This window comes from Spinacia oleracea, chromosome 3, assembly GCF_020520425.1.
Source record: "Spinacia oleracea cultivar Varoflay chromosome 3, BTI_SOV_V1, whole genome shotgun sequence".
Classification (NCBI taxonomy): domain Eukaryota; kingdom Viridiplantae; phylum Streptophyta; class Magnoliopsida; order Caryophyllales; family Amaranthaceae; genus Spinacia; species Spinacia oleracea.
The window spans coordinates 105762487-105832118 of NC_079489.1; the positions used below are offsets into that span (position 1 = coordinate 105762487).

Genomic DNA, 69632 nt, shown 5'->3' on the forward strand with positions numbered 1-69632 from the left:
AGATTTACAGAGATAGATCTAAAAGGATGATTGGACTTAGTCAAAGCACTTATATCAATAAGGTGCTTGATAGGTTCAAGATGGCGGACTCCAAGCGAGGCTACCTACCCATGTCTCATGGAATGACTCTAAGCAAGACTCAGTGCCCAAAAACACTTGATGAGCGTAGACGAATGAATGGGATTCCATATGCATCATTGATTGGTTCAATAATGTATGCTATGATATGTACACGCCCGGATGTTGCGTACGCACTCAGTGCTACGAGCAGATACCAGTCAGACCCAGGAGAGGCGCATTGGACTGCTGCCAAGAATATTCTGAAATACCTGAAAAGGCACAAAGATGACTTCCTGGTCTATGGTGGAGATGATGAATTAATTGTTAAAGGCTATACGGACGCAAGTTTCCAAACCGACAAAGATGATTTCAGATCACAGTCTGGGTTTGTCTTCTGCCTCAACGGAGGAGCAGTAAGCTGAAAAAGTGCTAAGCAAAGCACCATTGCGGATTCTACAACTGAAGCGGAGTACATTGCTGCACATGAAGCAGCAAAGGAAGCTATATGGCTAAGGAAGTTCATAGGAGAACTTGGTGTAGTCCCCTCCATTAAAGGACCAATAGCCCTGTATTGTGATAATAACGGAGCTATTGCACAGGCAAAAGAGCCTAGACACCACCAGAGAGTCAAGCATGTACTTCGTAGATTTCACCTTCTACGAGAGTTCGTTGAAAGAAAAGAAGTCGAGATAAGCAAAATTGGAACTGATGACAACATATCAGATCCATTAACTAAACCTCTGCCGCAGGCGAAGCACAACTCGCACACTGCAGCTATGGGAATCAAGCATATTGGAGAATGGCTTTGATGTCTCTGTTTAATGTTTTAAAGTTTTAGAGTTTAAATCTTTGTAAAACATTATCGGTTAATCATTCACAATAAATGAAAAGAATTCATTTTTCCATTTAATTTGTGGTTTATTAAATGATGAGTCCCTTCAATTTGACAATATATTCAAGATAGACTGTCAGGACCAGTCCTGTGACTAAGAAATGTCTATCAAGTGAACTTGAATGTCAAAGGTTGAAAATGGTCCCTAATCGGAGTTTTCTATAAAATTGGACGCATAGAAAACGTTAGACGACTAGAATGCAAGATGACTAGTAGTTCTGTTTCTTGAACTATGTGGACATGGCAATGTCATAATCATTTGCATAGATACTTACTTTGGGAAGACTAGTATCGGACAAGACCTATGAAACTTTACTGTAAGAGATGAAAGTCTGTCATAAGTAAATTTCATTAAATTATTAGACACTAAATCCTCAATACCTGAGTGATTTGAGATTACTTGTTTGAGAACTGGTTGCTTTGACGTTGACCAACCGTCGCACCGTAAAAGGAGGCTATAAAGGCAACGCTCAGGTAATCACCTATCAAACGAAGTCTAATCTCAAGATCGCAAGATTGGGATTGTCCTCCCATAAATCGGGATGAGATGCTTAAAAGTTGTACAAGGCCACTCGGAGAGCTAGAAACTGTGAAATGCATGGCCGTGCTCGGATGAATCATAGGCTATGATTATCTGTTTATTTGATCAGTTGAACTCTGAAACCGAGGAACACCTCTGGACATAATAAGGATGACAACTCTTACCTTATGTTCAAGAGCAAGCATCGAGTGACAAAGGAATTAGGAAATGCACACTTGTCCCTAAGGACAAGTGGGAGACTGAAGGAAATAATGCCCTTGGTCCAAGTATGCATTCTATGTTAAGTCTAATAAATGCGGTTCAGTATTAATTAACAAGTTAATAATTCAGTGAGATCAAGTGAGCTGAATGCCTAGCTAGAGGCCGCTTCAGTTCAAGTGGAATTAATGATATTAATCCACAGCTTACTCTTGACTGAACCCGTAGGGTCACACAAATAGTACGTAAATGGATCAAGTATCTAATGGCATTAGATACTCTATCTATGAATATTCGGAACCGACGGATCTTGGTTTCAGTGGGAGCTAAGATCGTCACAGGCAAGGAATGAATACTCCGGAAACGATGATATTGCCGGAAACGGAAATATGGATCGTATCGGAAATATAAATATTATCCAAGTCGTAGATGTTGCCGGAAACGGAAACATGGTACGTATCGGAAAATATTATCGGAAATGGAAATATTGCCAGAATCGGAAATATTGCCGGAAACGGAAATATTGTCAGAATCGGAAATATTATCGGAATCTTTCCGGAAACGGAAATATTAAATATTTGTTCGAAACGGAAATTAATTCCGGAATCGGAAATATTGAATATTGTTCGTATCGGAAATGAATTCCGGAATCGGAAATTTAATCGGAAGCGCATCGTACGAATAAGCATCGGACGAGGCCTGCCGGACGAGGCCCAGCACGAAGCCAGGCCATCGCCCAGCAAGCCAAGCGCGCCGCACAAACAGCCACGCCAGGCCCAGCGCAAGGCCAGGCCCAGCAGGCTGCGCGCAGCGCGCAGCGCGCACAGCGCGCACAGCACGCAGCGCGCACAGCACGCGCAGCGCGCAGCGCGCGCGGGCGCTGAGTGGGCTGCTGCTCGCGCGCACGCATGAGGCCCATCGTGGCTGTCGTGCATGTGTGTGCAAGTGTTTGTGTTCGTGCACGTTTCCTAAAACATGCAGAGTTCGGTTAATGATTAAATTCCTAATTCTATTTGATAAATTAATTAAATTAGAGTTCTTGTAGGATTCTAGGTTTGATTAATTTGTATCTGAATAGGATTTCGATTCCCTTTCCATACCGCTATAAATATGAGGCTAGGGCTCACAATTTATAACACAAGTTTCAAAGTATTCAAAGTGAGTTTTTTGAGAGAAAAATTCAGTCACACATTTGCCTATAAAGTGCCGAAAATAATAGTACCTTAAGGGCGATTCTAGTTGGTCAATCTTAAGGCGAATCCGGACGTGCTGTGGACTATCTACGGAGGGACGACACTTGGAGTCCTAAAGACTTGTTCTTGTTCGGTTCGGGCGCAGCTAGGGAAGGCACGCAACAAAGAGTATGCATCTGTTCTATGCTAAATGATTATGTGTAAATAATATGTTTTCCTGGGTTTATGGTTTTTCCGCATGATTTATGAATTGTCATATGTATCATAACCTAACAGCAACTAGGTGCATGTCTGGCTCTGTAGTACCGTCATAAGCTTCAATGGTAGGAGCTTTGACTTTAGGTTCTTTCGGGGCGCTCATTATTGAAGGAAACATGTCCTTCACCCAAGGTGCATTAAATCTAATACCAAGGTTCAGATTAATTGCGAACAATTAATTCAGTGAGATCAAGTGATCAGAACAGCTAGCTGGAGCAATGCTTCCGATCAGTGAGTTCTAATGAATATTAAGCTCACAACTTACTCTTGACTGAACCTACAAGGTCACACCAATGGCATGTAACAGATCATCGAATTAAATGAATCGGAAATTCATTTAATAGCTTTTCGGGAATTAGTTTTGGAAAACGTAATATACGATACGACCTTGCATCGAAATCGTATATCGTATCGCGAATATTCGTGCGCTGGGCGAAACAAATAATCGTATCGTACGACGGTGATTCTTCGGATACGATACGATAAATAATAGCCGTAGGGCATTAGTCGCGAATACGAAGAGCATCGGAGCTGTCGGCCCGTCGAGCCAAGCGCGCAAGGCCCAACGAACCAGCGAGCTCAAGAGCAAACGAGCATGCCAGCCCGCGCGGCGTGGTAGCGCGCGCACTAACACGCAGAAGCGCAGCAGCGAGGCAGCGAGGCGGCGAGGCCCATGGCCTTTGCTGCTGAAGGAAATATGTCCTTCACCCAAGGTGCATTAAGTCTAATACCAAGGTTCAGATTAATTGCGAACAATTAATTCAGTGACATAAAGTGATCGGAACAGCTAGCTGGAGCAATTCTTCCGATCAGTGAGTTTTAAAGGATATTGAACTCACAACTTACTCTTGACTGAACCTACAAGGTCACACCAATGACACGTAACAGATCACCGGATTAAATGAATCGGAAATTCATTTAATAGCTTTTCGGGAATTAGTTGGAAATGTATTATACGATACGACCTTTGTCGAAATCGTATATCGTATCGCGAGTATTCGTAAGCTGGGCGACACGAATAAATCGTATCGTACGACAGTGATTCATCGTATACGAAACGATAAATAATATATCGGAAATATATTAAATCGCGAATACGAAGGGCATCGGAGTTGCCGGCCCGTCGAGCCAAGCACGTAAGCGTGCAAGGCCCAACGAGCCAGCAAGCTCGCGAGCAAAGGCGAACAAGGCCAGCCCATTGGGCGCGAGCACGCAACAACACGCAACAGCGCACAGCAGCGACGAGCGAGCAAGGCCCACGGCCCAGCTGCTCGGCGCGCGCGTTGTGGGCTTCGACCTGCAGTGTGTCGCTGGGCGCGGGCGTGCGGTCCGTGTGACTTGGCGTGCAAGGCTTGCTAGCCGGCCTTGCCTCTTGGCTTGGTCGGTTAGTAAGGTTATGTAAATAACCTTACAACCTAATTTCCAACTAAGCACAATTCATATTACTCAAACCCTAGAGACACAGAGAACCCTAATTCTCTCTATGCCTCCAAAAGTGAGTTCTTCCCAAAAGAAAAGTATCTTGATTAATTGTCTAAGCTACGATTATCAAGACGGATCTGATCGTGTCGGTGAACCAAGTAGAGGAACGACAAGTGGAGTTCTTTGTTCGTGTTCGTTGACATATTATTGTGAAAAACACGCTTCGAATGTAAGTTTGCTTAATCTGTGCTTTATACATGTTTCCTGGCTTTGGGGATTGTTCCGCACATGTTATTATGTTTAACTGTATTCCCCTACAGTGGTATCATGAGCCTTATGTATTCAAATCATGAATTAGCATGATTATTATTGTTTTGCATCTGTCGAAAATTTGGATTTTTTGTTGATTTTTGGAATTTTTTACGAATTATTGGATGAATTGCGTAATAATCAGGTCCGAAATCCAAAATCTTCGCTTTTTCGATTTTTAAAACCATAATCTGATGGAAAATGATTTTCTAATATCAACTCATGAGAATAGAATTGCGCAAACAGGCTTCGAAGTATCGTTTTTTGGGCGTTTTTGTTAATTTTTCATTAAAAATTAAAAGTGTCGGACAGTAATTCAATTAAAAGGTCGACATAAACTACTCGGAATTGCTTGAAATTTTTACACGATGTTTCTGGGTACATGCTTGATCTATGGTAAAAATTTCAGATTTTTCCGATAAGTATAAACCCTAATTTTTGCTTTCCCCAATTCGTAAAATTTGAAACCCTAATTGAATTTAAATTAATTTTGGTTTAATAATTCGGTTAATTGGGAAAGGGGATATAATTTCATGGGTCAGTGGCTAATTTTAAAAATTATTGGATTAAAATTTTGAATGGTTTCGTTAATTTTAATCGCACTTAAACCAAATTATTAAAAATCCGAAATTTAATTGTTTATGAACGATTTAAAGCTTCGGATTTTATTAATTAAAAGTTAAAACTTTAATGTTGATTCGATCGTTATTAGAAGTTTGAATATTTTTAGCCCTTGATTTATTAATTTTACGAAATTGGATTGTCGTTAAAGTTTATTAAATCGTTAAAAATCGTTGTTTTTCGAAAATAAAAATCGTAACTTTTTGAAAAATAAAATTAATGCAAGTTCGTGAATTAAATTTAATTTTAATTAAGTTGGTCTGTATTACGAACCAAAGGCACGAACATGAGCATGGTGGACGTATGGCTCGTCGAGCCATACGAGGCCATTGTGCTTGGACGAGGAAGGGGCAGGCGAGTGAGCTAGCGGGGCTACGACGAAGCGAGGCGCAAGCCTTGCAACGTCCAGCACACACAGGATGCACAACACGCAGCGCATAGGCAGCATAGCTGCGGGGACGCGAAGCGCGCGCGCGATGGGGCTGGGGGTGTGCGAGCCTTGCTCGTGCGCTCTTGGGCCTCACACAAGGCAAGGGCTGGGCGCAAGCCTAGCACGACTAAGTAATTGGACTTTTTTGTTAAAAATCGTTTAATTCGTTGGGCTTCGTATATTTGCATTAATTTGGGCTAACGGGATATTTAATTTAATATTTTATTTGCTTGGGTCGGGCCGCGAGTTTTAATTTAATATTTCATAATTAATTATCCGGAATAATTATTGGTTTGAGTGGGAGCCACTAAATGAAATTAAAATGAAATAATTATTTTAATTATTTTCGTAGATCGCATTATTTTAATTAAATTCAATTTTAATTAGAATAAAGTCTAAAGATTAATAATAAATTCAATCTTTTAGGACGCGTTTATGTGAACGTGAATTTTAATTAATTCACGTAAGTACTTGCATATTAATATGGGCCATTCGTTTTAGCATACGAATGGGTGAATGCATAGAATATATATTTTATGTAATGCAGGTACTCCAAGTGACTAGTATGGCCAATTTAGGATAGTTAAATACGGTCTGCGTACCGTTCTATCTTTGAATGTAAAGTTTTAAATATGGTCTGCGTACCATGGAAATTTTGATGTAATTTTATTATTTTCAAGTATTTCTAAGTTTAGAACTTTAAGTTACCATTTGAACGAAGATTCAAGACGATGCCAAGCTAACAAGGAGGTGATGAAGATTGGATGCTTCAAGACAAAAGTTTTGGGCCATACTAGATCACCATTTATTTATGCACTTCTATATATATATATATATATATTATGCGCGAATGTATGAATGTATGTATGCTTTGCATGAACAGGTTGTTTCCTATGAATCGATTAGTTTTAAGTTCACTTAATAATCGAACCAACACAGAAACAACTAGGTCCAAGTAATATTGAGTTTAAAAAATTGACTTCCAAATCAACACTTACAAAAATCTAGGGATCTAAGATAGTAGGTTTACGCTAAAGCGAGGTGCTATTTTAGTTGACTTAGGTGGTAAGGCGTCCTAAAGGAGCACGTTGATTGTGGTTACAACTCAAAAAACAATGGCATTAAGTTGTGGCAATGGGATAAATTATGGCATTAATTTATTAACCAAGAGTAATTTGGAGATTACTAGCAATAGGTTTTGCTTACCTGAAATCTTAAACTACTTAAGACATGCTAAAGCTGCTTAAGGATTTAGGACTTTTGGGGTCTTGGAATCGTTTCATTCATTTTGGCCAATGTTTTTTCTTTTTGCATGAATGAAATGTTTTAATAGCTTTAATGATTGTATGTTTTTGCTTTTATTTCAAAGTTATTGAATTGTATGAATGGCTATTTATTGCAAATTCTTTTCGATTGTACTAATCAAAATGGTCGCAAACATAACAACAATCATATCATCTGAAATTCTGGATGTCGAGTAAGACTTGACTAATTTTCTTGAATGGAAAGAGAAACTTGTCGAAGTTTTGAAAGTTAATGGAATACACTATGTCATTGAACAACCTTTCCCTAGCTATGATGCGCGAGGCATGACTCCTGAAAGGTACAGAAGTTGGGCACTTCACAAGTACCTTGTCACGGAGTTCATCCTTAAGTCTATCCCTGAGAGTTGGAGAGGGAGGTTCATTACTTTTGAACCTCAAGCTCTCCTAAGTAGCCTTGAGGATAAGTGTGCGGGTTTTCGACCCTTGTGCCAAACTAGTGGCAATGGGGTTGACGAATTGGCTAATTCGATGAGTGATCTCAAGCTCATAACCCCACGCAAGTCGTGCCTAGAAATTGAACTTCTGGAGGCACAAAGGCGCATCTACCCTGTCAAGATGGACAAAAACACATCAATTTGGTCTCATGTGGATATGATGTCTGGATTATTTTTCACAATTGAGAGACTTGGTGGTTCCGTCAATGAGTCGGTAGCTATTGCACTAGTGTTGAATTATCTTCATAAGGATTATGAGGGTTTTAAGATGAACTATCTCTTTCATCAGAAAGAGGGCACATTCTGTGAACTTGTGGAATTACTCATGAAATGCGAGAAAATCCTCAAGTTCAATCAAGACCCTTTGAATGTGAGTTGCACTAAATTCAAGAAAGTAGGCAAGGGGAAGAAAAGCAAGGATGCATCTTCGTCCACTCTCGGAGGGCATCTGGCGCCTTCCAAGAGCAAGATGAAGAGGAATGCTTCTCCTTCCACATCGCAATGCTTCAATTGTAGTGAAATTGGTCATTACAAGCGAGATTGCCCCAAACTAAAGGAAGAGAAGAAGGACGGAAACGTTGCTTCTCCTTCAGGTATGTATGTTATACATTGTAATCTTGCTAATTCTACTTCTTGGGTATTAGATACTGGTTGTGGCTCACACTTATGTTCCAATTCACAGGGACGAAGGAGAAGTAGAAGGCTTGATAAAGGCGAGTTGGATCTACGCGTGGGAAATGGAGCACGGATTGCTGCAGTAGCCGTAGGATCTTATTTTATTTCTTTGCCTAGTGGGTTTGTTTTGGAACTAGAAAACTGTTACTATGTTCCTAGTATCACCAAAAACATCATATCCGTTTCATGTTTGGATTCTAAAGGTTTTAGTTTTCAATTTAAAGACAATAGTTGTTCTTTTTCTTTGAATGGAATGTTTTATGGTTCAGCACAACAAGAAAACGGTCTTTATGTGCTAGATACGAGCAAACACATTTATAACATAAATACGAAAAAGGCTAAAACTGGTGATTCGGATCTCACATTTCTGTGGCATTGTCGATTAGGCCATATAAACATAAAGCGCATGGAATTACTTCAACGGAAAGGAATTCTAGAATCATTCGACTTAGAGAAGATTGATCAATGCGAATCTTGTTTACTTGGCAAAATGACAAAGCAACCTTTCTCAAAGGTGGGAGAAAGAGCAAGCGAACTACTAGGGATAATACATACGGACGTATGTGGGCCAATGAGTACGAAAGCTAGAGGTGAGTTCGGCTATTTCATAACGTTTACGGATGACTTCAGTAGATATGGCTATATTTACTTAATGAAGCACAAGTCTGAATCCTTTAAGAAATTCCGAGAATTTCAAAATGTAGTAGAGAATCAACATGGCAAGAAAATCAAAGCTCTAAGATCGGATCGAGGAGGTGAATATCTTAGCCACGAGTTTGATGACCATCTAAAAGAATGCGGTATTCTTTCTGAATTGACTGCTCCGGGGACACCTCAATGGAATGGAGTGTCGGAACAGAGAAATAGGACCTTACTCGATATGGTCAGGTCAATGATGGGTCAGGCCGAACTTACTTTATAGTTCTGGGGACATGCGTTGCAAACTGCAGCACTCACACTGAATCGTGCTCCGTCAAAAGCTGTTGAAAAGACTCCATACGAATTATGGACTGGGAAACTTCCAAATTTGTCTTTTCTGAAGATTTGGGGTTGCGAATCATATGTCAAGCGATTAATTTCGGACAAGCTACAACCTAAATCTGACAAATGTTTCTTCGTTGCGTATCCAAAAGAAACTATGGGGTTTTACTTCTACAACAAGTCAGACAACAAGGTTTTCGTTGCTCGTGACGATGTCTTTTTGGAAAGAAATCATATTTCCAAATTGACAAGTGGGAGAATAATAGACCTCGAAGAGATTCGAGACGAACAACGAACTCATAACTCTTTAGAAGCAGTTCAGGTTGATGAACCTCCAAGGTCTTTAGAAGAGCCAGTGGGAGTAGTTCCTCAAAACGCTGTTGCCCCTCGTAGGTCAAATAGAACTATTTTTCAGACGGACAGATGGACAGGCGTCCTCTTGACTGAAAACATAGACGTTCTCATATTGGATAGTGATGAACCTTTGACTTACAAGCAAGCTATGACGAGCCCAAGCTCCATTAAATGGTTAGAGGCCATGCAATCTGAAATAGACTCCATGTCTGAAAATCAAGTCTGGGATTTGGTTGATTTGCCGGATGGGTTCACACCTATCGGATGCAAATGGGTCTTCAAGTTGAAGAAAGACAAAGATGGAATTGTATACATATACAAGGCTAGATTGGTAGCAAAAGGTTACAGGCAAGTTCACGGCGTTGACTACGATGAAACCTTTTCTCCAGTCGCGATGCTTAAGTCTATTCGGATAATCCTTGCGATTGCCGCTTTTCATGACTATGAAATATGGCAAATGGATGTCAAAACTGCCTTCTTGAACGGTGTTCTTGAAGAGACTGTGTTCATGACACAGCCGGAGGGTTTTTCGATCAAAAGAACAAAGGAAAGGTATGCAAGCTTAAGAAGTCCATCTACGGACTAAATCAAGCATCAAGGAGTTGGAATAAACGATTTGATGAAGCAGTCAATAAGTTTGGCTTCATCAAGAATCAGGGCGAATCTTGTGTATACAAGAAGGTCAGTGGGAGTAAAATTGCATTCCTAGTCTTGTATGTTGACGACATACTACTTATTGGAAACGACATTCCTATGTTGGAGTCTGTAAAGACTTGGCTCGGGAAGTGTTTCTCAATGAAGGACTTAGGAGAGGCACAGTACATATTGGGCATCAAGATATATAGGGATAGATCTAAGAGGATGATTGGACTAAGCCAAAGCACTTACATTGACAAAGTGCTAGCTAGGTTCAATATGATGGAAGCCAAGAGAGGCCATCTACCTATGTCACATGGCATATATCTATGAAAGAATCAATGTCCCAAAACATCTGATGAGCGTAGAAAGATGAGTGGAATTCCATACGCTTCGGCTATTGGATCCATCATGTATGCTATGATTTGTACAAGGCCGGATGTTTCGTTCGCACTCAGTGCAACGAGCAGGTACCAGTCAGAACCAGGTGAGGCGCATTGGACTGCTGCCAAGAACATCCTAAAGTACCTAAAAAGGACTAAGGATCAGTTTCTGGTTTATGGTGGTACAGATGAGTTGATTGTTAAGGGCTATATGGACGCAAGATTTCAAACCGACAGAGATGATTTCAGATCACAGTCTGGGTTTGTCTTCTGCCACAACGGCGGAGCAGTAAGCTGGAAAAGTGCTAAGCAAAGCATTATTGCGGAATCTACAACTGAAGCCGAGTACATTGCTGCCTCAGAAGCAGCAAAGGAAGCTGTTTGGATTCGGAAGTTCATCGAAGAACTTGGTGTTGTCCCCTCCATTAAAAGACCAGTGGCTTTGTATTGCGACAATAGCGGAGCCATTCCCAGGCAAAGGAGCCTAGGAGCTACCAGAAGTCCAAGCACGTACTGCGGCGATTTCATATACTTCGAGAGATCGTTGAAAGAAAGGAAATCGAGATTTGCAAGGTTGGAACTGACGACAACGTCGCGGATCCATTGACTAAACCGTTGCCACAAGTGAAACACAACGCACATGTAGCAACCATGGGAATCAAGCATGTTGGAGAATGGCTTTGATTTTCTAACTATTGTTTTAGAACATCTGTTAGATCTATGTTTAAAACAATTGGTTTAACCATTTCATATTTATGAAATTTATTTATTTCATATTCATTTAATTGTGGTTTAGAATCAAATGATAAGTCCATGTGATTCAAATCATTCAAATGGGATGTCAAGATGGATTCTTCGGCAAAGAAACACCCATAAGTGAACTTGAATATTAAAGTCACAAAGGATCCCTAATCCAGGTCATTGAAAGGTGGACGACCAATGACTAATGAAGATTAGATTGCAAGTAGATTACTTAGTTCTGTTTCTTGAACTAGAGTGACTGGATGTCATAATCTTTTGCATAGATACTTATTGGATCTTGTATCGGATTGACCATGAGAACACTTTAAGAGATTAAAGTCATGTCATAGGTAGTTCTCATCAATGGTGATTAGAAACCGTTCCTCAGAACATGAGCGATTATGTCTGCTCGTTTGAGAATTAGTTCGCTTCGATACTAACTAAACGTCGCACCGTAAAAGGAGGCTATAAAAGCAGTTATTGGGCGTACTATGAATCAAAGTGAGTGTTCATAGATTGCAAAAATGGATTGTCCTCCTATCTTTGATAGGATATGGTGTTGTTGTGTAACAAGGCCTCTAGGAGAGTTAGATACTGTAAAATGCATGGCCGTGCTCAGAATGGTTAGGCTTAACCTTCTGCAAAAGTTTGACGGTTGAACTCTGTAATCCGAGAAACAGTTTTGGACCTAAGAAGGATGGCTTGGATCTTACCTTATGTTCAGTAAGTAACACTAAGTGACAAAGGAATGTGGATGCACACTTGTCTGAATGACAAGTGGGAGATTGAAGGAAATATGTCCTTCACCCAAGGTGCATTAAGTCTAATACCAAGGTTCATATTAATTGCGAACAATTCATTCAGTGAGATCAAGTGATCGGAATAGCTAGCTGGAGCAATGCTTCCGATCAGTGAGTTCTAATGGATATTGAACTCACAGCTTACTCTTGACTGAACCTACAAGGTCACACCAATGACACGTAACAGATCACCGGATTAAATGAATCAGAAATTCATTTAATAGCTTTTCGGGAATTAGTTGGAAACGTATTATACGATACGACCTTTGTCGAAATCGTATATCGTATCGCGAATATTCGTAAGCTGGGCGACACGAATAAATCGTATCGTACGACGGTGATTCGTCGTATACGAAACGATAAATAATATATCAGAAATATATTAAATCGCGAATACGAAGGGCATCGGAATTGCTGGCCCGTCGAGCCAAGCACGTAAGCGTGCAAGGCCCAACGAGCCAGCAAGCTCGCGAGAAAAGGCGAGCAAGGCCAGCCCATTAGGCGACGAGCGATTAAGGCCCACGGCCCAGCTGCTCGGCGCGCGCGCTGTGGGCTTCGGCCTACAGTGTGTCGCTGGGCGCGGGCGTGCGGTCCGTGTGACTTGGCGTGCAAGGCTTGCTAGCCGGACTTGCCTCTTGGCTTGGTCGGTTAGTAAGGTTATGTAAATAACCTTACAACCTAATTTCCAACTAAGCACAATTCATATTACTCAACCCCTAGAGACACAGAGAACCCTAATTCTTTCTGTGCCTCCAAAAGTGAGTTCTTCCCAAAAGCAAAGTATCTTGATTAATTGTCTAAGCTACGATTATCAAGACGGATCTGATCGTGTCGGTGAACCAAGTAGAGGAACGACAAGTGGAGTTCTTTTTTCGTGTTCATTGACAGATTATTGTGGAAAACACGCTTTGAATGTAAGTTTGCTTAATCTGTGCTTTATACATGTTTCCTGGCTTTGGGGATTGTTCCGCACATGTTATTATGTTTAACTGTATTCCCCTACAGCTGCGCGTTGTGGACTTCGGCCTGCAGTGTGGCTTGTGCGCGGGTGGGTGTCCGTGTGTGTGGTGTGGCAGGTCAAGGCCTCTTGGTCTTGGCCGGTTACATCATTAATATAATTAGGTCATATTATATTTTTACACACAACACTGTACACACATCAGTTTTCCAGAAAACCATAAACCTAATTCTAAACATTACGTTCTTCAGTTTTCTCTGAAAACTGTTCATCCCTAAAAGTAAAACTCTTGATTGATTGTCTAAGCTACGGTTGTCAAGACAGGTCTGAACGTGTTCGTTCTAAGTTCTAAGTGGATTTCGAAGTTCGTGGTCGTTGACATCTTACTCGGGAAAACACGCTTCAAATGTAAGTTTGCTTAATTTGTGCTTTATACATGTTTCCTGGCTTTGGGGATTATTTCGCACATGTTATGTATGTTTAACTGTATTCCCATACAGTGGTATCACGAGCCTTATGTATTCAAAGCATGTTTTTGCATGATTTTAATGTTTTTGCTGTTGTCGATTTTTTGGGAATTTTTGTTGATTTTTCGGAATTTTTTATGAAGTATTGGAATAATTGCGTAATAGGTTCTGAAATAAAAAAAAAGATTTGGTTTTTCCACTTTTCTGACCCTAATCTGATTGAAAACGATTTTCTAAGATCAATTCATGAGAACGGAACTGCAAAAACAGGCCTCGAAGTTGTGTTTTTTGGGCGTTTTTGTTAATTTTCGAATTAAAATTAATAATGTCGTAAAGTTTTTCAATTAATTGGTCGACCTAAAAAACTCGGAATTGATTGAAATTTTGACATAATGTTGATTTGTATATTATTGATCTATGGTAAATATTTCAGCCGTATCCGATTAAGTATAAACCCTAATTTTGCTTTCCCCAAATTCGTAAACTTTAGATTGCTAATTGATTGTTTAAATAATTTAGATCTAATAATTTGGCTAATTGGAAAGGGAATATAATTTCATGGTCAGTGGCTAATTTTAAAAATTATTGGATTAAAATTTTGAATAAGTTCGTAAATTTTAATCGACACTTAAACCAAATTATTAAAATCTGAAATTTAAATGTTTAGAACGATTTAAAGTTTTAGATTTAATTACTTAAAATTTCAAATTTTCAGTTGAAATCGTTCGTTCTTAAAATTTGAATAATGTTAGCCTTGATTTAATATTTTACGAAATTAGATTGTCGTTAAATTAATTAAATCGTAAAAACCGTTGTTTTTCAAAAATAAAAATCGTACCTTTTATGAAAAATAACTTAAATGCAAACGTTCGTGAAATTATATATTTTTTTTAATTAAGTTGGTCCGTAGTACGAACCAAAGGCACGAATACAAGGGTGGGGTGGACGTGTGGCTCGTCGAGCCACGCGGGCTACCGCATCCGTGCCGAGCCACAGCGACGCGGACAGCAGCATGGGCGTTGCGTGTCGCGCGCGCGCTGGGCTAGGAAAGGGCAAGCAGGCAGGGCCTTGCTTGCGATGGCTGCGAGCAAGCAAGGAACCTCGCCTTGCGTTGCGCAGCAACGAGCAGAGACTAAGCACACAGGGCAGCAGCACGCTGCGGGGACGTGGGCGGGGCTGCGGGGTGCGCGGGCCTTGCTCGTGTGCCTCGTAGGCCACACCGTGCTGTGTTGGGCTGGGCGCAAGCCTAGCCCGAGCATGCACACGAACAATTTTTTTTTTATTTCGTTGGGCTTGACTATGTTTGCATTAATTTGGGCTAACAGGATAATTAATAATTATTTTATTTACTTGGGCCTGGCCTCGAGTTTTAATTTAATATGTAATAATTAATAATCCGGAATAATTATTGGTTTGAGTGGGAGCCACTAAATGAAATTAAAAATGAAATAATTATTTTAATCATTTTTTGTAGGTCGCATTATTTTAATTAAATTCAATTTTAATTAGAATAAAGTCTAAGGATTAATAATTTTGAAATTGATTAATCTTTTAGGACGCGTTTATGTGAACGTGAATTTTTATTAATTTTTTTTTTGGCAAGCAAGTTAAGATTTTATTGATCCAACATCAACAATTTACAACAAGAGAGGGGAGAGGAGAGAACTCCAACAGGCCCAAACAAACAGGAGGCTAAGAGCACCTAGCCTAAAACACCTAGTCACACAGAAACTACAAACTGTGGAACTACAAAAGATCACTACTAGAGACTTTCTTGCTGATCAGATGCTGTACTCGATACTTGACATCACCTTGAATGTCTTTTACAAGTTTCTGAATGCTAGGGACTTGCAGCTGCCACATGCAGGAGTTCCTAGCTTTCCATACATGATACACAATAGCAGCAGCAGTAGCAGTATAAGCCACCCTCCTTCTGAATTCACTAGAAGCAGTTCTATGAACCCATCTAAGTAAAGCATTGAGGCCAGACTTGCAATGAGAAAAGGCAAGCCATTTCATCACAGCAGTACCACACTCCACACTGTAAGTGCACTCAAAGAACAAGTGTGCCACAGTTTCTAGTTGAATTCCACAAATAGGGCAACTACAATCAGTAGCAATCCCCATTCTATGAAGTCTGAATGTGGTTTTTAACTTATCAAGAGTAGCCAACCATATAATGAATCTATAAATAGGAATAGACAGTCTATTCCAAATATATCTGTGCCACTGAACTTTCTCCCCTTGAGACAAATTGTTTAGATACATCTCTTTAATGGAGTATCTAGTTCCCTAAAGCCATTGAGTATGGCCTTCCTGTATAAAGTGATTTTTAACCTGACAAATGTACTTCACCACCCAGCTTGCAGCAGCAAAGGGGGTGAACTGAGCCCAATTATGATCTTTAACATATAAAGCATGCACCCATTTAACCCAAAGGTTATCTTTTTTCTGTGCAATAGCCCAAGCCAGCTTGCCAATAGCAGCTTGGTTCCAGATTAGCAGATTTCTAAAACCCAATCCCCCCTGATTTTTAGCTTCACATAACTTATCCCATGCCACAGCACCAGGTCTGCTGTCTTCATAGTTACCATACCATAGAAAGGATCTTCATATGGCATTGATCTTCTTCAATACAGCCTTGGGGAAAACAAAGATTTGTGCCCATTAGACACAGATGCTCATTAAAACTGAGTTGATCAGCTGCATCCTACCAGCAAAGGAGATGTTCCTTGAACTCCAAATATTAATTCTAAGAACCATTTTATCCACTATGGCCTCACACTCACTAGGTTTCAGCTTGCAGGTACTCATAGGAACTCCAAGGTATCTGAATGGAAGATTTCCAATCTTGAACCCAGTAGTAGCAGCAATGTCATCCATAACAGCAGAATCAATTCCACAACTGTAAATGGAGGATTTGGCAGCATTGACTCCCAGACCAGTAGTGTCAGCAAACACCTGAAATCCTTCCATCATCAATAGGATCACCTGTTTTTCACCCTTGCAGAACATGAGTAAGTCATCTGCAAAACAAAGGTGATTGAGGCCAAGCCTTCTGCATCTAGGGTGGAAGCTAAAATTAGGGTGAATTTTTATTAATTCACGTAAATACTTGCATAATTAATTGGGTCATTCGTTTTAGCATGCGAATGGGTGAATGCATAGAATGTATATTTTATGTAATGCAAGTACTCAAAGTGACTAGTATGGCCATTTAGGATAGTTAAATATGGTCTGCGAACCGTTCTATCTTTGAATTTAAATTTTTAAATATGGTCTGCGTACCATGGAAATTTTGATGTAATTTATTATTTTCAAGTATTTCTATGTTTAGAACTTTAAGTTAGCAATTGAACGAAGATTCAAGACGATGCCAAGCTAACACGATGGTGATGAAGATTGGATGCTTCAAGACAAGATGTTTTGGGCCATACTAGTTCACCATTTTATTTATGCATTTGATATATATATATATATATATATATATATATATATATATATATATATATATATATATATATATATATATATATATATATATATATATATATATATATATATATTGTGCTTGAATGTATGTATATTTTGCATGAATAGGTTGTTTCGTATGACTATATTAGATTAAGTTCACTAAATAATCGAACCAACATAGAAACAACTAGGTCCAAAGTAATATTGAGTTTAAAATTTGCGTTCCAAATCAAGCATTTACAAAAATCTAAGGACCTAACGTAGTAGGTTTACGCCAAAGCGAGGTGCTATATTAGTTGAATTAGATGGTAAGGCGTCCCAAAGGAGCACATTGATTGTGGTTTCAACTCAAACAACAATGGCATTATGTTGTGGCAATGGGATAAATTATAGTATTAATTTCTTAACCAAGAGTAATTTGGAATTACTAGCAATAGGTTTTGCTTACCTATAATCTTAAACTACTTAAGACATGCCAAAGTTGCTTAAGGATTTAGGACTTTTAGGGTCTTGGAATCGTTTCATTCATTTTTGGACCATGTTTTTTCTTTTGCATGAATGAAATGTTTAATAGCTTTAATGATTGCATGTTAGCTTTTATTTCAAAGTTATTAAAGTTATGATTGGCTATTTATTGCGAATTCTTTTCAAATGTAGTAATCAAATGGCCGCAATCAAAAGAACACTCAAAGTAACCGAAATTCTGGATTTAAAATTGAACCTATCAAACTTTCTTGATTGGGAGAGGAAGCTTCGGCAAGTCCTCAGGTGGAACAACATTGAATATGTAGTTGACCATCCCATCCCCAACTATTACTCAAAGGATATTACTCCAGAAAAGCACTGTGCGTGGGCGAACCACATGTCGCTAGTCATGGATCTTATTCTTGGCTCTATCCGCAAGGATTGGAGTGCAAGGTTCGTTGCATACGAGCCATGGGAACTCCTAAGACATCTTAGGGATATATGTCGTGGTAGATTCCAACATGGTGGTCAACATGTCGACCAAAATGTCTTTGAATTGGTAAATTCATTTGGGGATCTAAAGCTTAATGCTCCACTGGGTTGTTGCTTTGATGTCGAAAGACAAAAGGCGGGGGAAAGGGTCATTGATCTTGAAATGACAGAAGGAACGCCAATTAGGACTCATACAAAGAAAATGGTTGGGTTTCTCAACCGCCTTGAGTTACTTGGTGATCCATTCCCAGATTCTGCTACTGCGGGAATACTTTTGAATTCTCTTCACCCTGGTTATAAGAAATTCAAACTACTCTATTTCTCTAAGAAAAGGGAAAACACTCTTAGTGATCTAATTTATTTGCTTCATCAATATGAATTGGACTTTGTAAGTGATAAGCAAGCGTCGCTAAAAGTAAAGAGTAAGAAAATCAAGAAAAAGGTTCAGGGGAAGATCCAAAGCAAGGGGTGCATCTCCATCTACATCAGCAAGGCAAATGGCGCCCTCCAAGAAGAAAATGAAGAAGGATCGTTCTCCATCTACATCGCAATGCTTCAATTGTAATGAGATTGGTCATTACAAGCGATATTTCCCTAAACTAAAGGAAGAGAAGAAGGACGGAAACGTTGCTTCTCCTTCAGGTATGTATGTTATACATTGTAATCTTGCTAATTCTACTTCTTGGGTATTAGATATTGGTTGTGGCTCACACTTATTTTCCAATTCGCAGGGACTAAGGAGAAGTAGAAGGCTTGATAAAGGCGAGATGGATCTACGCGTGGGAAATGGAGCACGGATTACTGCATTAGCCGTAGGATCTTATTTTATTTCTTTGCTAGTGGTTTTGTTTTGGAACTAGAAAACTGTTACTATGTTCCTAGTATCACCAGAAACATTATTTCCGTTTCAAGTTTGGATTCTAAAGGTTTTAGTTTTCAATTTAAAGACAATAGTTGTTCTTTGCTTTGAATGGAATGTTTTATGGTTCAGCACAACAAGAAAATGGTCTATATGTGCTAGATACGAGCAAACACACTTATAAAATAAATACTAAAAAGGCTAAAACTGGTGATTCGGATCTCACATTTCTGTGGCATTGTCGATTAGGCCATATAAACACAAAGCGTATGGAATTACTTCAACAAAAGGGAATTCTAGAATCATTCGACTTAGAGAAGATTGATCAATGTGAATCTTGTTTACATGGCAAAATGACAAAGCAACCTTTCTCAAAGGTGGTAGAAAGAGCAAGCGAACTACCAGGGCTAATACATACGGACGTATGTGGGCCTATGAGTACGAAAGCTAGAGGTGAGTTCAACTATTTCATAACGTTTACGGGCGATTTGAGTAGATATGGCTATATTTACTTAATGAAACACAAGTCTGAATCGTTTGAGAAATTCAGAGAATTTCAAAATGAAGTAGAGAATCAACATGGCAAGAAAATCAAAGCTCTAAGATCGGATCGAGGAGGTGAATATCTTAGCCACGAGTTTGATGACCATCTAAAAGAATGCGGTATTCTTTCTGAATTGACTGCTCCCAGGACACCTCAACCGAATGGAGTTTTGGAAAGGAGAAACAGGACCTTACTCGATATGGTCAGGTCAATGATGGGTCAAGCCGAACTTCCTTTACAATTTTGGGGACATGCGTTGCAAACTGCAGCACTCACACTGAATCGTGCTCCGTCAAAAGCTGTTGAAAAGACTCCATACGAATTATGGACTGGCAAACTTCCAAAGTTGTCTTTTCTAAAGTTTTGGGGTTGCGAAGCATATGTCAAGCGATTAATTTCGGACAAGCTCGAACCAAAATCTGACAAATGTTTCTTCGTTGGGTATCCAAAAGAAACAAAGGGGTATTACTTCTACAACAAGTCAGACAACAAGGTATTCGTTGCTCGTGACGGTGTCTTTTTGGAAAGAAATCATGTTTCCAAATTGACAAGTGGGAGAATAATAGACCTCGAAGAGATTCGAGACGAACAACGAACCAAGAACTCTTTAGAAGCAGTTCAGGATGAAGAACCTCCAAGGTCTTTAGAAGAGCCAGTGGGAGTAGTTCCTCAAAACGTTGTTGCCCCTCGTAAGTCAAATAGAACTAAGGTTCAGTCGGACAGATGGACAGGCGTCCTCTTGACTGAAAACTTAGACGTTCTCATATTAGATAGTGATGAACCTATGACTTACAAGCAAGGTATGACGAGCCCAAGCTCCACTAAATGGTTAGAGGCCATGAAATTCGAAATAGACTTCATGTCTGAAAATCAAGTCTGGGATTTGGTAGATTTGCCGGATGGGTTTACACCTATCGTATGGAAATGGGTCTTCAAATTGAAGAAAGACAAAGATGGAATTGTATACATATACAAAGCTAGATTGGTAGCAAAAGGTTATAGGCAAGTTCACGGCGTTGACTACGATGAAACCTTTTCTCCAGTCGCGATGCTTAAGTCTATTCGGATAATCCTTGCGATTGTCGCGTTTCATGACAATGAAATATGGCAAATGGATGTCAAAACTGCCTTCTTGAACGGTGTTCTTGAAGAGACTGTGTTTATGACGCAGCCGGAGGGTTTTGTCGATCAAAAGAACCAAGGAAAGGTATGCAAGCTCAAGAAGTCCATTTACGGACTAAAGTAGGCATCAAGGAGTTGGAATAAACGATTTGATGAAGCAGTCAATAAGTTTGGCTTCATCAAGAATTAGGACTAATCTTATGTATACAAGAAGGTCAATGGGAGTAAAATTGCATTCCTAGTCTTGTATGTAGATGACATACTACTTATTGGAAACGACATTCCTATGTTGGAGTCTTTAAAGACTTGGCTTGGAAAGTGTTTCTCACTGAATGACTTAGGAGAGGCACATTACATCTTGGGAATCAAGATCTATAGGGATAGATCTAAAAGGATGATTGGACTAAGCTAGAGAACTTACACTTACAAAGTGCAAGCTAGGTTCAATATGATTGAAGCCAAGAGAGACCATCTACCCATGTCACATGGCACATATCTAAGCAAGATTCGGTGTCCCAAAACATCTGATGAGCGTATAAAGATGAGTGGAATTCCATACGCTTCGGCTATTGGATCCATAATGTGTGCTATGATTTGTACAAGGTCGGATGTTTCGTTCGCACTCAGTGCAACGAGAAGGTACCAGTCAGAACTCGGTGAGGCACATTGGACTGCTTCCAAGAACATCCTAAAGTACCTGAAAAGGACTAAGGATCAATTTCTTATTTATGGTGGTACAGATGAGTTGATTGCTAAGGGCTATACGGACGCAAGCTTTCAAACCGAAAGAGATGATTTCAGATCACAGTCTGGGTTTGTGTTCTGCCTCAACGGCGGAGCAGTAAGCTGGAAAAGTGCTAAGCAAAGCACTATTGCGGATTCTACAACTGAAGCCGAGTAAATTGTTGCCTCAGAAGCAGCAAAGGAAGCTGTTTGGATTCGGATGTTCATCGAAGAACTTGGGGTTGTCCCTTCCATTAAAGGACCAGTGGCTTTGTATTGAGACAATAGCGAAGCTATTGCCCAGGCAAAGGAGCCTAGGAGCCACCAGAAGTCCAAGCACGTACTGCGTCGATTTCATATACTTCGAGAGATCGTTAAAAGGAAAGAAATCGAGATTTGCAAGGTTGGAACTGACGTCAACGTCGCGGATCCATTGACTAAACTGTTGCCACAAGCGAAACACAACGCACATGTAGCAACCATGGGAATCAAGCATGTTGGAGACTGGCTTTGATTTTCTAAGTTTTGTTTTAGAACATTTGTTAGATCTATGTTTAAAACAATTGGTATAACCATTTCGTATTTATGAAATTTATTATTTCATATTCATTTAATTTTGGTTTGGTATTAAATGATAAGTCCATATGATTCAAAACATTCAAATGGGATGTCAAGATGGATTCTTCGACAAAGAAACACCCATAAGTGAACTTGAATATTGAAGTAACAAAGGATCCCTAATCCACATCATTGAAAGGTGGACGACCAATGACTTATGAAGATTAGATTGCAAGTAGATTCTTTAGTTCTGTTTCTTGAAATTAAATTGACTGGATATCAGAATCTTTTGCATAGATACTTATTGGATCTCGTATCGGATTGACCATGAGAACACTTTAAGAGATTTAAGTCATGTCATAAGTAGTTCTCATTAATGGTGATTAGAACCATTCCTCAGAACATGATCGATTATGTCTGCTTGTTTGAGAATTAGTTCGCTTTGATACTAGCTAAACATCGCACCGTAAAAGGAGGCTATAAAAGCAGTTTTTGGGCGTACTATGAATCAGATTGAGTGTTCATAGATTGCAAGAATGGATTGTCCTCTTATCTTTGATAGGATATGGTGTTGTTTTGTAATAAGGCCTCTCGGAGAGTTAGATATTGTAAAACACTTCTGGACCTAATAAGGATGGCTTGGATCTTACCTTATGTTCAGTAAGTAACACTAAGTGACAAAGGAATATGAGTGCACACTTGTCTGAATGACAAGTGGGAGACTGAAGGAAATATGTCCTTCACCCAAGGTGCATTAAGTCTAATACCAAGGTTCAGATTAATTGCGAACAATAAATTCAGTGAGATCAAGTGATCGGAACAGCTAGCTGGAGCAATGCTTCCAATCAGTGAGTTATAATGAATATTAAGCTCACAACTTACTCTTGACTGAACCTACAAGGTCACACCAATGGCATGTAACAGATCACCGAATTAAATGAATCGGAAATTCATTTAATAGCTTTTCGGAAATTGGTTTTGGAAAACGTATTATACGATATGACTTTGCATCGGAATCGTATATCGTATCGCGAATATTCGTAAGCTGGGCGAAACGAATAATCGTATCGTACGACAGTGATTCGTCGGATACGATACGATAAATAATAGCCGTAAGGCATTAGTCACGAATACGAAGAGCATCGGAGCTGCCGGCCCGTCGAGCCAAGGGCACAAGCGCGCAAGGCCCAACGAACCAGCGAGCTTGCGAGCAAACGAGCAAGCCAGCCCGCGGGGCATTGCAGCGAGTGCACTAACACGCAGCAGCACAGCAGTGAGGCAGCGAGGCCCATGGCCCATGTTGCACGGCTGCGCGCCGTGGGCTTCGGCCTGTAGTGTGGGCTGTGCGCGGGTGGGTGTCCGTGTGTGTGGTTTGGCCGGTTAAGGCCTCTTGGTCTTGGCCGGTTACATCATTAATATCATTAGGTCATATTATATTTTTACACACAACACTGTACACTCATCAGTTTTCCAGAAAACCCTAAACCTAATTCTAAACATTACATTCTTCAGTTTTCTCTGAAAGTTGTTCATCCCGAAAAGTAAAACTCTTGATTGATTGTCTAGGCTACGGTTGTGAAGTAGGATCTAAACTTGTCGTTGAACCAAGTAGAGGAACGACAAGTGGAGTTCTAAGTTCGTGTTCGTTGACAGATTACTCGGGAAAACACGCTTCAAATGTAAGTTTGCTTAATCTGTGCTTTATACATGTTTCTTGGCTTTGGGGATTGTTCCGCACATGTTATGTATGTTTAACTGTATTCCCCTACAATTATGACCTCACATAAGGGAGTGCTCATGTGTCTCAATGTCAAGTTATTCAATCCCTGTTGGATATGATAAGTTGGTTCACAGCGGCTTGAGACCATACGAAGACGCATGCTTACTCTGTTTGGTATCATTTGGGTTTTTCCTCGAGTAGAGGGGTAGAATGGAGGATCTTCCATAACCGGAGTGGATCCAGTGTCAGATAATTCAGATCCGGTTTCATAGTGCTCTTGTCGTCTCGAGGGTAGCTGCAGAATGGCCGGCGGATTTACTCGGGAAGGTTGTCGTGTGGCCTGCTCACGCCGAGGCGGAAAAGCTTGATGGTCGCGGTCAATCTCTGAGAGTTCTTCCAAAGGACTGGCTCCTCGGCTAGCTTGAGGACGGGAACTTTCTCCTGCTCTCCAGACGTTGAATCTGAGAGGCATCTTGTTTATCCGATTAAGGCCTAGGCTGAGAGGCCTTTGCGGAGCCGTCCTTTCAGTGTTATAGATCAACATGTTCCTTCGTATTTCATCCTGCAACGTGGTGCTCATCTGCTGTCGGAAAGTTTGGTTCATTTATTGTTGGAACCCTGCTAGGATTTCACGCATCAATCCTACCGAGACAGGCAGGTCCAAATTTTCATCTAGCACGGTGTCCCTGACGCTGGGACTTAGATGGCCGCCAGGTGGAGGTGCCTCGACGTCTGGTTCCTCCTCAACAATTACCTCGGCCTCTTGGACTCGGCGCGGTGTGCTTCCAGCATTGGCGACTCGATTTGCTTCCTCTATATGGTGTTGACTTCTTTCCCGGGGTCGTCGCTCCCATGATTCACCATTGTATTCATCACCTTCAGATTGCGGTTCGGCCAAGATACTATACCTCCCCACAGACGGCGCCAAATTTTGTGGATTCTTTTATGGTGATGACTTGTCACGCGTTCCTCGGAGGTATCAAGTATGCGCTGGCACGATCTTCCTGCAACCTGCAAAACAAGAATATTCCCGTAGGAATATATCCTATGCCTAAGTAAGTATTGGCTAGAGAGAGAAGTAATTTGTAGAGAGAAGGCAGAGCAAACATAGTTTAAGGTAGGTGGGAATGAATTGAATGCCCCCCTTTACCTAGTGATCTGTACTATTTATAGGGCTAGGGTTTCTTGGGAATTGATCCCTAAACCCTGGCTGCATGATTGGATGCTCTCTGAGATTGGGACATGTGTCCAATAGTAAGAGGTTTGATTAGACCTTATGGACCCCTTAAGTTTGGGCTTTAATCATGGGTAACTTGGGATTTCTACCAAGCAAGTGGACTTCCTGGGCCTTAGTGATGGGACTTGGACTAGGATATGAACACTAGGCATGTATGAATTCGGGGTAGGCTCGAGTTAGCCATGCAAGTCTCATGGCTCATCATGGTGATACTCCATGGCCACATGAGGACATGAGTATATTTTTAGGGGATGCCTTCTAGGGCTGAGGGGACCTTTCTGAGTTGTGCCTGCCTCTTGGGCTAACATAAGAAGGACATATGTCCCTTTTTAGTTTAGGCCACATCATTTATATTTCCGTCATGAACCATATTTCCGTTTCTGGCAATATCTTCATTTCCGGAGTATTCTTTACTTTACCTTTTGACGATTTCAGCTCCCACTGGAACCGAGATCCGTCATTTCCGAATGATCATAAATGGAGTAATTAATGAATAATATATTCACTTAAATACTTGATCTGTTCACGTACTATTTGTGTGACCCTATGGGTTCAGTCAAGAGTAAGTTGTGGATTAATTCCACTTGAACTGAAACGGCCTCTAGCTAGGCATTCAGTTCACTTGATCTCACTGAATTATTAACTTGTTAATTAATACTGAGCCGCATTTATTAAACTTAGCATTAAATGCATACTTGGACCAAGGGCATTATTCACAACCTCCTTTCCCTTCACATCAATTGGTGGAAGCCAAGCTGAATCCGCATTATACACAACCTCCTTTCCCTTTCCCTGTAAAATAGTTTTGGTAGCCACATAGTCCACAAAAAAATCATTAAACACTGAAAAATTTCTTGATCATTTTCAGTTCAAAGACCGCCTTATTCCTTGATCTCCAAATATGCCAAATGGCTATAGTAAATAAACTCTTCCAATGCATATTTAGAGATAAATTATAATGAAGCCAGTCAGACCAATTCAGATTGTAAAAAAATGAAAATCAATGCTAGAGGGCACTGCTATTCTTTAGAAAATAAAACTCCAAAGAATGCTAGATTCCCAGCAATCTCTTAAAATGTGAATATGGGATTAAACAAGAACAGCACATCGTGAACAAATGGGAGAAATACAGGGCACCTTAGCAGCTAAATTTTCAGCCACCGGAAGTATTTCTTTACAGCAATTCCATAGCAACATCTTATATTTGAAGGGGACACGAACCTTCCAAAGGGAATTCCAGGAGAAGGTTGAAACAGACTGAATGTTACTGCTAGGAAATGCATAAAATAAGCTGATTTAATATTGACAGTACCATTTTTATCATGTATCTAGTTTATGTAATCCTTACATTTAGAAATTCGAGGTAAGGAACAACAATGAATTAGATCACAAATATCCACCGCAAGGAAGTGTTTGATTTTACTCAAATCCCATTTCCCATTTCAAATAATGTCACAAACAAATAAATGAGCCATGTAATCCGGAATATCTTTATCTATAAGTTTATAAATCGGGCCGGACCCTACCCAATGGTGGTACTATAACGAAGTACTTTTACCATTCCCTATCCCTACGATTAGACCCCGCTCCAAAATCTTACGCCCTTTTAGAATATTACGCCATATAGGGGATTGGTGATTCCCGGGAATACAATAAAAAAAGCGCTTCTTTTTAAATATATGTCATTGAAAACCCGCTTTTCTGGATTGTTTAGCATTTTCCAACTATAATTAAACAAAGAAAGTATTTCCTATTTGTAGCACCTGTACCATTTTTATCATTTATTTAACAATTGTTTAAATTTTAGTATTTCGAATCTAAAATTGTCATCATAAAACAATTTTTTGGTGCAAATGAGCCTAAGGATAACAAATGGGGTGGAGGAATTCAAACTTGAGACCCATCGTACACAGATCTCGGTCTTAACCAATAGGCTAAGACATCATTGGATGTCATCATAAAACTTAAATTTCTTCAATTCTCTCCCATCCAATTAACACTAGAGATGGAAACATACTGAATCGAATGAAGGTTCACCGACATTCATCGCTCCAAACGCCTAACACTCAAATGAGAAGACACCTTATAATGAGAAGAATGAGAAGTAACGTAAAGCGTCCGCGTGTACGGTCAGATCAGATTTGCTCATTTGGAAAAAAAAAATTGCTCATTTGAATATTTTTTGCTCATTTAAACTTTTTTTTGCTCATTTTGACGAAATGAGCAAATTTCCTTTTGCTCATTTGCTCATTTTGACGAAATGAGCAAATTTCCTTTTGCTCATTTCGACGAAATGAGCACCTTTCTTAAACTCTTCTTTCTTCTTCTTCGTCCTTACGGATTTCATCCTAATAACACCAAGAGATCTGATCACCCCAATTCCAGAGCTTCCATTTTCATAATATTATCCCTTTAAATTGAAAACAAAAACTTAGATTTTTTTTGAAAACTCATATTTGACCCTTTTTATTTATGGAATACAACGATCGATACTATAATCTACAGATCTTGCTTCATAATCAATCCAACATTGATGATACCACTACATTCACCGTCTTCTTCGTCACCTCCGCCTTCGTCTACCACCGACAACCATCAGCCGTCGACAACACGATGAAGTGTAGAACTTTGATTTGCTGCACTACACTATTGTTTCATGCTCCAATTCCAGTTTAATAATTTATTATTTGATTTACCCAAAAAATTCATACAAAAAAAAGAAGAAAAAAACAGAAGCTCTATACTTCTTCAAATTCATTCTTCTATATGTTTGTTGTTTCTTAAAATTAAGGAAATCTTGTAATTCAACGAAAGGAGAGAGGAATGACCTACTGTTGTGAGATGAGCAAGAACAAATTGGAGGAGAGAGAAAGAAGGAAGATGGGGGTTTGGGTCTAATTTCACCGCAAAGCCACAGATTCGTTTTTTTATACCGGTTTGTATTTATATGCACCCACGAAATGTCAATCGTTGGATTGATTTAATTGCACGGATTAGATTTCTTCTCATTCTTCCTATTTTAGTGATCTTCTCATTGGAGGGGGACCCTATATATATAGGGGAGGGATCCGGTAAGAACACCTCCTTAGGTAAGAACACTTCTTACGGTAAGAACACTTTTTACACTCTCCATGTACTATATTTGTTCAAACATGTTCAAAATTTGTTCAACCATATTCTAAATTTGTTCAATCATGTTCTAAATTTATTCAACCATGTTCTAAATTTATTTAATAATGTTCCAAAATTTCAAGCTCATGTTCTAAATTTATTCAACCATGTTCTAAATTTAATCAACGATGTTCTAAATTTATTCAACCATATTCTAAATTTATCCAAGCATGTTTTAATTTTATTCAACCATGTTCCAAAATTTTAAGCTTGTGTTCTAAATTAATTCAAGCATGTTCTATATTTATTCAACCATGTTCTAAATTTTCAAGTTCATGTTCTAAATTAATTCAAGCATGTTCTAAATTTATTCAACGATTCCAAATTTGTTCACCATGTTCTAAATTTATTCAAGCATGTTCTAAGTTTTCAAGCTCATGTTCTAAGCATGTTCTAAAATTATTCAACCATGTTCTAAATTTTCAAGCTCATGTTCTAAATTTATTCAAGCATGTTGCAATTTATTCAACGATGTTCTAAATTTGTTCAACCATGTTCTAAATTTATTCAAGCATGTTCTAAATTTATTCAACAATATTCTAAATTTAGAACATGAGAACCGAGTCCACACATATACATATATACATGTTCTAAAATTTCTTGCTCACGTTCTAAATTAATTCAAGCATGTTCTAAAATTATTAAGAATGTTATAAATATTCAAGCTTTCTAAATTTATCCAAACATGTTCTAATTTTATTCAACCGTGTTTCAAAATTTATTCAAGCATGTTCTAAATTTATTTATGCATGTTCTAAATTTATTCAAGCATGTTCTAACTTTATTCAACAGTGTTCTAAATCCATTAAAGCGTGTTATAAATTTATTTAAGTATGTTCTAAATGTACTCAAGCATGTTCTAAAATTTATCAAAACATGTTCTAAATTTATTGCAAATATTCAGAAATTGACAAAAAAGACGAGTGAATAAATTTTAATAATTATGTCTAATTTTAAATTGAAAATCGAAAAAAAAATTCGCTTGAATAAATTTTGATGCAGACAAAGATATTTAAAGGTATACAGAAGAAGTTCATGATTGCTTCCGACTTCGTCGTTGCCGCCACCACTGATGGTTCGAAGAGATAGGATTCGCTGCCTTGCTCAGCACCACCACAGACCGACGAATCACGAGAAATCAGCAACAACACCGGCGAATCATGAGAAATCACCAAATCTAATTCACGGATCTGATTCGCGGCCACCAGAAACACCGGCGAATCACCAACACTGATCTGTGGTACTGATCGCATCCACCAGGAACAACAGCGATCTCTGGTTCAATTTCGAAAAGATCTTTGAAAATCCGATTTCGATTTCAAAGAATCATTGAAATCGGTTTAAATATTGGAATTGTGAAATCGATTGAAATCGATTTCGATTTCAAAGATTTGAATGAGAATTGCTGAATTGAATTTGTGTTCACCTGATTCGATTTCAGATTGAATTGAATTGAACCACAACCACCGCCATTTTTTTGTTCGATTTCAGATTCAGCGACTGCACGTGCTTAACTTAATAGCAAATCGCGCCCACGAACTTCAAACTTTTAGGAAAAGGAAAACCGCCTCCTCCTCTAAACCTAATCCTCAATTTAGTTCTCACTCGCCGCTTTCTAGCTCTAATCCCTTCACATGGAACTTCAAAGATCTAGTTTTGTTGAATTCGTCTTCTAATTTCTTGTAATATTTGTGTTGTTTAGGTTTTTTTTGTGTAATGGAATCTAGCATCTTCAGTTGGTGAAGATGGAGAAGAGGCGGCGTTGGTCGGCGCTTTCCTCATTGAGGCTCTTCAAAATTCAAAACCCTTGTCATCGTCTAACCATTTCAGTTTCTCACTTCTCTATTTTTCGATCAATTTCGGTTCAATTTTGCTATAAATAGTTCAATTTCGTGTTATGCGTAAATTTGGATAAAGTTTTGTAGAGGTAAATTTGGGGTTTGTTGGGTATATTTGTTTCAACTGGACGTTTTCGCTGTGATTTTAAGGTGTTTTAATCTACAATTATGATTAATTTGGGGTTGGTTGTTTAACATTACCTGAGATCTGGTTGTTTACAATTCATGGTCGATTAATTAGGCTATCTCTTCGAATCTTTCTACAAAGCCAGCGACAATCAATCAGCAATTCGGCAAACATCCTAAATAGAGACAAAACGAGAGCGAGACAAACTCGAGGAGAAGACTTGAAAATCTCCATTTGAACCGCAGAAGGCGGAGAGCTGAAGTTCATGACAAGCCCCAATCTAGTACCAGCGACGGAGCTGGAAGCTGAATGAGGAGAGAGAAAGCAGAAGTCCAGAGATTTCGAGGTAGAAGATGAAGAAGAGTGAGAAAGAGAAGATGCAACCTAAGTTGCAAGCAGAGCAGTGGCTGCTATGGCCGTTGTTGTTGTGAATATTGACCTCATAATCGTCATTTCTTTCTGGTTCTTTTTAAGGTATTTTCTAAATATTCAATTCAAGTGTCAAATATTACCATATGACTATGAAGGTAGCTTATGTGACTTTTATATGGCTGGTTTTCGGAGTTAGGCGTATATATCCAATTTTTTTGTATATTCATTTGCTTGACCAGAGTCGGATTTTGATGTTCTTCTCTTTTTCGTTTAAGTTCTATTTTTTTGGTATACTAATTTGATGATTATTCCATCAGCAAAGCTTTCTCATGCTTTATTTGAATTAGTATTACCAAATGTTTTATAGGTGCTTAATTTGAGTTATTGGTTTAATTGTGTTTTCATTAGCATCCTTTCAATTGATTATCGTTCTACCGATTTGAAATTTCAGAGTGCAGTCTTCCTATATGTGCCATTTCTTTTGTTTATTTACAATATAGTTTTGTTGGCTTTTCCAGTAGGGGTGTTAGGTACAATTATGTGTTTTTGAATTTACTTGCCATAAAACTTTAATTTATTATTGATCGTGAGAATTAATCTTGAGTTCCACGGAAGTGTATGTTCTAGTAGTGCCTCCTATGTTTTACCAATAAAGAAACGATCGTGTGTCATATCTATGCACCAGTTTGGCACTTAAATTTTCTCCATGTTTGATGTTTCCGTTCATAGTTAATAATTTGAAGTCCCTGAATAGTATTTTATTTGCACCTTGCGTGTAGATAATAAATTGATGTATAAGCTCTTGTTGTTACTCCTGAGTATCCTAGGTGGAATATTCATCTTCAGTGTAATGGCTTGGTTGGTAAACTGACATCGATTTAAGATTGAATGAGTATTACGCTGCAGAAATGTGATATGCTGTGCTCTATTTGTGTTTATTTTGGTAGTTAATTGTTTTAGGCCTTGTTATCATCAACTATTTAGGTTGAGTATTGAGTATTCTGACTACTTCATAGAAAACAAAAAAGGTAAGGACACTAGGCTGCTAAAGTTTGAAGGTGTTCTCTTCCAAGAAAATTGCAAAAGAAACTGAGATATTCCTGGGTTATTATATAAACAATCAAGGTATCAACTAGATTATTAAATGTCTCCGCCCTTAAATACCTATTTGATGTGAGTATATGATAACTCAACCACCATTTAGGATTAAGTGTCTAATGAAACCACCACACTCTGCATTTTGCACAACATAACCTATTTAATAATACAACACTATGGCTCCATACATCTGACCCTCAACCTGCCTAAGACGGAAAACTCACTAGAGGTATTAATGCAATGGTAATGACCTTAGGCAAGATCATCAAACAGAACCCTGATATTTGTCAAAATGATATTAATTGAACTATGTACACTATGAAATTATCCCAATGCTAAGACCCATATGAAATTTTCTACACTGATGTTAAATTCAGGTTGTATAACACCATACAGCTCCTTTATCTATAATGCCTATTATCCATCTCACATAGTTCTTTAAGTTGTAACTATCAAACTCACTCCTTTATCTATAATTCATATTATCCATCTATCACATTTTTTATTGCTTAAGCTTCTTAAACATAATATATCTGGTATTTCTTACAGGTGTTAGATAGATAATTTATCTCCATTTCAGACCAGATGGAATTCGATCTTTTAGATGAAAATTCCCTAACCATAGTCTCTTCTTAAATTTTCATTTCCACTATAACTTTGGTACAAAACCTTTTGTTTCCGAAGCTTGTCTGAACAGAAACTTTTAACTGCAGTTTCGTGCAAATTATTCAAGACAATGTGGTCTACTGGTCTAGAGTAGCAACTAACAAGTACCACAGAACCAAGTCTTGTATTTAGTAATAAATTCAGGACAGTAGGATGTTAACTGAAAATGTCCCAATTGTCCTATTTTGCATACGCAACAATAACATCAAAAGGGGGAAGTTGCCTATATCTCCAAAATGTTAATCCACCAAAAATTTCTTTTTTGCTTCCACTATAATATATATGCTCTCTTTGTAGCTATATTATTACTGTTGCACCTGGTTTTTTAACCATCTAGTCCTGGCTAATCACTCACTCTGCATTTTACAACTTCTAGAAATGAAGATTTCTATGTTCTTATGAAGAAAATCCTATCAACAAAACGGAAAAGAGTTGACGAATCAGATGAGTCGGATATGGAGGATAAAAATGTTGATGATTCTAATGGTTCAAAGATGGAAGATGGTAATTACAAGCAGGTAGTTGAAATGATCTGTTACTAGTACATGACATGGTTTCCCTTTTTTAATATTGAGCTTGGGTTGCTGTCCATTTCCATAACCAAAGAAATCTGTCTACTTATGAGAAGACGGGTAAAAGATCCATGCCAAAATAAAGCAGATGGAAGCAGAAAACTTGGCTCCAAAAGATTGGACCATGCAGGGATAACTCATATTTTATGTATGGGTGGGAGACCTAGATTAATTCTTTTCGTTTCTTCCTATTATCAAATGTAAAGAACTCTAGCAAAAACATAACAACTTCGTCAAAATCATTCTATTGAATTGTAAGTGTTGGGAGTGGAAGTGGTTTCAAACATGATGATGTGGCGTTTTTCGAGTAGAATAGGGAGATTTTTGTTCAATTTGGGCCTTATAGTACACTTTGATGGATAGAGGATGAGAAACCATGGTGCAGGTCAGTTTTTTGGTATGCTTCTGCATTGAAATAGCTAATGTAGGTATGTTTAAAGATTGTAGAACTTGGTTTATTGAATGACAGTCACGAAATATTTGGGTGAAATAATTGTCTTGACAGGAGCTTACTTTTTGTGTTAAGATGAATTACCCAAGGTTTTGTGTAGTTGACTTCCCTTTTTGGGGACAAAGTAATGCATAAGACTTCGTGAACTATTATCTGTTTAAAAGCTGAATAGTTTTCATTTCCTGTGTTTATTAGTCTTATTACGATTTTCATGGGAATCGTTCTCTTTTATTTGGTACCTCTTGTATGCTAATTTTATTATTTGTGGAACTTATGTTCAATGTCTTGATAAGAACGTGAATAGAAATGAATCACGATGTTAGTTACATGGCAAGCAGATGTGAGACTGTGTGTTACTGAGTTATTTGAGCATAATTGTCTATTGTTGCTTTGTAGTTCTTTCAGTAATAAGTAGAAAAGGGTCCTAAAAATTTGAGTAGAATAGAGGGAAGGGGGTTTCCGTTGAAGTTAAGGTGGAACATCATACTTGAAATAATTGTGAATCAAATGGGCGGAAAATAATTAGTATGAGATCACACAATTAGCATTTTCCAATGTTAAGCTTTTACTAAGAATCTGCTCGTTATGGTTGTTATGAACAGATATCTGCATCCAGTATGCTGGTATATAGGGTACGTATTGGAAGTGGACCTGGATTTTTAGCACAGCATAAGGCGGCCTCCTGTTATAACAGGAGGTGACAACATCTCTTGAAGAAATCATAAAGTAAAGAATACTTGAGGTAAAACTTGTTTTCTTATGGTTTAATCTTTATGTTTTATGTAGTTTGGTTTGGCCTTATATAAAATTTCAATTTGTTATAATTGGCGCAAAGCATAGCTTATTTTATGAAATGCATCGAAGGTTGTCATAGACTTTGAAGATAATGCAAAGTGAGAACATAAGGTGCCACACAAAAGGGTGGGTATAGGTTTTATAACTCCATTACTTGACTGATTCTAGTGACTCAATCACTTGATTATATCTTTGAATTTATGTTAGTTCTCCACCCGAGGAATTATCAGAATGTTGGTTTTTCTTCTTAACTTGATAACCTACCTTTCTCGATCAATGGACTTTATAATACTTATATTTCTTTTCTTTACCCTTGCAGATATTGAAATCCATGATTGACTGTGGAATTGGGCCTGGTGTTATTTCTTATACAACTACTATAACGGTTTTCTTCTATCACCTTTAACAAATATCAAGATGAGCTTGATCCAGTTGTTAATATGTTTGCCCATATGATTCTCAGGTTTGTTTGGAAAGTAAAAGCTGAATATAGCATTTTCAGCTTCTGAAATGAAGAGGCACTGCATTAAAATAAATTTGGTAAGTTTGAGCTGTGAAATATAAGGTGTCACTAAATTCTTTTAGCTTCTCTGTGTTTCTATACTGGTCGAATTCCTACTGCAACAAATTGGCATGCCTATTTTATGTATGTCTTCCACATGCAAAATCGCACAATATAGGTTGTACAGACTCTTCAAGAGTCCTGTTGTGTTTGTAAATGCCACTCATGCTTCTAATATCTGATGATTAATTATTTCAGGTGACATATAACAAGAACTCCGTTGAGATCCCATACTAAATATTAAGGTAAGTTGTTTTCTAATTTAGGGTTTACTATTCATTCTCATATAGTGTTGGCCTACTTCTCTTTTGAATTAAAATCAGGCGAAATCTAGCAGTTATTGGACCAATGCTTTCATCCCAACAGATATAGTCAAGCTTGTGGACTACTCAAGAATGCAGTTGTTTTAGCCTTTGAAGCATCTAAGTCGTTCATAGTTTTAATAGTGCATATTTGCAGACTTCTTTAGAGGTCGCTGATTATTGAGCATTGTTGAACATGTATATTCTTTAAAATAGATGTAGAGAATCTTCGTTTCATGTTGTACTTGTATTGTTTTTATAATATTAATCTTTTTGATTTATACTGTTGTTGAATAGATTAGTTTTACTCTTGTAAGTTATGTGGTACTAAAATTTATATATCAGAATAGATGTTTTATTAGCACATTTTCTCTAACTTTTGTTTACCTTCAATTTAATTATTTTTTAAATGGAAAATAAAATTATCGACACTTTTGTATGTCTCAAATCGAATTTCTGCTAAACAAATTAAGCACAAGCGAAGGAATATCTTGACGGAAAAGAGCATCAAAAATATGATGAAGGCGCCAAAATGCGTCGAGAATATCGACGAGTAAACGGGTCGTGATAATTCTTCTAGACAGCAGATATCGTTGATGTTTTCGGCGCAGTTGGGCGTCGAGAAATTCTCTACGGCTAAAATCTTGACGTTGACTTAAAGTGTCGAGAAATAATTTATCGGCGCCCCTGTCCGTCGAAATATTGCTCAAAAAGGGTCGATAAATAGAGGATTTTGTAGTAGAAGTTTAAGTCAGCCAGCAGTGAATTGATATGGAACAGATGCAATGATCTTGTTATCTCTTGGATATTAACTTCTCTGGAACCTTCAATTGGAAGGAGTGTGTTGAATCTTAGAACAGCAAGGGAAATTTGGCTTAATTTAGAGAAGAGGTTTTTCCAGTCTTCTAGTCCTCAACTATACACTATTCAACAACAATTCAGTGATCTAAGTCAAGAACAGAATGAAGAGATATCGAGATTTTTCACTAAAATCAAACTATTGTGGGATCAGCTTGATGGATTAGATCATATTCCTGCCTGTACATGCACTAGATGTAGTTGTACTCTTACCTTGAAGTTACTGAAGATACAACAGAACCAAAGGTTGATACAGTTTTTGATGAAACTAAGCCAGAAATTTGATCACTCTAAGAGCACTATACTCATGATGAATCCACTTCCTACAATCTCTAAAGCTTATGGTCTGCTACTTCAAGAGGAACAACAGAAGGTAGTTTACACAAGCAGAACACAGCTTACAACAGAATCTGCAGCACTTGCAACTAGGAGATTCAATGACAACAAGCCTTATAAAAGTCAGTATACACCAGGTACAAGAAACGTCCCACAGAACTCAACCAACCAGTCTAGAAACTTCAGTTACAACAGAAACAACTTATTTTGTGAACATTGCAAAATGAAAAATCACACAATAGACAAATGTTGGAAGTTGCATGGTTATCCAAAAGATTTTAAGAATAAAGGCAAGAGAGTGGCTGCAGCAGCTCAGCTAGAGGATTATGTAAACAAGGAGAACCAATCTGAAGATAATCCAGGAGTCATACATGCTACTTTCACTGAAGAACAATATAATCAGCTAATGAAATGTTTCAACATTCAACATGTTTCTAACCAAGCTGAGAATCATGGCTCTAGCTCTCTTGGTTTAGCAGCCACTTCTCAATTCAAAGGTGTACATTCTGCCTCTAATCTGATTTCAAAAGAAAGTGGATCCTAGATAGTGGTGCTAGTGACCACATGTGTTCAGATTTATCTATGTTTTACTCTCTTCTTCCTATACAAGATAGAAATCATACAATTACCATACCTGATGGTAAAGAAGTGTTATTCCAGTAGGAACACGCACAAGAGGGGGGGGGTGAATTGTAATTGGAACTTTGGTAAAGTTTCTTGCGGAACTTAAGAAACAATCAAGGAACTGAGAATAGAGAAGACAATAACAATAATTGTGAAAACTTCTTGACACTAATCAAGAAGAGAATTCCTTTTATTATAGTAATGCCTCGATTACAATAATCTCTCCAACACAAGTTCCTCTCAAACTTGTGTTCCTCTCAGTAATCTACTCTGATTACAGCTCTTTCACTCCTCTCTCTCAGACTTAAACTCTAAGTCTCAACAAGATAACTCTATCCTTACTAATACAATTCGTGTTTGGATAACTCTAGATATTAATGATGCTTTGGTGTATATATGGCACTTAGGAACTTAGGATTAACTAGGACACAAACTGTTTTTTAGAAAAATCTTTGACAATGCGTTTTTAGGAAAGCAAGAACTCTTAGAAAGTTTGTGTATTTTTTTTCAGAAAACTTCTTGGCCTTATATAGAGTTTTGTCCTTAGGGTTTGTTCCCTTCAAAAACTCAACTGCCAACAACTGACACTTTGATTTTCACGTCCCTAGACTTGAGGAACAAGGGGAGACCACTTCCCACACAACTTCCTCAACTGCTGGACGTGTTTAAGACTATGTCAGTCACTGTTGTTTTCTAAAAAATGTTTATTTATTTTGTCAAAATATTTAGGAGAAGTTTTAGGAAGATAAAAACTGTTTTTATTTAAGTAACAGAATGTGATGAAAATCTTATTTTTATTAAACATGAAAAGATATTTTATTTAAAGTATTTTCCTTAAAACTGTGTTGCTTGATATTTTGACAAAAACACACGAGTAATCCAAGTTCCTCTAGTTCCTTATATACTACTTAACATATTAATATATTACATATAATCTAAGCAAGATAAACTACCTAGACATATATGTCTTTCCTTTGGTGAGGCATTCAACTCTGAAGCTTCACTTGTTCCAGCTCAGGAACAATAATGAGTTCCTCTTATGTTTAAATAGGAACTCGTTGCCATGAGTCTGTAATAGTTCTTGTGAATATTCGGAACTCTTGATATGTAACTGTGTTGCTCCTCTTGTGACTTCAAACTGGAACAAATACAACTTCCAGCTCTGGAACTCCAGTGACTGTTCCAAGTGTACATCAGGAACTTCACCATCTGATTCAAGTTCCTATCCTAATAGAAACTTGGGCATTTACCTGTTCAAAGTCATTTAGCAACCATAATCAGGAAGTTTGCAATATGTGTGTGTCATCAACCAAAACTTAGGAACAACAATATTCCCCCTTTTTGGTGATGACAACACTTGCAAACTTTTTACAAAGAGAGTATGCACAAACAGGAACTTATACAGACTATTGTGAAACAGAACACAAAAATTGAAAAACAGAAGAGAAAGAAAAAAAAAAAGAAGAAAGAAAAAAATAAACTTACATAGAGATTCAGAGAGATTGATGCAGGAACTGGGATTGAGTGTACCTTGGAAGTTTGCACCCTTGACTTCCCCCTGTTGACATCAACAAAAAGCATAGCACGAAATATAGCCATTCCAAACACAGTGCCCCACGATCAATGTTTGGCAAGTTAAGCTAGCCTCAAAGTATTAAACCAACTCATACAATAAATTGAAAGTAAGCAGTAATGATCAAAACTAGAAAGCACAGATAGGTGTAACCAAGCAAGTCAAAATAAGATGGAACAAATACCCAAGTTTGAAATTTATACAAACCAAAAGCAAATTAAAAAGATTGTTCCATGGCAAAAGATAAAAGAAACATGGGATAGGGTGATTAGGCTTGGGATAGGGAACCAGAACCAGCAGTTTCTTCTATCACAGTCTCCTCAAAAGATTCCAGATTGTTGATCTTGGTGAGGATTGTGGCACGAGTTGCATTAGCTTGTTCTGAGTAATGGTGAAGAGTGGTTTGGAGAGTCTTAACACTGGTAACCAATGCACCTATGTGGGCCTGCATTGAGCTGATCCTGTGATCTGTTCCCTCCTGCAGTTCCACCAGACGAGCAACTGTTGCCTTCAGCTCCAATATCTGATCATCCTTTGTGTTCCAGGCACCCCCATGATCTTGAACATGTTCCTGTTCAGATGGAACACGACGAGCTTTGGACTTTTTGGAGGATCTGGGTGTCCTTTTCCTTGGCCCAACAGTTTCAGGCAGTTCCTCTTGATTCAGTGGAACAGCATCCTCCTCTATGGGCATCTCCTTGACATCCCCTTCCTCATTTATTTCCATGAAGACAGGCCCTCTTTTCTTGTTCTCCTTCATTGCCACCCTCAAGCTCTTTCTTTTTCCTTGGGATCCTACACTCTTCCTGTTCCCTCGAGATAAAGGGACCTCTATTTGTTCGAGTTCCTCCTCCTCCTCCACTTCTTCTTTAACTACAGTTCCCTCCTGATCTTCCTCATCCTGTTTCTCTTCCTTTCCAGCCCTAATGACTTTACCCTGAACCACTTTAAGATTTAATAGATGGAGCATTTCAAGTTGAAGGATTTGGGTGGATTTTAAGGGAATCACAAAGTATGGGCTAAGGTCAACTGAGAAGCTTTTGAAGATTTCTGTGAGAAGGGAGGAGTATGGAATTTTGAATTTGGGGATACAGGTGGATAAGTGTTTGATCATGATTGCAGGAAAGTTTATGGGAATTTTCCTTTCAAGACAATACATGAGACATGCATCAAACAGACTTGCTATGTTCCTTTTCTGAGTTCGAGGAACTACACCTCTCCACACAATGTTAAACAGTAATTTTTGAAGAGGTGAAAAGCAGTTGTGTGAGGTGGAGGTGGATACTTTAGAATCTCCTCCAATGGAACCAACTATATCTTTCTCATCTACATTATCTATGGTCACTGTGATTTGACCTTTGAGCCACATATCAAAACCCCTATTGGGTGTACCAAACAGCTGTTCCAGATAGGAGGCATCAAATTCGATGCGAGTTCCATTCACTTTACTTGAACATACATTATCAACACATGCAAAGTTCTTGTAGAATTCTTTCATAGCTTCAGGAATTAAGGGGGATTTGGCATAGGTACTCAACAGACTTACCCATTTTTGTTGTTCAAGGATTTCCATCAACTCTTTAAATTTCGTGGCTTCACACCATGTTGAGTTGATTGCGAACCCCTCGACCAGGTTGTTTTCCTTTGCAGTGAGTTTCTTGGACCCTTTTGCTTCCCCCTGAGTTTGAGCATTCTCCTCTGTTTCCTCGTTGTTTTCACCAGAAGCTTCCACTCGTCGTTTTTTGGATTTTCTTGTGGAGGATCTAGGGTTTGAGATTGGGGATTTCATTTCGATGTCAGTGTCGGTTTGTTCCCCCTGAGTGATTGCGAGCATTGGATTGTGGGATCGAAGAGGAATTGGCGATTGAATGGGTGAGGTATCCATGGGAACTGGAGATGAAGGGTTTCTCTTTCGTTTGAGGGAAGTGAGATCAGTGTTGTTGCTTGTGAGAACCATGGTGAAGGTTTTTATAGGTGAAAGGAGAGGTGATGTCAGTGGAGAAGGCGTGTGGGAGAGAGAGAAAGGGGGGTTGCATGGATTGAATGTGGAAAGGGAAGAGTTTCTCCTATTTATTGCCAATGGAACCGTTCCAAACATTCTTTGAATATGGGTATTCGGTTTTGAATTTAAAAAAATAAATAAATAAAAAATAAAAGGAAAATGTGGAAAAAAAATTGTGTTTGACTTTGACTTGCTTAATTTCGTATCTCTGACTTAACTAGTTTGAAAGGAACTGCTTACCTTGCTCATTTGGAGTGTGAGTGAATTTGCCACGATGGTAAGCTTCAACTATGTTTGCACACAAGATTTTGTGTTTGTAATAGTCTATATGTACCATGATTTTTGCTTTTGCCTTAGAGGAACTTCAATTTAGCAATTACCTTAGCTTGATCATTCCGAGTTCCATTCTCATTTTCTCATGTTTCTCTCTGTTCAAAGGCTTAGTTAAAATATCAGCAATTTGGTGATCAGTTTGGCAAAAATCTAATTTGATCAAACCTTTCTCAACATTATCTTTAAGGAAATGGTGTCTAATGTGGATGTGTTTGACCCGGGAATGATGAACCGGATCTTTTGAAATACAAATAGCACTAGTGTTATCACAATAGATAGGAACACAATCATAGATAATACCAAAATCTCTTAGCTGTTGTTTTATCCATAGAATTTGTGAGCAACAAGCTGCATCAGCTACATACTCAGCTTCAGCTGTGGATAGAGCAACAGTGTTCTGTTTCTTGGAACCCCAAGAAACCATGCATGGACCTAGGAACTGTACCATACCTGATGTGCTTTTTCTATTCACTAAGTCACCTGCATAATCAGCATCCGCATATCCTCTTAGCTCGAAAGATCCACTTCTTGGATAGTATAGGCATAGGTTATCAGTTCCTTTGAGATATCTTAGTATTCTTTTCACCGCAGTTAGATGGGACTCCTTTGGATTTGATTGAAATCTTGCACATAGTCCTACACTAAAAGAAATGTCAGGTCTACTGGCTGTTAAATATAATAGTGATCCAATCATACCTCTGTATTTCGTTTGATTCACACTTTTCCCATTTGGATCAGTGTCTAATCTGGTAGCAGTTCCCATGGGAGTGTGATTCACTTTGGCTGATTCTAGCTCATATTTCTTTAGGAGTTCCTTCACATACTTTTGTTGGTGTATCATGATTCCTTCCTCGGTTTGCTTGATTTGTAAACCAAGGAAGAAATTGAGTTCCCCCATCATACTCATTTCAAATTCACTGCTCATCAAGCTTGCAAAATCCTTGCACAAATTTTCATTAGTTGCTCCAAATAATATATCATCAACATAAATTTGAACTACTAACAAGTCAGTTCCTCTAGATTTTAAGAATAAGGTTTTGTCTATTCTACCTCTTTTAAAATCATTTTGAAGGAGGAACTTTGATAATCTCTCGTACCAAGATCTAGGGGCTTGTTTTAGTCCATAGAGAGCCTTATCTAATTTGTAAATATGATTTGGAAATTCGGGATTTTCAAATCCAGGGGGCTGTTCCACATAAACATCTTCCTCTAAGAAACCGTTTAAGAAAGCACATTTAACATCCATTTGATAAAGTTTAAAACCCATGAAAGCAGCAAAAGCAATTAAGATTCTAATGGCTTCTAATCTAGCAACAGGTGCAAATGTTTCTTCAAAGTCAATACCTTCCTGTTGGTTATAGCCTTTGACCACTAACCTTGCTTTGTTCCTTATGATTGTTGCATGTTCATCTTTCTTGTTCCGGAACACCCATTTCAGCCCTATCACCTTCTGGTGCTTTGGTTTGGGTTCCAAGTGCCATACCTTGTTTCTTTTGAATTCATTTAATTCTTCTTGCATGGCTATGATCCAGTCAGCGTCTTCCAGAGCCTCAGTGTGATTTCTTGGCTCAAATATGGAGAGGAACGCGTGGAATGCGCAAAAGTTCCTTAGTTGTGACCTTGTCTGAGTTCCTTTTCTGATGTCACTCACAATGAGTTCCATTGGGTGGGACTTTTGATGCTTCCAAGGTTTAGGTTGAAATTGAGCTACTGGTGTTGTGGCATTTTCGTCAGTTCCTTCTATGACCTGAGTTCCCTGTTGGTCATTGTGGGGTTCCTCTGGTGTTGTTTCTGGATCTTCTTGGTTTTCTGCTTGTTCCTCTAGTACGGGAACTTCTTGATTTTGTTGAGCAGTTCCTCTGGCTGTGTGTTTGCTTGGTTGGAACTCCTCATCATTTTCTGCAGCACGAGATAAACCAATCTCGAAAAATTCTTGTTCCTGTACTATGTCAGTTTTGTTAGATTCATCAAATATTATATGTACACTTTCCTCAACACACATAGATCTTTTGTTATAAACTCTATAAGCCTTGCTATTTAAGGCATATCCTAGGAACACTGCCTCATCGCTTCTTTCATCAAACTTCCCCAAGTTCCTTTTTCCATTGTTGTGGACAAAACATTTGCTACCAAAGGCTCTAAAGTAAGAGATGTTGGGTTTTATACCTTTTAGTAGCTCATAGGGGGTTTTGTTTAGGATTGCTCGAATCATAACTCTATTTATAATATAACAAGCAGTATTGACTGCTTCAGCCCAGAAGTTCCTAGGCAGGGAACTGGCTATTAACATGGTTCTTGCCATGTCCTCTAAGGTTCTATTTTTCCTCTCAACAACTCCATTTTGTTGTGGAGTTCTGGGAGCTGAGAAATTGTGGTCCATACCTTGTTCCTTGCAGTATTCATCGAATTTGTAATTTTCAAATTCTGTTCCATGATCTGATCTTATATGGATCAGTTGATGACCTGTGGTTTTCTGAATTTTCTTTGAAAATGTAACAAACTCATCAAACGTTTCATCCTTGCTTGTTAGAAATATGACCCAAGTAAAGCGAGAGTAATCATCAACAATAACTAATACATATTTTTCCCACTTCTGCTTTGAATTCTCATTGGTCCACATAAGTCCATATGGATGAGTTCCAATGGTTTTGTGGTGCTTACCAATTTCTTAGATTTAAAGGAACTTCGGACATGCTTGCCTTTTGCACATGCATCACATACTTTATCAGTTAGGAACTTGATTGAGGGGAGTCCATGAACCAGTTCCTTTGATCTTAGTTTGTCAAGCAGAGAGAAACTAGCATGTCCAGACCTCCTGTGCCATAGTAGGGAACTTTCTTCAAAGGCACTGAGGCAGGTTAGATTGTTCCTGGGAACTGTATTGAGATCCACAGAATATGTGTTCCCTTTACGAGTTCCTTCCAAAATAACCTTCCCAGTGTTATTGTTTATGATTTGACAATTTTCAGAAGTAAAACTTACAGAGTTTCCTTTGTCACAGAATTGAGAGATGCTTAGTAGACTGTGCATCAAACCCTCGACTAAAAATACATTTTCAATGGCATAGGAACTTGACCTTCCAACTTTTCCAATTCCAACAATTTCTCCTTTCATGTTGTCTCCAAAGGTCATAGTTCCTCCATTGTAGGCTTCTAGTGAGAGGAATTTAGATTTGTCTCCTGTCATGTGTTTGGAACACCCGCTGTCGAGATACCACGAGCTGTTCCCCTTCACTAGAATCTGTAAAGAGATCAAAGGTTAGTTACAGGAACTCGGGTTTCCTCGAGTTCCTTTTCAACTATAACTTCAGACTTCTTGACCCATTTTTGCTTTACATAATTTATGTTTCTTTGATCCTGTTCCTTCATCTTGGAACACTCAGTACTTACATGACTTCCACTTCCACATGAGAAACAGACTTTTACACTAGGAAGATCCACATACTTTTTCTTATGACTAGTTTTATGGTTAAAGCCCAATCCTTCTGTTTTCTTAGATTGAGCATTCTCAATCCATTTGGGAGGAACTTTAGGTGGTTGTCTCTGTGCCCTGGCCATGGATAGTTCCCTTTCTAGTTTCTCTTTTTGTTCCTTAGTGGTGATCAGATCTTTGTTTAAATTTTCTAAGTCGATGTTAAAAATTCCCATGTTGATCTCCAAGGATTTTGTAGGATCTAAACTTAGATTAAACATCTTATATTGACTGAGTTGTACTTGTAGAAGGATGTTTTCATTTCTAATTTTTTCGAATGACTCATTAATAGAGGTATTTCTATCTAGTAATTCAAAGAACCTGCCTTGAACATCAGATCTAATATTGTTCAGATAATTTATATGGTCTTTACTGAGTTCCAAGGCTCTATCACTTTGTGCTTTTAATATACTTAGCTTTTTGTAATCATCTAGAGTTTCTAGCAACAGTTCAATTAGTTTTGACTTTGAGAGACACTGAAGAGTGGAGGAACTTACTTCTTCTGATGGAACTTGATCAGTTCCTTCTGTTCTGGCCATAAGGCAGAGATTTGCAGTTTCTTCATTTGGTTGTTCCTCATCGTCTTCTGAGTCTGTTGCTTCGCCCCATGCAGCTATCATGGCCTTCTTGAAGTTTGGTCTGTTGAAGGTAGACTTGTTAAAGAGATCTTTGACCTGTTCCTTTCCTTTTCCTCTGGTCTTGTCGTTCTCCCACAGAGGGCATTCACGAATTTGATGATCAGTTTCTCCACATTTGAAGCAACCTTGCTCAGTTTTGGAACTAGTGATTTTCTTAGCAAAGTTCCTTCCTTTCTGGTTTCCTGGTTTGAAGTTCCTATAGAGCTTTCTCATTCTTCTAACCAGCATGGCAGCCTCTTCTTCATCTGGTTCAGATTCATCGAGTTCCTCAGCCTTTAGAGCAAGTCCTCGATTTCTAGAGCTCTCAGGAACAGCAGCTCCAAGATGCAATTCGTGTGTCATCAAGGAACCAGCAAGTTGTTCAATGTTGAACTTGGTAAAGTCCTTGGTCTCAAACAGTGCAGTGACCTTTGTTCTCCAACGATCATCTTGTGGCATGCTTCTTAGTATTTTTCTTACCTGTTCATCTGTGGGAATGATTCTACCAAGAGAAACTAATTCATTGGTTATGTTAGTAAATCTAGTGAACATTTCTTGAATAGTTTCTTTTGGAAGCATTTCAAATCTTTCATATTTAGACATCAAAAGGTCAATTTTGGAACGCTTAACTTCATTAGATCCTTCGTGGGTTACTTGAAGTAGTTCCCAAATCTGTTTTGCGTTCTTGCACCCCATGACTCTGTTGTGTTCATGAGGTCCAAGCCCACAATGCAAGATTTTGACAGCCATGGCATTCATCTCATATTTATCAAAGTCTTCTTTAGAAAATTCAGACATTGGTTTAGGAACTACCTCGTTTTCAGCATTGGTCTTTGTTACCTCGAAGTCTCCAACTTCAATTACACGCCAAACTTGGTAATTTTCAGCTTTGATGAATATCTCCATTCTATTCTTCCAGTATGAGTAGAACTTGCCATTGAACATAGGTGGCCTTTGTGTCGAGTAACCTTCTTCCAGTTTCTCTTGTGAGTTCATACTTTCAGGAACTTGACTCAAACAGGGTTTCCTGTGTTTTAGTGAGTACTGGCTCTGATACCAACTGTTATTCCAGTAGGAACACGCACAAGAGGGGGGGGTGAATTGTAATTGGAACTTTGGTAAAGTTTCTTGCGGAACTTAAGAAACAATCAAGGAACTGAGAATAGAGAAGACAATAACAATAATTCTGAAAACTTCTTGACACTAATCAAGAAGAGAATTCCTTTTATTATAGTAATGCCTCGATTACAATAATCTCTCCAACACAAGTTCCTCTCAAACTTGTGTTCCTCTCAGTAATCTACTCTGATTACAGCTCTTTCACTCCTCTCTCTCAGACTTAAACTCTAAGTCTCAACAAGATAACTCTATCCTTACTAATACAATTCGTGTTTGGATAACTCTAGATATTAATGATGCTTTGGTGTATATATGGCACTTAGGAACTTAGGATTAACTAGGACACAAACTGTTTTTTAGAAAAATCTTTGACAATGCGTTTTTAGGAAAGCAAGAACTCTTAGAAAGTTTGTGTATTTTTTTTCAGAAAACTTCTTGGCCTTATATAGAGTTTTGTCCTTAGGGTTTGTTCCCTTCAAAAACTCAACTGCCAACAACTGACACTTTGATTTTCACGTCCCTAGACTTGAGGAACAAGGGGAGACCACTTCCCACACAACTTCCTCAACTGCTGGACGTGTTTAAGACTATGTCAATCACTGTTGTTTTCTAAAAAATGTTTATTTATTTTGTCAAAATATTTAGGAGAAGTTTTAGGAAGATAAAAACTGTTTTTATTTAAGTAACAGAATGTGATGAAAATCTTATTTTTATTAAACATGAAAAGATATTTTATTTAAAGTATATTCCTTAAAACTGTGTTGCTTGATATTTTGACAAAAACACACGAGTAATCCAAGTTCCTCTAGTTCCTTATATACTACTTAACATATTAATATATTACATATAATCTAAGCAAGATAAACTACCTAGACATATATGTCTTTCCTTTGGTGAGGCATTCAACTCTGAAGCTTCACTTGTTCCAGCTCAGGAACAATAATGAGTTCCTCTTATGTTTAAATAGGAACTCGTTGCCATGAGTCTGTAATAGTTCTTGTGAATATTCGGAACTCTTGATATGTAACTGTGTTGCTCCTCTTGTGACTTCAAACTGGAACAAATACAACTTCCAGCTCTGGAACTCCAGTGACTGTTCCAAGTGTACATCAGGAACTTCACCATCTGATTCAAGTTCCTATCCTAATAGAAACTTGGGCATTTACCTGTTCAAAGTCATTTAGCAACCATAATCAGGAAGTTTGCAATATGTGTGTGTCATCAACCAAAACTTAGGAACAACAAGAAGTACAGGTTACACACCAAGGACAGGTTGATCTTGGTGCTAATATTACATTGAAGGATGTGTTACATGTTCCAGGATTCAAGTTTAACTTGATTTCAGTTTCTAAAATGTGTTCTGATATTGGATGTACTGTTTCATTCACAAATGGTGAATGTTTTATTCAGGACCCTTCCAAGAGCAAGCTTACTCTGCTTGGTAAGCTGGAGAAAGGATTATATAGCTTAAGTGATGATTTACTAGATTCTAGCAACAATTTTCCAAAAACTAATCATGCCTTGTCAACTGTTAGTTCTGCTGGTGTAGAAGAATCTAAACTTTGGCATCTTAGGCTAGGACATTTATCTTTTGGTAGAATAAAGAACATCAAAGGTGTTGATGTCAAGGGTTGTTTGGCTGAATGTTTTTGTCGGATTTGTCCTTTAGCAAAACAAACCAGGTTTCCATTTTCAGTCAGTAGTATCAAAAGCACTCAACCTTTTGAATTGTTGCATATAGATGTATGGGGCCCCTATTTTGTACAGGATCATTCTAAATGTAATCAGTTTCTTACTATTGTTGATGATTTTACAAGAATGACTTGGACACATCTCTTGAGAAATAAGACTGACTCTGTTTCAATCATGACTCATTTCTTACTTTATGTTGAGAATCAATTTGGTTTGACTGTCAAACATGTTAGGTCAGACAATGCTCTTGACTTGACTGAAGGTGGAATGAAGGATTTGCTTCTTCAGAAAGGGATTTTACAACAGAAAGGTTGTAGCTATACCCCTCAACAAAATGTAGTGGTTGAAAGAAAGCAAAGACACCTTCTTGAAACTGCAAGGGCACTATCTTTTCAGTCTAAGTTTCCAGATAGATTTTGGTCTGATTGCATCCTCACAACCACTTATTTAATAAACATGATGCCTCTTAAAAGCATTCAGTTCTCTACACCTAATGAAAAACTATTCAAAGTGCCTCCTGATCTCTCAAATCTCAAAGGTTTTGGATGCTTATGCTACACTACAACTCCCAAAGTTAACATATCAAAATTTGATCCAAGATCAGACCCACGTGTCTTCATTGGTTATCCTGCTACTCAGAAAGCCTACAAAGTGTTCAATCTTGTTACTAAAAAGGTTGTTATCTCCAGAGACATCACCTTTCATGAGAAACATTTTCCATATCATTTCTCATCTTCTCCCACTGCTACTTATTCTCACAAATTTTTCTTGCCTACCCATACTCCATATACAGACATTCCTCATGATCACATCTCCACTTCTAGCACAGCTCACACATCTACTCCTCTCACTTCTTCTCCATTATCTGGTTCACCTCAAATCACTCCTGATCAACCAGTCCAGAAGGACCATCAAACCTCCCTCACATCTTCAAGACTTTGTTTGAACATTGGTGCAACTTGGTTACTTATGATAGTCTACCTGATCATCATAAAGTCCTTATTGCTGCTCATATAGACTATGTTGAACCTACAACTTATACAGAAGCTGTCCTTGATCCATAGTGGATAGATGCTATGGAAAAAGAAAGCACTGCTTTACAAAAGAATCAAATATGGGATTTTGTACTGCTTCCTAAAGGTAAGAAACCTATTGGTTGTAAGTGGGTTTAGGATCAAAATAAATGTTGATGGATCTATTGACAGATATAAGGCCAGATTGGTGGCAAAGGGTTTCACTCAAAAGTATGGTATTGACTACCATGAAACTTTTCTCCTGTGGTCAAAATGTCTACTGTCAGGTGTCTTATCTCTCTTGCTGTTAGTAGAAACTGGAATTTGTTTCAACTAGACATAAACAATGCTTTTCTACATGACACTCTTGATGAAGAAGTTTATATGAAAGTTCCTGAAGGTGTGGATGCTTTTGCAGACCATGTATGCAAGCTTACAAAGTCTCTTTGTGGCCTCAAGCAAGCTTCAAGGCAGTTGTTTGCTAGACTTGTCACTGATCGAACTGAAATCTTAGGGTTTTTCTCAATCCAAAAATGATTATTCCCTCTTTATTAAACAAGATGCTTCTAATATTACAATGCTTCTGATATTACAATCATGGCAGTTTATGTAGATGATGTAATCATCACAGGTTCCAATGAAGCTCTTATTCATGATCTCAAAGCTCATTTACATCACACATTAAGTATCAAAGATCTTGGTCTTCTAAACTACTTTCTTGGTATTGAGGTTAGCAAGACTACAGAAGGCTATGTTCTCACTCAAAGAAAGTATACTAAAGAACTTCTACATGAGTGTGAACTTGATCTCTCTAAATCAGCAGTAACTCCCTTCCCTCTCAACCTCAAACTCACTCCTGATGGGGATGTTTATGACAATCCTTAACTTTATAGGTGCTATATGGGAAAACTCAATTTCGTTACTCATACTCGACATGAAATTGTTTTTGCTGTTCAAACGCTTAGCCAGTTTATGCATACTCCTAAGAGACCTCATGTTGATGCTCTTACTCATACACTAAGATATGTTAAACACACTGATGGTCAAGGTATCCTTCTTAAAGCAACTGATCTGTTGACTCTGCAAGCTTTCTCTCACTCTGATTGGGTTGCATGCCCTACTACTAGGACATCTGTCACTGGCTACATTCTTCTTCTAGGCAATTCTCCAATTAGTTGGAAATCCAAGAAGCAAACTCCAGCTTCTAAAAGTTCCTCTGAAGCTGAATATAGGGCTATGTCTCATGCTGCTGCTGAAGTCACTTGGGTGGTTAGATTACTAGAAGAACTTGGTGTACCCAAATTGAGACCAGTTGGTCTTCACTGTGACAACCAATCTGCCCTTCACATTGCTCATAATTCTATTTTCCATGAAAGGACAAAGCACATAGAAGTGGATTGCCACTTTACAAGGGATAAAGTTATTAAAGGTCTTCTCCAACTAAGTTATCTTCCTACTCATAACCAATTAGCTGACATTTTCACTAAAATTCTCCCTAGTGTGCAACACAGAAATCCCTCTTCCAAACTTGGCATGGTTCCTACTTCACCAATTCCAAGTTTGGGGGGGGGGGGGGGGGGGGGTGTTGGTATACCTTGCACTGCAAACAGGTTTTCTACATCTCACACTCATGTCAGCTTCACCAAGCCAACAACTTAGCAGCATTCTTCTAGAAGACTCGAAGTGTAATAACCTCCCCTAGATTTCAGGAAGTTTGTTATAACTTCAATGCTGTCATCACCTTGTAATAACTAGCAGACATGTACACTAGACTAGCTGTGATTGGCTACTGCTTTGTATGAAGTGTTCTGATTGGTCAAAACACCTACTACTACTCATGTATTATCATCAATAATAATCTCATTCTGTCTTTCATTTCTCTTAGTATTCTTTCTATTCTATCTCAAGAATTCCTTAGTATTCTATCAGCTACCAAAAGTTATAGCCCCTCATCCTCTCAAGTTCAATTTTTTTTTCTTTTTAAAAACCACTATCTCCCACCATACCTAATTTTCTACTTCGTATTAAACATAAATAAGCTTACAATAATTTATCGCATAAAGCTTCGTAAAAATTCTATTACGACGAATAAATTGTGATAAAATTATTACCCATTTAAAAGAATAAGAATATATAAAAAAAATTATCTCCTATAAAACCTGTTTTTATAGCACCTACTAAATAAAAATCATATTTTATCATTTAAATACCATTTAAAAAAAATCGAAAGTTAATTTCGCCACCACTTAAAGGATTCCATCTAAAAATATGTTAGGGGAACCCACATTTTTATTCATCCTCTTTATTTTCCATGATTCTCCTTCTTTTCTCATTCTTTCGCTTGCTTTTAGCTTAATTCACACACATAAATCAATTTTCTTCCATTTCTCCATATTTACTCCGAAATAATTGTTTTTAAAAGAATAAACATTACATGTATGATAAATGGGTGGTCTCTTTCACCCAAAAAATGATAAATGGGTGGTGGATGGGTGATAGATGAAATACTTTATCCGATTTTTTTATTGTTGCAACATACCCCTCTACACGGTATTTAAGAAAATGGTACTTGAGTGGGGCCACAACCACTTTAGTCACATTATTTACTTCATCTTAGGTATAAAATTGTAACTTTAGGTAAAAAATGTTTCCATTTTAAGTGTGTTGCAACTATTATGACATTTTCATTTTAAGAAAGTATTACAACTATATAGAAATTGGGGAAATATAATAGAGCTCGACCTGAATATGATCCCATCGGTTACTTGCATCTCATCCGGCACACACCTTTGGTCCAAAAATAACTAGTTCGTATTTGGTTAAGGAAAAGAGTAAAGTCGGAAATGAGTTTGAAGAGATAGTTTGGTTGGACTATAGACACTTGTCCAGAATTTGGTGTCCAAAGGCTAGCCCTGCTTCCTTGAATCTTGATATATTTAAGAAGATAATATTGTCTGAATAAAACCTCAAACGGCCCAAAATGTAAGAAAGAAATACCCCCACATGAATATCATTGTTTTAAGACCCCTCCTTTGTCCTACGTTTAACTATTAAGTACAGCTACATTTCTTCCATCAACTTCTTTTGCATGGCAAACAAACCAAGTGGTCCGACTGGTCCCTCCCCCCTATTCCCCTACACACCCAATAACTAAAATTGAAAATTATGTTAATCTTACTATTTATTCTTTCTTTAATGTACGATTTCTTATTTTATTTGGTTGTTTATCTGGCTAAGAAGTACGGAGTAAGGCCCCCCGTTCTTCTGAGCTTTTTAGGGTAAACTGAAATGAACTAAATTGAACTGAACTTAATGAAGTTGAACTAAACTGAATAAATAGTAAATAAAAATAATGATAATAAATAATAATATAACAATAGTAATAGTAATGGTAATAATAATAACAACAACAACATTCAAACCATACCAAAACTAAAAAAATCAGACTAGAAAAAGAACAAAAGCACTCACATAAAACATTCAAATCATACTAGAAACTAAAAACCAGACAAGACCAGGTGAAGAAAACAAGACTTACGAATAACAAAACGCCCGAGCATAAATGAAACTTGTTGATCTCCTTTTCGAAATTATATTCAATTTTATGTATGAAACTCAAATAATTTCTCATTATTACTCTGTTTCAAAGGATGGTGATTGTCCAATTGTAAAGAAATTTAACTGTAACACGAAGTAAAAACACTGTCAATAATACTCTGTAATACAATGAGTCAATGACTAACGTAGCACTCCCTTACCTTAAATTTACAATCTAAACTTTTCTGAACCCATACGAACTTGTAATAATTAACTTTATTGTAAGTATGAATTAAGTTGGACTAGATAACTTTATTTGGAACCCCAAACTTAACTTAAATTTGAACACAAGTAACACAAGTCATAACGCTATGTTTACTTAATTGATTTAGTTTTGTTGAACTTAAGCTTAATTTGTTGAAATTATTTTGAGTTTTAGATTGGTATACGTACTTCTAAACGCGGCTAATAACTAGTCTGGTGCAAATTAGACAATTAGTTCCCCTCTCTCTTTCCCACCTTTAATTTTGTTGGGAGAGCAGAGAGAACTTAAATGATGAGATAAATACTAAATAGTCATTCTGAAATAAGATCACAAGTCTGCCCTAAGAAAATAACAACACTTGATGACAATTTCTTTTTATTTTTATCTTCTCTTCTCAAAAAACCCACCTTTCTTTCACTTTCATAGCCCCAACCTATTCATTAATTTTTCATCTTTTCATTAATTATTATCATTATTATTATTTATTATTATTAATACGGGGTATAATTTCATCAAAAACAGTGCACTGCTCCTCTTTTATTTTAAGCCTTCTTCTTCCTTACACTTCTCTGCCTTTTCCATTTACATCTTTCTAAGGAACATCCTCTGTTTTTTTTCCCTAACGTCTTTAACTAATATACTGTCTGAATTCTCCTTTCTCTATTGAGTTACTGATATTTTCCAATTTTATTTCCTCAAAATGTTATCTTTTTAGCTTTTTCTGGGTTTCCCCCCTTCTAAATTAACACTAAAAACAGAGGTAAGAATATATATTCCAGTTGATTTAAAATCAATAAAATTCCTGTGTTTTAGTAAGAAGAAACATGAAGAAGAATTTGAGAAAGTTATGTCTTGTAATTTTCTCTCTCCTAATCCTTTTGCTGAAAGGTGGGTGGAGCAATGGAGAAGAAACAGGGGATGAAGTAGCAAGAATGGAGAAAACAGAGAAAGAAGCGCTTTTCTCTGCAATTCAAGGTTTTGTGGGTAATTCATGGAATGGTTCAGATCTCTTTCCTGATCCTTGTGGCTGGACTCCCATTCAGGTATAACATTTTCATATTTTATGACTAAATTTGTAGTATTTTATTTTATGTAATTTATCATATTAATTGAGTACTGTATATACTTTATGTTTGCAAGAATATAATGTACTTAGTACACAAATATAACATTGTACTCCTATGTTGTCACTTGATGCTATGTTTTAGTTGGTTTTTGCACATTAATGCAGTTAGAACAGTGAAAAGACTGTTGTTTTGTTCACTAATTTGAGTAAGTTTTAAGGCGTGTTAATTATCCATTTAAATTGTTACTCCCTCCGTCCCGCAATACATGACCTGTTTTCCTTATCGCGTCGTCCCTTAATACTTAACCTGTTTCTAAAAATGGAAATATTCTAACAATATTATATTATTTCTCAATCCACCCCTATTAACCCACCTACCCCCTACTCCATACAAAAAATAATTAAAAATTCAACCCACACCTTTTAACCCACCTTCCACTAACTACATTAAAATAATACCCTACTATCAACTACTACCTATTAAATTAAATAAGTCAATTCAAGTCCCTTAAACTCTGTGACGGTCAAACCGGGTCGAGTATTCCGGGACGGAGGGAGTAGTAAGTTTTAAGACTGTGGAAGATGGTTATAAAAGCTTGCTCTTTCATCATGTGCTAAATTGTTGTTGTAAAAATTCTATATTTACTTGATTTTTCACAGTTTATGATGTAATGTTATTTGATTTTATTGAACAGTCTTCAAGGAGATTTGTGTTCCTCTTGTAGATGATTATTGATTAAATAACTTGCAATTTGCAACTGTTACTACTCTTCTGTCCGAAATTAATTGTCAAATTGATAATGTATATTTAGACCAGTAGCGTGAGAGATATTCATTTTCTAATTAGCATGCATTAGTTATTTACAAATGTTATCCACTTCAAAGTTCAAACCTTGGTATTTTTAACAAAAAGGGTATTTTTGGAATCTTGATTGTGTAGAATAGTGACATGCACAAGGGGCAATAGGTAGCGCAATTATAAGGTTATGGTTGCCACATGTGCAAAGGTTTGCTACATGAGTACATGCAGTATTGCAGTTGCTTCCTTGATTATGCTCTTTTCATTTTCCAATTTTGCTCAATACTCATTATTGGAGTCCCTACCTTCTACGGACTATTTCTTTTGCCAAGTCTCTTATGTCAATTTTGTTCCTTTCTCTACTCTAATCATCTAATGTACAAAAAAAGAACATCATTTTTAAAAAATTTGGGTGTTACGTTGTGCAATGATCATTTCATATCTTTGGGAAAAAATACTTTTCAAAAGTTTAAACTTTACTATGATTGAAAACTAAAAAAAACACCCATTACTTAGCTGATGCAAGTTTCCAAAGTTTGGTTGATTATACAGTTAAAGTTGATTTCTTATTTTGTTCTATTCTTGTGAAACATGTCTATTTCTTGTGAATTTGCTATACAAATATGGTAACGTTGAATTATTTTTCAATTGTATGGGTTTTTTTTTTGTAACATTTATCTGAAATTCTGTTTCTGCAGGGAGTTTCATGTGATCTCATAAATGAATTTTGGTATGTTACTGATCTGAGTATTGGACCTCTTCATGACAACTCCCTGACATGTAGCGAAAACTCCGAATTCAGCCCAAAAATATTTGAGCTTAAGTATCTAAAATCTCTATCTTTTATCGGTTGCTACATTTCTCCACATAATTTAGTCACCTTACCAACTAATAACAACTGGGAGAAGTTAGCTGCAAGGTTAGAATCCTTAGAATTCCGCTCCAACCCTAGCCTTATTGGACCTATGCCTACTGTTTTTGGTAATCTCCAACACCTTCAATCCTTGGTGCTGATAGAAAATGGAATTTCTGGAACATTGCCACCAAATATTGGCAACTTGGTGCACTTGAAGAGACTAGTTCTTTCTGGGAACAGATTTTCAGGTCGAATTCCGGAGACTCTTGGTAATCTGAAGGAGCTTTTGATCCTTGATATGAGCAGGAATTCATTATCTGGACACCTCCCTACCTCAATTGGGTACCTAATTTCACTCTTAAAACTTGATTTGAGCAACAATATGTTGGTGGGTAATATCCCAAGTGATGTTGGCAACATGAAATATTTAACACTATTGGATATTAGAGGCAACAGTATTACTGGTGGGTTGACAACATCAATTGAAGATATGGAGTCATTACAAGAATTGGTGTTATCTAATAATCCAATAGGGGGTGACATTAGTAGAATTGATTGGCAAAAGTTGCAAAATTTAATGATTTTGGACCTCTCAAATCTGGGTTTGTCAGGTGAATTTCCAAAGTCTATGATAAAGTTGAAGAAGCTGAGATATGTGGGCCTTGCTAACAACAACCTTACAGGTTATCTGCCATCAGCAATTGCAAATATGTCTGCTGTAGGTGCAATTTATGTTAATGGGAATAATCTGACAGGGGAGCTCAAGTTTTCTGAGGTCTTTTATAGAAGATTAGGGAGGAGATTCGGGGCTTGGAATAATCCGAATCTTTGTTACGTGGGTGAGCTAATGTCGACCAGGCATAGTCCGATTGGTGTTGAACCTTGCAAGTCTGAGGAGGTCTTGGTAAAAACAAGTTTGAAATATGGTAACACATTACAACATCATTCAGCTTGGAAAACAAAGTCTAACAGCCTAAATCCGGATCATATATCCAATTTGGTGATTTCAAGCTGTGGAATTTATGGGTTTTGGTGGGGTTTTCTGGTAGAGGCTTTTATAATGATTTTGATATGGAATTATTAGTGTAATGTAGCAATATTACATGCTCAAGAGAGAATTGTAAAAGTATGCCTTCTTATAATCCCTATCATGTCATTAATGATGAAGCAAACATTTATTCTCTTGCTAGTTGCTACAGTGTTAAAGGGCTTAAAATCAAATCACACAAGATGTATATACTGTTGATGAGTACCTCACTACATGCCACATCTTGGTGTATTTTTTTTATTTTTATGGTTAGAGATCAGCATTTGCTCAGCATGTTTATTATTGTTAAGATCTGACCCATGAAACATCACGTGCGAGAGTCCCACATTGACAAAAGAGAAGAGAGTTAATCACTTACTCCCTCCGTCCCGGAATTACTTGACCTGTTTCTAAAAATGGAAATATTCTAACAATATTATATTATTTCTCACTCCACCCCTATTAACCCACCTACCCCCTACTCCATATAAAAAATAATTAAAAATTCAACCCCTACTCTCCCCCAACCCCACCCCTTTACACATTTCTCACTAACTACATTAAAATAATACCCCACTATCAACTACTACCTATTAAATTAAATAAGTCAATTCAAGTTCCTTAAACTCTGTGTCGGTCAAACCGGGTCGAGTATTCCGGGACAGAGGGAGTAATAAAGCTAAGGGGTTATTCCCCTTATTGCCATATGGTTTTAAAGTGGAATACACCCGATTGCTCGTTCGCTAAAATGCCCGCGTATTTTTGATGAAACGACAATATTGCCCTTTAAAATGCTGCATGGTTGTCCCAGAAAACACCCGTCCATTTCTCTTTTTTTTAATATTTTTTATTATGGTTGCTCAAGGGTGCCGCCCGAAATTGGCGGCCCTGACCATGGTTGTGCCGCCTAGTAAAAGCAGCGGCGACCATGGTCCAGCCGCAGATCTTGGGCGGCTGAACCATGGTGACTGCCGCTTTTTCTGGGCGGCACAACCATGGTCAGGGCCGTCAGGGCGGCACCCTCATTTTTGAAAAAAATCGAAATTTAAAATTTTCCCAAGTGCCATTATTGAGATTTATGTAAAAATAATATATTTCGCTAATTCATAAATTAATTCGGGAATTTTGAGAATCTTCTATAATTTAAATATTTAAAATTTTGTGAATTTTCATATTATTTTTGAAAAAGTTTATAAAGATTTTATTGATTTTGTGATATTTGTTTTTAAAAAAAAATTATGATAATAGTTTTTCTGATTTAATTAAATAATTGGAATTATTTTGTAATGTTTTGTTGAAAATTTTGAAATGATTTTAAAGCGTTTATTTGTGGTAGAGTTTTATAAGGGCACAACCGTCATTCCACGTAAAATACGAGGGCGTTTTTAGGGAATATTATTTATTTATTTTTATTATTTATTATAACAGAAGTTTGTTACAATTCTGTTATTGCTGAGATGGCCTTATGGCCTTGTTTAAGTTTATTCTGCTTTGCTTCATAGGGTGAGAATAATCGAAATACAACTTATTTTCTTCCCAAATTCTCTCTACAAACACTTTGGGTTTCTTCATGGTATCAGAGCTGAAATCTGTGATTTGAGATTGAGGTTATCTCATATTGAGATTAATTTGATTTGTTCTTAAATCAAGAACTACGAGTGTGTGATTCCTGAAAGTTTATTGCAAAATTTCTTGCGGATTACGATTGTGATTGCGAAGTTTCTTGCGTAAACTCAGGAAATTTGTTTGGTAGTTGATTGAGTGATTTGCTCATCTCTTGACTATAATGGCGATTGAAAACTCTGTAAGTAATAATTCACACAACAACATGAACAATGGAGGTAATGGTGACAATTTTGATCCTTATTTCATCGCTAATTCAGATAATCCAACCTCTTCATTAGTTGTTGTCGTTTTTACTGGTGTGAATTTTGTTCGATGGAGTAGAAATGTTAAACGTGCTTTGATTTCTAAGAAAAAATAAGGATTTATCAATGGCGGAATAACAAAACCAGCTGTTAATCACAAAGATTATCCGAAATGGAAGCGAGCTGAAATTTTATGGTTGTTAGCTGGATTTTGAGTTCAATGAATCATGAACTAGCTGATGATTTTGGTTATATTGATAATGCTGATGAGCTGTGGTGTGAATTATCTGAAAGATTTGGTCAGTCAAATGGTCCATTAATCTACCAGCTAAAGAAAGAGATCGAGAATCTCACTCAACAAAACATGACTATTGTTACATATTATGGCAAACTGAAGAAACTATGGGATGAAATGAAAAATCTGAGAGCATTTCCTACTTGTACTTGTGGTGCTATGGTTCATGCAGCTGCCATTTTATGAAAAAGATAGTGGAGTTTGAAGAGGAGGATAAAATGATGAAGTTCTTGCTTGGATTGAATGGAGGTTTTGATAGTACTGTGACAAATGTGTTGTCCATGGATCCCTTGCCTAGTATTAACAGAGTTTTCTCAATTACTCAACAAATAGAGAAGCAAAAGGAGTTGAGTAATGCTATTATTGAGTGTAATGCTATGACCAACAGTGCTATGGCTGCACAAGCTTACAGAGGGGGTCAGACTCAGACTCATAAGTATACTACTGGTTCTGGGAAGAAAGAATGGAAAGGACGGATTGAAAAAGGAGAAAATGAATCGTACTTGTACTTATTGTAATGGAAAAGGACACACTGCTGATCAATGTTTCAAACTCATTGGCTATCCTGACAGGTATAATACTATCAAGGCTTCTAAGGCTAGTGGTTCTACTGGTAGTAGGCTTGCAGCACATGTCAATTATCCTGCTGACATTGGAGATGAACCTTTGGGTAATAAAGATGGTGACAATGGAATGGTGAGCAATGATATGTTAAATGAAATTTGTCAAGAAGTCATGAAGGTGATGAAGGGAAAACAATCTCAAACTACTGATGCAAGTGGAGTCAATTGTTCTTATGCCAATTATGCAGATGTAGACACCTACTTTTGTCCCCATTCCCGAAAGGGAAGGTTCGATGATGAAAACATAAATCTCCACTTGACAACGCATCTCCTATAAAATAACGAATCTCAATTCCCCTTTTCATTTCACCCGAAACCTGCTATTTATAGAAACCTGCTAAAAATAGTAACCGCCGTAAAGGGTAGCTTCTAAAAGTGGAAAGTCATAAAAGATAGAAACCTGTCAGAATTAGGTGTTGCATTCCGACATAAATCCTAAATGAGATAGAAAACTGCGAGAATCCTATTCCTAATATGATTCGGAAATAAGAGTTACGTATTAATTAAAATCCTAACGAGCCTAGAGTTCGTAACGGGCCCAGACGCATCCCGTCACAAGATTAATACGCACTAAAAGACTCGATTAAGTCTCAAACACTACGGATTTCAGGAATCCGAATCTGACTAAGAAAACAGCCCAGACCCTATTTTCAACGCTTGGCTCTGGGCGCTGAAAATACCTGGTTACGTGTTTTTTCCTAATTCTTTGTGGATTAGAACTCTGCAATTCTATCTTTCCACGAACTCTTTCCTATAAATACATCCCCAAATTTGACGTGAAAAGAACACACAACACACAATTCATATTCTGAGTATTGACTCCAACCCTTAGCCTAAGCCTTACGCTGCGAAATTGTTCACGCGTACTGTCGCAATCGATCCATAAATCGAACAGAACGTATCCTGTCCCATAATTGAGATTCGTTAAATAAAAAGGAGAAATAGCAAAGTCAAAGTGGTTAGTTTTCTGAGAACCGTGACGCACCTCTCAAGGGTGCGTCGTAATGTGTCCCTTTTCGATGATTTAACTGCTTTCCTCGCCTTTTTTATGAACTGTTAAACTAACTAAATCTGATTGTTCTATCACGCCTAACAAATATAATATTTTCGGGAAATTGGATTATCATGCTAGGTCCCTTAATACTATTTAAATCAGATAATCACGATCGATCTAGTATTATATGTTGCATATTGCTAAAATCAACTCATATTAGTTTAATAGTTAACGCATGTCCCTTCAATTATTTATGCTGAGCTAGTAAGGATATCCTGCCTCTGGAGTTATCGACGAGCGAAGTACTCCTCTCGGTAGTTACAGTCCCCCGAACCCTCAATCTCTACCTTGCGGGTGTATGTTGAGAGATCCTCACACCAGGGATCACAAGGGAACCTACGGCCGTCGTGGTCAAACATAATTGCACTCCCTTTATGTCACGATAACCGGGTTTTGTCAGTTTTTCTCATTGTTGTTAAAAACTGAATGACGACTCCTATATTACTAGTCAATTGGGTGTAAACTCACAGGAAATCCAATTACACTTGATTGAATAAAAAGAATCGTCACACCCACGAGGGACGAGGTCACGCATTAGCCTCGTGCTTTTTCGACCCCCTCACAGTGGCGACTCCACTGGGGATAGTGAAGGAAATACTCGTGCTTGTAGGTAATCAAAATAGCCGAAGGGTGAAACGATCCTACCCCGCGTTTATTTCCCCATCAAGTTGGGACGACCTGAAAATCAGCATATTAATGTGAACGGGCAGAACCGCATAACGAATCTCGGCTCCCTCGGGAGTTGGAACTAAGGATACCTTTTTCCGCCAATAGGGGGGTGCATACGCCGCGCATGTTGCCCACTCGGTACTTGTGCAGGTAGTACACCTATCCCGAACCCAATCGCTCGCTCATTAGGTCCCTCTCGCCTGCATGCCCCCTTGGCTTGCACTTGCGGGTTGGCCTCTTGAGCGAAATTCGTCTGTTGAAGACACTACCTCGACCGAGGCATGTGTTGGATCTACGATAGAAGCGGTACCAAGCCAGGCGCAAATAAAATACCCATAGAAGCCTATCATAAACTACGTGACATATTTAATTTTCAAATCCATGTTTGTAATGTAGTTATGTGTAGCGAAATATGTGATTGTGTGTGACAAACTATCCTAGAAAATCAACGACCTTAAAAATTGCCCAAACATTCATAGACTAATTTGCCAAAGAGTTATACCGAAACACGTGTTCCGCAAACCCGAATGATCGCCACAAAAATAAGCGACGCTCGGGATGGCCTGTAACGAATCCCACAAACGCTGCTACGCGTAAAGGACGTTATTAGGCAAGCACGCAAATCGAAGTCGCATAAACAGAAGACAGAAAACGAGAACCAGCCAGGGACGCATTTTCAAAGCCCCTGGCTGGCCGCCAGAATTTCTCACGCCCCTCGCTGGGCGCTGAAGTTGCTGCTTGGCCTTCTGGTCAGGCGCAGCAGCCTCGGTGCCCGCGCGAAAGGAAAATACGTAGCGCAAAAAATGTTCGTAAAAAGAATTGCTACGAGGGCGTAAGAAAAGCACTCGATTTCAAAAGCGACTCGTAAAAAATTAATAACTCTTTGTGTCGTTGTTAGGCCTCCTACGACGACAATGCTCGGCACCAAAACCGAACATGCTAACAACTATGAATGTCACACGGGCAAGTGTTTCGAAAATCCAAAGAATGACAAAAAAAAAAAGACCTAAAAAGTGTAACCAACAAAAGAAAGAGTGAAGAACCAATAGAGAGAGTCGAAGTCTAGACTAAGTAATGCTTGAAACTTTGGGAACCTAAACTTTAGCTTATCTTATGCCTAGGACTGGTCCTGCCACTTGGTGCCGATCAGGGAATCAACGGTTAGTGCGTTTCGAAGATACATCGCTAAAGGTTTAGTGACTCCAAGCTTCGTCCGTCATCCCTCATTTCAAGGATCTCCGCTTCCCCAACCTCGATTCGCACCTTCAAACATGTCCATCGAAGATTTGCGAGACCAGATGGTCCAAATGACCCAACTTATGGGCCAATTGAAAATGGAAAATGAAGCTTTAGCGGCTGCGCAAGCCAAAAACGACCTCGATAACGAGAAGAGGATTAAAAAATGGTCCTACAGCAAACCATGGGGAGAAAATACTTCTCCCTCGATCCTGCACCTTTTCCTGGCAAACTACCAGAAAAGTTCAGTTCATCTGACTTACCAAAGTTCAAGGCCATTGACAACCCCCGTGATCATCTACTAAGCTTTGTGAATGCCATGAACTTGAAAGGCGTGGATAAGTCCATGTACTTACCTGCCTTTCCTTTGTCCTTGGAACCTGTGCCGCCCAAATGGTACTATCACCAGGACCCTAAGCTCTTCCCCACTTGGGAAGACTTTGTCAATGTCTTCATCAAGCAATACTCGTCGAACATGGATTTCCAAGTCACCATGCGCGAGCTGGAAGTTCTCTTCCAAAAGAAAAATGAGGGTTTCACGACTTATTTTGCTAGATGGAGGGACCAGGCGGCCCAGTTAATCAATAGGCCTCCCGAAACAGAATTGGTCCAAAAATTCATTGACAACCTGGACCCGGCTTACAGACAACACCTTAGGTACCTGGGACTCGACACTTTCAAAAGAGTTTATGATGTGGGAATAAAGATCGAGGACGACCTCGCCAAAACCATACAAAGCAAACCCACATATAAAAACAACACCTATAATCGGGGTAACACGTCCCAAGCCCAAGAAGTCCATGCTGTAGAAGAGACTCCCGCCCGGAGAAGCCCTGGAAGATGGGTCCGAGACCGAAAGTTTGCCCCACTTGGGTCGACTTTGGTACAAGCCTTTGAAAGACTAACCAATCAAGGAAAGTTGAGACCTATAGGCCCCACCCGTGACCCTCCTGTCAAAAGCAAATATTGGGTCGAAGGTACTTACTGTAAATTCCATCAAGGAAATGGGCATTACAGTGAAAACTGCTGGAATCTAAAACATACGATCCAGGACATGATAGAGGATGAAGTGATACCTCTCCCTAACGTTGGCAAACCCAACAATAACAAGAGCCCACTCGTCTCTTGTCACATCTCTCTCGACCAACCAGAGAATTTCGACCCCACGGTGTATATTACACCTCAAGGTGCACCATTCGCTGTGGTCCCTATAGATCGAATCGAGAGAGAAGTGTGCGGTGTGTGGAATGATGACACTGAAGATATTTACCTATCTCAAGTGTCGGGCCAGGACCTCTTCACTGAAACTTGGCCCGGGTATGCTCTCATTGACACCACCCCTCAGGAGCCCGAGGTCGACAACCTCACCCGATCCGGAAGAATATACCAACCGGATATTCACCCACCTCCTATGGACGACATCCCGGTTATTAGGCAAACTCCTGAGAATGGACGGCACGCCACCGTCGCAGAAGTCATTGAAAATCCTCTCCTGAAACAACTAAAAAGAACCAAGGCCGAGATTACCATCTGGGATCTCATGTGTACTTCAAAGGAACATCGCGAAAAGCTTATTCGCTCACTTGACCTCGTCTCAGTACCTACAGATATCACACCCGACTCATTGGTTAGCCATGTCACGAGAGATGCCGGAGAAAAGGCCATAGTTTTCACTGATAAAGACTTACCCAAAGAGGGGGGTGCTCACAATAAAGCCCTTTACCTAGTGGTTGGATGCAAAGGACAAAACATCCCCCTAGCGCTCGTAGATAATGGTTCGGCGGTTAATGTCTGCCCATTGCGAACCGCCCATTGCTTGGGGCTAGGAAACGATGACTTCCAAACCTCCACGCAAGGGGTACGAGCTTATGATAACTCCCGAAGGCCTGTATTGGGAAAAATCAACCTTACCATACAAACCGGGCCTGTGGCACGCACCACGGAGTTTCAAATAATCGACATCAAGCCCACTTTCAACCTCCTCTTGGGGCGACCTTGGCTTCATGACTTAGGAGGTGTGGCTTCTACCTTGCACCAAATGGTTAAACTTAACCATAACGGGGTAATACTAGAAATCCGCGCCCCTCCTCTCGACGTCAGTTGCACTATGGTTGGAACGGCCGGAACTGCAGACGACCTTTACGGGTTTCAAATGGAAGAAACAATCCAGTTCATCGAAGATTATGATCCAGCATTCCTAGACCCGCATGCATCCCGAGTGATCCCTAGAATGCTGTTAGCTCAAGGTTATTTCCCAGGAACCCCATTGGGCATAAGGAAGAAGGAATACACATTCCATCCTTTTCCCAACAAATCTACTCCCTTTGGCTTAGGCTATGAACCAACGGAGGAAGATATTGCTGACCGCCTGTCTAGGCTACGCCTTAAAAAGGCCAAACAAACCACCCTCCTTCCCCCGTATCAAAGGACCCTTAACGGGATGTTCGTTCGGGAAGGAGAAGAACACCCATGCTGTGATTTCCCTGAACCCTTCGTTCAGGATGGCTTGCTAAAACTCGGATTTGAAATTTTCCATGACTGCCACACCTTGGATGAGGCACCCCACCTCACCAAGACTAAAACAGCTGAAATATTGGACAACTAGGCTCTATGGACATTGTTTAACGAATCGAGGCCTATGGAGAACGAGACTGTAATGACTACCCTAGCTTTACAAGATGAAGGTTTCGATCCAACCCGGTTAATCTCTTCTGCATCAACACTAGAAGAGGTCGAGAACGGATGGGTGAAGACATATCAGTGGGTCAATGCAAAAGGAATGGAATTCAAGATGAGTACCGGTAAAGGACCGAAGTTTTATGAGACTAAACCCCAGGCTTGAGCCACATAGAGCACCATTAATAAAAAGCGCCTAGTAGTTCTTTAGATTGATAGAAAAAATAATAGAGACTTTAGATGGTCCTAAGACCCCTTAGAATATAGGTCAGTTTTATTTCAGTGTGTTTTCCTTACTTTCCGAATCAATAAAGGCGTAATATTTCTCCTAAAATTTTTATTCTAACATTAAATAAGCACTAAATGTACTTGCAAAATACTAAAATAAAGAGGCGGCCCACTCTAGGCCCAACAAACAAAGCCCACTCGGTTTAGAAATAGTGCCATGGGAACCAATTCCCGAAACCCACAAAATAAACCACACTATCCCATTCATATCCCCAAAACCTAAAAAGCCAACCAGTGTCATCATAAGAGTCAATCCATGCAACCCAAAATCAAAGGAAATCAAAATCCAAAACAATGCAAATGTTACCAAAAAACAAATTCATAAAACATAGATTCCATCATACCCTTCACTAACAACACACACTTCAACCCACCTCAAAAGCCTACACAAAGATCTTCATAACTTCCGTACCCTAACCCCATTTTCAAAACTGTTTCGAGTCACGAATAGAAAAAAATTAATCCGGACAAAAACGCATTTCACGCTAACAGTCAAAAAAGCCTCCAAAATAGCCTCAAAATTGGCTTTAAATACGAGCAAAATATCAAGGCACAAAAAAAAAGAAATAAATGCAAGAACATGTGAAGCAAAGCGTCAAAAATTGACCGCCCAAGTCATTCTCAGCACCCAGGGCTGGGCGCCGAAATTTCTGACGCCCCAGCCTGGGCGTTGAAACTCTCTGCCTGACAAAAATTTTCTTTTCAGAAGTGCTCGTCATTTTCTCCGCATACAACGGAAAAATAACGAACACTTGGGGGGTACAGTACGTATCCAAATAGGCTTACCAACCAAGAATATAGCCATACAAATTAGTCGAATTTCGAATTTCATATTTTACGCGACTTATGGCAAAAAAAAAAAACGGCAGATGAAAGTAATGATAATACTTCACTCATTTGACCGATTAAGTAATATGTTTCCACCTCAGGGCATATCTACCGAAATCCGGCATACTAGAACTTATTCTAAAGCTAGAACTACGCGCGACCTGATTCTGACAAGATACGTAGGCAATCCTTACCAAGGATTCGGTCCAATAAAAAAAAAAAATTCTTTGTGCAAAAGTGTTAGACATATAAAAACATAAAAAGAGGAGAAACAAAAATAAATAAAAATGAAAAATAAAAATACGCCTTTATTGAAAAAAAATAATAAAAAGGAAAACAAAAGTGCTAAGAATAAAAACAAACACAACTGAAATAAATAAAGGGCACCTACACCCTAGCAAGAACTACACTACTCTAGTTCTTCCGGATCATCAAATAAAGTCTTGTAGAGGGCAATGTTCGCAGGATCCACCCCCACAGTCTTCTGCGCGGCCCCAATATCAATCTCCATAAGAACCGGCTCCGGGACACTAACTTCCAAAGATGGCAAGGCTTCAGAAACATTCTCAGTTATGGCCCGCTCAGCCTCAATGGCACAGACAATGGTGGGAGAAAGATTATTATCAACCAGACTAGCCGCTGTTTCTACAGGCGGCTGAGCTTTCCTAGCCCATACATAGTTCCGGCGACGATCTCCGCGAGAGCCTGCATTTCTTTTAACAACAGCAGGCCCCTTCATGTTAGGCATCTTTTTAGGCCTGAAACTGGAACGGGGAGGAACTTCCTTTCGCTTTCGATCACGACGAGCTTTCACAGTCTTAATACTATAGGTACGAGGTCTGGCAGAATCAGGACCCTCATACTGAACACGGATACGAGGTATCAAAAGCTCAGCCGGTTCCCCATTACGAGCCTCGGCCCTCACATCTTTATCATCGGAGCTCATCCACAACTTGTAGTTTTCAGAAAGACCCACAAAGCCATTTGTAGCTACGGCCCAACGCGGGAGACCATCATAATACTTAGCCCACGCTAGGACCCGTGTTTGTGAAAAGGCCGCTACCTTAGGTGGTACCGTATCAGAAAAGGGGATAGTCTGCCTTAAACCATATTGACGCATGACTCGGTAAGGGAAAATATAAATGGGTCGAGATAGCCCCAACAAGGAAACATAAACCGATACATCAGAACCCCCTGTCATAATAGTCAAACCCCACCATGGTACCACCCACTTAATAGAACAAATGCCATAAGTAAAAAAAGAGGTCCATTCGGCCTCGTCCTGGCCTTGGTGCAAGTATTTTCGGTTACCCAAGGCTATAGGGCGATAATGTTTAGGATCGGCAGGAGCTTCCAAAAGTCTAAGCCGTTCCGCGAGCCAAATCTGCAAAAACGGGTACGATCAATAAAAAATAATAAATAAAAGAAAACGGTTCCTGGGGCGCAGTTTCAACGCCCAGGACCAGGCGCCGAAAATTCCAGCGCCCAGCCCTGGGCGCTGAAACTCAGCCCCGGGCAAAAAGAAATATATGCAAAAGGGACGTATACGTGCGCAAGGAAAAATCGATTACCTGCAGTAATAGGGGGCTTCCCTTAAAATGGTCAGATTTGGCATCCTTCTTCAGCTCATCCGCACTCAGCAAAGTCTCGGCAACAACCAACGGCATAATAGAATAGCAACTTTCCATCTGGCTAATCAAGGGGATCAACCTTATGTCACCGAACTCACCATTGTTATTCGATAGCAAATAGTGATTCAACAAGCAAAATACAAGGGCTCGAATATTCAATTTCTGTTCGGTCATATTCTTACTAGGCCTAAAGTGATGTTTTACAAGTTTTGCCAAGTTAACCTTGTCCTCTACAACAATTTCAGCAAACATGTTATCATCTAGTCCTAGGAAAGCCCTTATGGTTGTTTTACCCTCTTCAATAGTGCCAGGAGTACGTAACAGGAGTAGCATTAGTAGGATAACCAAGGATCGCAGCAAATTCATCGGGCAAAGGACATATTTCGTTGCCCCGAAAGGCAAAAACATGATGATCGGAGTCCCAAAAGCTTAGGGCAGCACACAGAAAGTTATAATCAATATTAATTTGTTGTAAGCCTAAAAGTGCCTCTAAGTTGTATTCTTTTAACAAAGCCTTTTCTGTGGGAGTAAGGGCCCGTAGCCAACGCCTAACAGTCCGTTGGAGTGAGAAAATAGGGATCGACATGGCAAAAGCAATGAGTAATTAAAACACAGCAAAAAAGAGGGAAAGAATTTGAGAGTGGTGGAAAATAGGGACGTATCTAGCCCCTATATATAGCTGGACGCACCTAGTGACATCCTGATCCCATTCGGAAACGTGTTAGGAAATCCGAAAGTCAAATATCACCAGGAAAAGACTTTCAGCGCCCAGGGCTGGGCGCCGAAATGTTTAACGCCTGGCCTTGGGCGCTGAAAATGCAGCCCAAGGCCCAGATTTCACAAAACGCGGAACAGGAAAGGACTAAAGACCGTGTTGCTAAACACGAGGCCCTATTGCAAGTAAGATCAAGCCCAAAGCACCTTTAGCTCCCAAATAAGCAAAAAAAAAATAATAAACATTAAAACTTGGTCGAAACTTAGACTCGTCTCAGAAAATGCTTATGTACACTTTTCAAATAACAAGTTAAATATCATGGTCATTCTTCGAAACACCAAAAATGTGTATCGTTAAGTCGTTGGTTTTCCAAATAAAAAATGTTTGTCTGTCAAAGGATTAATCCGGGCCAAGCTAAAGCCGGATGTCGCCTGAAAACTAAAGTCGCACTCCACGGCTTCGCTAAAGTAGCACACTACTATAAAAGGTCGCTCGCACATACGAGCATGACCCCAAACATGATTACAAGATGCGAAAAACGACCGACGAGCCCCAGTGCTTGGGGGCTCGCGGAAAATAGACTCCAACAAAGGAGCGCACAATCGAAATCACACTCTCGGACTGCGCCATACACCATATCATGTTTGGATATCTCAAAAAAAAAAACAGGTTCGACCTCAGGGAAAGGTCGTCATTGACACTTGTGCACGGTCCTCTGATCAAAGACCAAGTAGTGGCAAAATTGAGCCGTAAAGACTAGCTCAAACCACGAAACCAGACGGTCGCAAGACAAAGGTCCGTCTGAACACGTTGTCAGCCTACGTTCAGGTTACAACTAAATTCGAGCATCCCTCGAATGAATTCGCTCTTGCAAGAATGGATAAAAAGAAATTCTCAAAAGAAATCACAAAAAACCAAAGAAATAGGAACTTGCCCATCTTCAGTTGGAAAGACCGCGGCACGCGAATCCCAAATCAAAAAGACGAATTCAGGTTCGCTCACCTCCAGCGAGCGGGGCGTCCACCCTTAGAGAACAGGGCTCGCCCACCTTTAGCGGGCGGGGTCTGCGTCACTAGCCGCGCAGGTCCTCAGTTTTCCAAAAATGAAGTCTTCAAAAACAAAATGAAACAGGATCGCCATCTTCAGCCGGCGGGGTCTACGGCGCAAACCACGTAGGTCCTTATTTTCAAAAAAAACACAAAACCAATTTCAAAATAGATTCGTCCACTTCTATCGGACGGGGTGTCCACCCTTAGCGGACAGGTTCGCCATCTTTAGCCGGCGGGGTCTACGTCACAAACCGCGTAGGTCCTTATTTTCAAAATTCAAAAACAGATTCGTCCACTTCTACCGGACGGGGTGTCCACCCTTAGCGGACAGGCTCGCCATCTTTAGCCGGCGGGGTCTGTGCCACTAACCGCACAGGTCCTTAGTCGCTGCAGCGATAACTTTTTCTGGTTTTCCCTTTTCCAAAAATTAAAAGGATTGGTTTTCCGGAAAAAAACGATGTGCTGGATTTTCCTTCGTTTTACGTCCCATAAAAACAAGGGGGTTTTCTCGTTTAGCTAGCCCTGAAAATGAGAATCTTTAAAAACATTTTTACCTCGTGGTTGGGCTTGGCCAGGCCCAATTACACTTTATAGCTTTGATTTCGAAAATATCTGTAGTTACTCCCAATGACAAAGTGAGGGAGTTTCTACGCCTCTTTAGATACTTCCAATGACAAAGTGAGGGA

The 69632-nt window shown here is 38.7% G+C and overlaps 2 protein-coding genes and 1 long non-coding RNA gene across 6 annotated transcripts; all 3 read left to right on the plus strand.

Annotated features, from left to right (window-relative positions):
- The first annotated feature begins 29009 nt into the window (after positions 1-29009).
- Positions 29010-35107, plus strand: LOC110801850 (uncharacterized). 3 transcript variants are annotated; one of them, XR_008930828.1, is made up of 6 exons: positions 29010-30482; positions 32521-32662; positions 33770-33909; positions 34032-34088; positions 34282-34502; positions 34723-35107. It is a non-coding gene; the product is annotated as an uncharacterized lncRNA (long non-coding RNA). The 3 variants fall into 3 exon arrangements; XR_002537006.2 differs by lacking the exon at positions 34032-34088 and having other exon boundaries at positions 29015-30482; positions 34282-34347; positions 34426-34502; XR_008930827.1 differs by lacking the exon at positions 34032-34088 and having other exon boundaries at positions 29013-30482.
- A 234-nt stretch (positions 35108-35341) lies between these two features.
- On the plus strand, positions 35342-36564 carry LOC130469943 (uncharacterized). The gene is made up of 2 exons (XM_056839479.1): positions 35342-35379; positions 35607-36564. The coding sequence occupies exons 1-2, from the start codon at positions 35342-35344 to the stop codon at positions 36562-36564; spliced, it is 996 nt and encodes a 331-aa protein (XP_056695457.1).
- Positions 36565-52601: 16037 nt separating this feature from the next.
- LOC110801849 (piriformospora indica-insensitive protein 2) lies at positions 52602-56176 on the plus strand. 2 transcript variants are annotated; one of them, XM_022007263.2, is made up of 3 exons: positions 52602-53026; positions 53155-53309; positions 54830-56176. In XM_022007263.2, the coding sequence occupies exons 2-3, from the start codon at positions 53199-53201 to the stop codon at positions 56069-56071; spliced, it is 1353 nt and encodes a 450-aa protein (XP_021862955.1). In that variant the 5' UTR covers positions 52602-53026; positions 53155-53198; the 3' UTR covers positions 56072-56176. The 2 variants fall into 2 exon arrangements, with proteins under 2 accessions (XP_021862955.1, XP_021862954.1); XM_022007262.2 differs by having other exon boundaries at positions 52602-53309.
- Positions 56177-69632: the final 13456 nt, after the last annotated feature.

Coding starts and splice junctions, on each gene's coding strand:
- LOC130469943 (XM_056839479.1), top strand. CDS start 35,342: ATGATGAAGGCGCCAAAATGCGTCGAGAATATCGACGA. Junction 35,380..35,606: donor TGCGTCGAGAATATCGACGA/GTAAACGGGTCG, acceptor GATATGGAACAG/ATGCAATGATCTTGTTATCT.
- LOC110801849 (XM_022007262.2), top strand. CDS start 53,091: ATGAAGAAGAATTTGAGAAAGTTATGTCTTGTAATTTTCTCTCTCCTA. Junction 53,310..54,829: donor GTGGCTGGACTCCCATTCAG/GTATAACATTTT, acceptor CTGTTTCTGCAG/GGAGTTTCATGTGATCTCAT.